This window comes from Mercenaria mercenaria, chromosome 7 (genome assembly GCF_021730395.1).
Source record: "Mercenaria mercenaria strain notata chromosome 7, MADL_Memer_1, whole genome shotgun sequence".
NCBI lineage: Eukaryota > Metazoa > Mollusca > Bivalvia > Venerida > Veneridae > Mercenaria > Mercenaria mercenaria.
The window spans coordinates 21,441,134-21,513,222 of record NC_069367.1 but is presented as its reverse complement, the minus strand read 5'-3'; the positions used below and the strand labels follow the sequence as shown (position 1 = coordinate 21,513,222).

General features: G+C 34.6%; 2 protein-coding genes across 2 annotated transcripts; both read right to left on the bottom strand.

Annotated features, from left to right (window-relative positions):
- Positions 1 to 16,760: 16,760 nt before the first annotated feature.
- Positions 16,761 to 23,101, bottom strand: LOC128558457 (uncharacterized). Its single transcript, XM_053547745.1, has 2 exons — positions 21,011 to 23,101; positions 16,761 to 18,770 (listed from the first exon to the last, which is right to left on the bottom strand). The coding sequence occupies exons 1-2, from the start codon at positions 21,204 to 21,206 to the stop codon at positions 17,782 to 17,784; spliced, it is 1,185 nt and encodes a 394-aa protein (XP_053403720.1). The 5' UTR covers positions 21,207 to 23,101; the 3' UTR covers positions 16,761 to 17,781.
- Positions 23,102 to 61,373: 38,272 nt separating this feature from the next.
- LOC128558210 (uncharacterized) lies at positions 61,374 to 68,556 on the bottom strand. The gene is made up of 5 exons (XM_053547065.1): positions 68,444 to 68,556; positions 66,174 to 66,226; positions 63,616 to 63,981; positions 62,985 to 63,086; positions 61,374 to 61,396 (listed from the first exon to the last, which is right to left on the bottom strand). The coding sequence occupies exons 1-5, from the start codon at positions 68,554 to 68,556 to the stop codon at positions 61,374 to 61,376; spliced, it is 657 nt and encodes a 218-aa protein (XP_053403040.1).
- Positions 68,557 to 72,089: the final 3,533 nt, after the last annotated feature.

Here is a 72,089-nt window from a genome sequence, read left to right as displayed (position 1 = left end):
TGGCAAACTACTGCCATTGTAATTTCGCCAAGACAAAACCATAGAAAAATATTGCCACGGCAAATTCTATCGTTACAAGCTATGTCATATATGTGGCAAAATATTTGCCTAATGAATACAAATATTCTTATTTTGAATTAAAGCATGATTACATATTTCAACGATCCGTAAATATATGCATGACTTGAAAATGTGCTTTTGCCTGTGTTAAATATCATTATTTTCTAAGCACAACGTTTGCCAGAACAGTAATATTGAACAGGAAAGTGACCTCACGTTTCTTACAGTTGTGCACTAATAATACATTATTTAAAGAAATATAATGTTTTTTGTGCATTGTCCGAGTGGCAGCGGTATTTCTATTAAAATATGTCAACTTCGTTTGGCAGTCACATGGGCTGCTGAAGACAAAAGAAATGCTGTGAAAATAAATTCGTTTATTATAATCTAAAGGATTTAAAGGACGACATGTGTAGTCAAATATTTTAGACGGCATTTTGTTCCACCTGGAACGTTTCCAAACAGTTTAAATAAGTATTAGCCTCTGCTGTGTACATTGTCAAGCCTTTAACATTCATTTATTATTATCTGAATACATTATTGGAATGTTATGTTAGATGATTTTATGTATTCAGTTGTTTTGGCATTTTCAAATAACTCCTATACCCAAAGACTATATGGAGCAATAAGTATGGGCTTTATTGTCCATGCGAGACTCCTTCACTGTATACACCTGATATGTAATTTCCTTGAGAAATTTGCATGGTGCTCACTTACGAATTTTATGGAGAGTTAGTACTCGTTTTAGAAATAAAATAAAATGTGAACTAGATTATATAACTAGCATACTTAAAATAAATAATCATACAAAGCACGCTCGTACTGTTCGCATTAGTTATAAAAGAATATTAGTCATTTAAGGCAACCGTACATGTTTACCTATCAATTGGCATGGTTCTATTGTCATATAATCACCACTCTGCCTGGATGAATGTACGTAACACCAACCATAGCCATAATTTAGTGGGTCACGGCAATAGTTTTCTGAATTAGTAATTGTTGATACCGGTCCGCCAGAATCTTGTAATTTGTCCCATCGCAAACACGTCTTCCCAGACATTGTGACATTACTTTTTCCATTACCAAATGACCTTCTTAAAACCTGCAGGTTTTATTAACTTCGACAACAGCAATCTTAAAAGTAAACGGTGTCCCCGTACTATGATGAAGTGTTATTATTTTGGTCTTTTGGGATCATGGAGTCCCTTTAATAATTTTGTAATAGAATTTCGCTTCAGCCGGTGCTAGGTGGCGTAAGCGGAGTTGCACTTTCCATTACCTGTCATAATCAGACACAATCAATCCTATTATTTTCCTTGATTTCAACGGATCTTATCACAGATTATCATGCAGTATGGTTAAAAATTTCAATTTACAGAAACTTGTTTTATTGGCAGGAAATTGTATCCTTTAGCTGACGTCAAGTTTTGTCTTGGAGCAGCATATGAATGAAAACGAAGCTCAGTTCCAGTCTTATGTACATTTAGTACAATGTAATATTAACATTCACATACAAGTAAGGCAAATACAATGGCTTTGCAAAGTTTTTGCGTAAAAATGCCCTAAGAACTGATTAAAGGAAAGGAAATTGTGTTTTTCTTCGGAGGTTTTATTCTTATGTAAAGACACGTTCATTTGGGTGTTTCTGTTTATCTATAATTTGCTATCTGTAACACTGACTTTTCTGTTAACAGAATACAGTCTAACTTGATTAATTATGAATATATTCATTAACTGCATAATAACTTTGGACATTTTTACGCTTACACTTGCCTGCTTTTGGGATTACAGATTGCACCCCGAGTGATGTATGGGAGACATCTAACTCTGAAAACATAAATGTAGCAATTACAAGCACATAGTGTGCGGCTGTTTATCAAATCTTTATGATTTTCTCACTCTTTACATAATCAACAAACAAAAGCTTTTTAATTTGAAAAAATTTGAAAAAGTACTGATGTCATTAGTTTATTTAAGATAAGATATATCTAAGGGAACGGTATCTAAATTCACAACATTAAGCAAGTACAGTGTTGGATTTAACGTCGCACCGACACATGATAGGTCATATGGCGACTTTCCAGCTTTAATGGTGGAGGAAGACCCCAGGTGCCCCTCCGTGCATTATTTCATCACGAGCAGGCACCTGGGTAGAACCACTGACCTTCCGTAAGTCAGCTGGATGGCTTCCTCACATGAAGAATTCAACGCCCCGAGTGAGGCTTGAACCCACATCGATGAGGGGCAAGTGATTTGAAGTCAGCGACCTTAAACACTCGGCCACGGAGGCCCCCTCACAACATTAAGCTCTCCTTATATATATATATATATATATAGTACGCACCTAGTTTTCCGAACGCCATCACTTCACATAAACTAAACATTTTAAGGAAGTACGTATTCTGTTGCAGCTGAAGGTACCTAGCCCTGACCCCGGACTGAACTATAGTTTCAGTGTTGCCTATTTTACCACAGTAAAAGCCTGTTACATGCATGGCATTTACATTCAAACCGGTTGAGAGTTCGATATCTCTTGCCTCAAGACCTGTACAGATTAACACAATTTACGAATCAAGTATGATTTAAAAGGCCATCTAAATGTTTCCAATAAGAATGAAAATGAACATTTGAGGATACTTTTAATGCTTGTTGTTTAAGCGCCTTTTGTTTCAAAAGGAAACACCTTTTATAGCATTTGCCTATAAAAAAACATTTTGTACCAAGAAATATCTTTAAAAATGATGGTCGGCGAATTGTAATAAGGAAAAAAGTTTATGAATTTTTCATCTAACATTCATCTTTCATCTAACATTTTTCAAATTGCAAAACTAAACACCGCACTTTAACAATTTAAATGGTTCTCTTTTAATTTTTCGCAAAGGTTTCGTAGGGTTGCAATTTTGTTTCGCTTATCCTTAGACGAATAATTACAGCAGTAGTTTGATGAAAATTCATGAAGCGGTACATGAGAAGAGGTCATTAAACGTGTTAATATTTTTAGCTAAATTGGTCCCTATCCCCATTTGTAACAAAATAGCAGGAGATATTACGATATTGTTACGTATCGAGTTTGATAAAAATCCATTACATTTTAGTGGTTAATGCGAAGAAAGGCATATCTACTTTTAGCTATAGTGGTCCCTAATAGGGCCCAAGTTCCTATATAAATAAATTTGGAAGAGGACCTTATAATGATGCTCCAGACCAAGTATGACAAAGATCCACCAAGCTGTTCATGAGATGCTGTATAAAGGCATTTCTAGTTTTAGCTCTAGCAGCCCCTAAAAGGGGTCAAATGTTCCAGCTGAACAAAGTTGGCTGCGCGCCTAATAAAGATGCTACAAATCAAGTTTGATTAGAATACATGAGAAAAAATCAATTAAAGGATTTTTTTATTTATTATTTTTATTTATTTCTAAAATAGCCAACTGATCCCGCTTTAACAAATGCATATTCGCTATTCATGAATCTTTGGACAATGACGTCACACCTATATAAAAAAGTGAAGGTCAAGCAAAACATACAATTGTAATTATTTCAATATTTCTGTTTCATAAGCAAAGTTTGACCGTAGTCATATCACAAAGATAAACTGTATGCAGCGTACCTTCATATCAGTGTAATGAGATTCAGTCATTATATAGCATATACATAATAAAACAGATTTCAACTGAGTCCAATATTTGCATACCATACTAAAGAAAAATATTCATATATAATAAATCAGTTTAATAATTTATAACAAATATGTCAAAGCAAACAAGTACACATTTTAATATGCAATCTGAATAAGTCAAAAAGCAAGAAATCTTTTCATATACAGACGACAATTGTAACAAGGAAAATCTTTTAAAAAGCACTTCTCTACATAAAGGACTCTTATCACACCCTTATTCATGTGATACGCAGACCGTATTCAGCTCTTTCTTTAATTTGATTTATGTTGGTATTTGAACAGGTTTTTATCATATTTATTAAACTTACTTATCATTTTGAGATATATCAATATTCTTGCTAAATATACTGAGCCAAAGTTAGCTTTAAAACTGTGAACAGCGTCGTTTAGGATAAACGCTTTGTCTACATTTCACTCAGCGTAGCACAATCAACAGAGTGAAAGAAATTGACACTCTCGTCCAATCAGGCAGAGTGTTGCATAAATCTTCCATTTTGATAAATTATCTATAATGCGTTATCAAGTAGTCTGATTTGCAAACTCAAGTCACGTGGCATAGGTAACGAATTCGTTCTTAGACGGCATTCGCCGAGAAACCTTTATAACATATTTACATGAATATTGTGTTTTATGTTAATAGAGATATCTTGAATCTTAATATCAATCGAATATAAAAACAGAATGTATAATTGCTTCAATTTATTATTGAAATGCACAATCAGTTTAGCGACACTGTTTTTAAAGCTATTGCAAAATGTAACTTAGTTTTTTCACCTTGGTATGGCGCTGTCAGTGTGTTATAAATAACAACGTAGTCTAATGCGTAGATTCCTTGTAAATCAATCAGCCACCATACGTCAGTATCATAACCCGACAAAAGGCAAAAACCTGACCCTATAACCTGGAATGTTTGTCCGTCTGTACCCTTTGAAGCACCAAATATGTTTCTCAAAGTGAAGTCACCCCGTTCTTTGAAAATATGTTTAATGAGAGTTGGCTTTCCTAAAGCAACATTTCTGTCTAAAATATAAAAGCAGTATGTCAAAAATAACGTCAATGGCCCAATAGCATTGGTTGAAGTTCTTACTAACGTACTTTACTTTGCTGCCCTGATATTTCCATTGGATATCAGGGTCTAATTTTAATTTCTTCACTTTTTGCCACCTGAAGCACTGCTACCATGAACTTCTTCTTTTTTTCCTGCTTATGTGTCTGCGTTTGTGTGATTGTGCGTCTGTGTGTCTTGGGCGGTGCCCTACATTGTTGTTATATCTTACTTTTCTGTTTATCTTTGTAAGTTAGCGTGTGTGTGTTTGTCTTTTGTACATGAGTGTCTGTGCTGCTGCGGTTTACGTTGTAGGGTAACTGTGATTAAGGCACCACATAGCATTCCCTTTTGAATGTTCATCCTTGTTCCACTTTCCCCTTCAACCCAACCCTTTTCTACCCCCTACCCCTTCCTCCCTCAATCTTTTTATATATATTTTTGCATAAAATTAAAATGTACTTGTTGGATTTTGAAGCAACCCGTCTATAATATTTTTCGATTACAGCTTTTTTTTGTTGTGGGACTACTTTGCAAATGCGTGGCTATGAGGCTGTGTTTGTGATGCTCTGTGCTTCCAAGAAATCTACCCTTACCTCTGATCTCAAAGATAATGTTATATCGCTGCTAAGTATCTGGCGATAAATTGGAGACCATTGTTGCTAAATGCAAAAGCTGATATTTGCAATGACCTTCAATTCTTTTCGTAAATGTTTAACAAAATACTGAAAACACAGTACAAATGTTCAATTTTTAAAGGAAAATAACATCATCCGACCAAATATTTGCTTTTACTCGTTTATATGCTTACTTTATTCCCATAAGTTCACGATACTTCTTTGAAATGGTTGCCTTAGACCTATGTAATAAGAGCTCTTATGTACCTCCGTTTTTCTTTAGTTTTGTTCTTCAAGGAAAATTTAATAACAAACCTTTTTAAGACAAATAATTCCATTTTCACAAAGATAAGCCTCTGTAAATTCCAAGATTAAGATTTTAGAATATGACGTTATTTTTGGCAACTTTTGGCAATATTTGAAATTATTTGCATTTGAGATTGCGAAGATAGAAATGCGCATTTTTATCAAAAATAGACAAAGTTGGTACGCTTGACAAAAAAGTAGGCAAACAAATAAAAATACATGTACTAGATTTCCTTTTGCAATATAGTTTTGACCATTTACACTAGCAAAGATGTTCTACGTCGTAGTTATACTTAAGTCTCACACAAAGTTTCTGGTTCTGCTGTCTACTGGTTGATTTACCTCACAGCCATGAGAAAGCTATTTTGTAGCACAATGATAATTTTGTCGTGGCCACGAGATAGTATGTGGTTAAAACGAGAATATTTGTCGTCGCAACGGGATAACATGTCATGGTCACGAGATAATACGTCTTGGCCACGACGTATCATTTCGATGCTCTCAGATGAAATAAAACAAATCCATGTCAACAAACTAGTGCAATGATTCCGACAGTGTGATTTTTCTTGCTGATGTTTGATTCAGTTTGAGATGTTAACAGGGTCTGACAATCGACGAACAAGAGATTGCGTTACCAAGATACCATTCAATTACATGCTCGAATAATGCTTACATTTACTTAAGTTGTTGCTTGTGAATAAAATAATAAATGCAAGCATTTTACTATTATATGACTTAATTACTCAACAAGTAGTATATAGCTCCATGTAGTCAATAAGACGGTTTATCGTTGCTCGAATAGCATTATAAACCATTTTAAACCCATCAATTTGCACTACATAGGGTCGCATATCGACATCTTTGTAAAAACTGACTGTAAGTTTAGTGTATGACGAATAAATGATATCCGGTGGTCTGTCAAAATTACAATATGACCTTTCTTGATTCATACTGACGACTTTAAAGAGCGATTTTGTGTATTCTGAAACAAATTAAGCATATGATTTACATGTAATACAATGACAATCCCTTTGCATGTACAACTTATTAAATTAAAGTTATGTCATAAAGTTCCATAAACATATACTTTTTCATTGAAATAGACTATTTTTCTTTTCATTTTCACTATTTTTACAAAATACAATATAGAGTAAAAACACACTTACTGTAAAGGCAACTATTCCAAAATTTAAATAGTGTAATTCCTGCATCACTTGTTAACGTTATTTGTCGGGTAATCAAATGTTAACTATAGCAAAATAGCCATTAAGAGTACTGATTGCAGACGTTAAATACTACTGATACGTAAGGCATACCATATAAAATCCATTTCTTTTTAACATTCTTAGGAACAACACAAATTATTATCAAGTGTGAAACACAATAATTATATTAAATAATAAGTAGCACTGAAAAAGAATCAAACAACTGTTTGAGATGCAAACTTGAATGCGTTCTGAAAATTCGTTTAAATTATTTGTAAAGTACAAGTCCCGAATTAAAAAAAATAGTCCATTTTCATGTACAAATAAGTATTTATAAGACAAAGCATTTACATTCTGAAGACATACAATGTAACACATTGTTTCGCCTCCACATGTCACTTAGGGGTCGTGAGGGGACGTTGGGATATTTTATTACTTCTCCTGAACAGACCAAATCAAGCTTAGTCCTCTGTTAATTTGCTTGCTTGCGTTCTGTATTTTCAAAATACATTTTTATTTACTATTTATCTAATAAGCATGTGTGGAAGAAAAATGACCTTAAACCAAGTGCTCTTTTCGAAAAAAGCAATATATAACTTTTAAAATTGAATCCAACGCAATGATTCTGCAGTTATTAAGAGTCATTAGTGGAACCTTTGTAGAATATTATACATGTGTGTAAAGTGTAGGTATGTATATATAGGTTATTCAATATGCATAGGTTATTCAATATGCAGTGTTGTTACATTTAAAGAAGTACTTACTATTTTGACAGGTAACATAAAATTCAATTATTTGCAGGCTTATTTTGTGCATTGGAACATATATTATCCATCGTTCAGTAGTTTTCAAAAATGGCACTCCAAGAAAAGTCATTGATGTTAGAAGCATTGTTGACTTGGTACACGTTTCCAGTAGCCCCTGACTCCAGGGTATACTGGGACGGAGAGAAAAGCAAGCGGGTGCATCTGAAAAGAACTAATTAAAAATATCTCGTTCAAGCCATCAATAAACTATATAATCGACAATACAATCTAATACATTATGCAAAATTTCTCAAGGAAGTACGTAATCAAATTAGAGCTATAGAGTTTACTATAATTTTTTATGGCAAAAGAAACATGTTAGACGGACATAACGGCAAGAATGTTTGACACGCTTTCTGTCTTAAAGTTCATGACATTGTGTTTATTATTTCATATTGTTTGTTTTTCTAGCTTATATTTTTAGATTATTTATCATCAGTGTGCCATTCTACAATATAAAGCACTATTTATACGAAATATAACTGTAAGCAAAATGATGGTTCATACAACCAAACTTCGCCGCTTCTATATAAGAAACACTAGATGTGTGTTCATAAGAAACTAATGCCCCTACTGCTTGTCACCGTACGTGGTTCCTTGACACTAGGTGAAATATTTTTAAAATTTATTCACTGCAAACTCACAACAGGACACCGGGTGTACAACATGAATTGCAATATAAAAATCCTTTTATGTTTTATGACTCTAGGTCAAATTAATTTTTGAAAAACATGAAACACAAACTTTATGCTCTAACCAAATTATGTGCCATAACTTTGGTCTTTCTGAGTGAAATCCGAAAAAATCATATCACACAACACATTCACATGCTGACGGTTTCTTGAAGCACAAACGTTTTAACAGTTCAAGTGTTATTTAGCAATATTCGCTATTTTATACAATTACCATAACTCCTGCTAGGCTGAGAGATATCCCTAACAGAACACAAGTTACACAATATCAAATATATCGCTACAACACTCTTCTTATGGTTTATGACTGGAAGTCAAATACTTTTTTTAGATAATATATGCGACATAAACTTGTGTGCATTTTATCCATAACTGAGCGCCAGTTTCACAACCTCAGATGGTGAATAATATTTCTATCATGTTCATGACACTAGGTCAAAAACATCTTGAGATACGTTCTTTACAATCTGTTATGTTCTCTATTTAAGGTCAAAGGTTATGACTAGTCTGGCTGAAAGATGTCCCTAACAAAGTCCCTGGTCCTTAAGTTCACATGCTTGTCTATTATATAAGAACAATCTGAAATATTTCTCACCTTGAAATTTTACCACAGCCCTAAAACCATCTCCAGGATCTACCGCTTGTGTTGAAGGACATTTAAAAAGAGATAGAATTAGTTGTGTTTCACTAGTTTCAACGGTCATAGAATACTTGATCTTGAAACTGTGGTCGATTACTCTGCCTGCATTAATGTGGAGGAGATCATCTGATATTATCAGAGAATCACTGCATGTAGAATTGTTGGTGTCGTTTTTTAGCTAAAAGTAAAAATGCAAACATTTTAAAAGTAACCTTTGCTAAAATATTTATAATTTATTGTGCAAAAGTGATTATCTTAAACCATTTATCAAGTTAAATCAAGTCCTTTATACCATACGTTAAAAATGGTTTCCTGGTTGAACATCTGGTACATTTTACCGTAAGTTGTATTTTGGTACATGCATTTAAAGAAAACTAGAGGCTTTTATTACGAGTGCGCATTAATTTCATGAAAATAAACGAAATAAACGACACACATGATTTTAAGGCATTTCTCAAAATATGAGGAAATTCTATTGGATGAAATCTTGTAAATCATTTTACCAACCTCTTGCAAATCGCTGGGTATTATAATGAACTTTGTTGTGTTACCGCAATGAAGTCATAAAGCTTTGTCGAACTTTTTCTACAACCTAGTTCATTGGATTTCACTTGACGTTATCATGACAGCGATAATATTTGTTTTTCTCGATACACAACATTCTGTAAATTTCAAGAGGGCCACAACTCCTATATTATAATTTACGATACGATATTAGGCCCTAAATGTTATTTTTGTGTTGGGAAAGCTACGCTATATTTTATACTTGTCTCGTTCATCAGCTAATATACACCACTGTAGCTCCTTTTTATTATCTTTGTACAGTGACGTATGCCAGGTCGAATAAAGAGACAGAGGAAAAACTAAAAAATCCACATAATGATTATTGAGATGGGGATGCCCTACAAAGTACAATGCCGTGTGCGCATACTCTAACAAAAAAAAAAGAAATATTAAATGATGTTAAGGCTTTTCTTGGAACTATATATAAACTCAATTGGATGAAAATCATGTATTTCATATTACCTACATCTTGCAAATCGAAGGGTATAATGAACTTTGTATTGTTACCACAATAAAACAAGATAGCCATGATGGCCCTATATCGCTCACCTGTGTTTAATTGCTTGCTTGAACAAATTTCTTTCCTAAAGCTTCAAATACAAAAAAACTAGGTGAGTAGGTCATGGTAATGTTTCTTCAAGATAAGTATTGAAATCTGATAAAAAATATACAAATCTCTTTGCTGAAGCTTCAAAAACAAAAAGGAAGTCAGTAGGTCAGGGCTAAGAACATTAAAGATGAGTATTGAAATCTTTATCGAATGTTACTGACGTGGTCCAAATTTCTATGCTGTTATGGTCGGTGTGCAAAACTGTACATGTCATCCAAATTTCAAGGCTGTATCTTAAAAACAAAAAAGTTGGTCAGTAGGTCAAGGTCACAGTCAAGTGACTCCTAATTATTTGGGATCAACAAGTAATTATACTAAACAAATCTAGGAAATATGATCAGATATTTTTTTAAGTATTTATTCCTAAATAACTCATTTACAAGCGACCCCACGCGGGGTCTCTTTTTATCCAGGGGCATACTTTGAAGAATCTTGTTAGAGAACCACTAGTTGATGCTACATACCACATATCAAAAAGTCTTGAACTTTCAGACAAGAAAATTTTTTTCCTATATAAGTCTATGTAAAATTTGGGGCCCTCATGGCAGGGCCTCTTTTTAACCCAGTGGCATAATTTGAACAAGTATTGTAGAGGACCATTAGGCAATAAAACAAACTATATATCTAAAGCCTAGGCCTTGCAGTTTCAGGCAAGGAGATCTTTTTTTTAAAAAATCCTGTATTAGCCTATGTTATACTTGGGACCCTCTACTGGGTGGGGCCTCTTTTCGCCTCAGGGGCATAATTTGATAAATATTGGTAAAGGACCACTAGGCAATGCAAATACCAAATATCAAAAATCTAGGCCTTGGAGATTTAGAACAAAAGATTTTTTAAAGTATTTTTCTATATAAGTTTATGTAAAACTTGGTACCCCGGGGCGAAGTCTTTTCTCACCCCAGGGACATAATTTGAACAAAATTAATAGAGGACCACAAGGAAATGCTACATACCAAATATCAAAGGCCTAGGTCTTGTGGTCTCAGACAAGAAGATATTTTTTTCTATATAAGTCTATATAAAATTGGGACCCCCGGTGCTGGGCCTTTTTTCATTCCAGGTTAAAAATTTGAACAATCATGATAAAGAACTATTTAATGCAACATACCAAATATCAAAGGCCTATGTCTTGTGGTTTAAGAGCAGTAGATGTTTTCCTAAACAAGTCTATGTAACACTTGATCCCCAGGGGCGGGGCCTAATTCGAACAATTTCGGTAGAGGACCACTAGATGATGTCACATACCTAATATCAAAGCGTTATGTCCTGTTGTTTTTGACAAGAAGATTTTCATTTTGTTTACTATATAAGTCAATATAAACCATGTGGAACCCCCTCCCCAGGGTGGGGTCATATTTGACCCTAAGGGGATAATTTGAACAATCTTGGTAGAGCACCGATAGATGATGTTAATTATAAAATATCAAAGCCCTAGGCCGAGTGGTTTTGGGCAAGAAGATTTGCAAAGATTATTTTACTATATAAATCTATGTAAACCATGTGCCCCACCCACCCCCTCCCCAGGGCGAGGCCATATTTGACCCTAGGGGGATACTTTGAACATATTGGTAGAGCACCACCAGATGATGTTACGTACAAAATATCAAAGCCCTAGCTACTGTGGTTTTGGACAAGAAGATTTTTATTTTTTTCCTTTTCGTTGACATGGCAACCAGAGTTCTGTAATTTTCAATGAGGATCATGCAAGGAACATTCCTGTGAAATTTCAACAAAATTGGACTTGTGGTTTAGGCTTGGAGGTGTTGACGGCCAACGGACGCCGGACAAGCACTGACCACCAAAGCTCACCCTTGAGCACTTCGTGCTCATGTAAGCTAAAAATACAGCTTTGTCGAACATTTTCTTGAAACCAGTTGACAAGTTGTAAATAATAATTAGGATCGGGATTTTAACCATCTGTAAATATGTTTAATCCTTTAGTCTTTTAATTATTTTGATAAAGAGTTAAATCAGGCATTGCATGCCACGTTACCTCACTATGACAGATATTGTATTCACATCATTCTGTCAATTTTAACAGTTATTTTTTGACGCTATAGTTTATACTAGTATCGTTTATCTGCTAATATACAAAAATGTAGCTCCATTTCATTATCTTTGCACAGAGACGTAGGCCAGGTATAATAAAGAGACAGAAGAAAAACTCAAAAACTTATTATTATTGGGATGGGGCTGCCCTACAAAGTACAATGTCGTAAATTGCACTGAGAAGGGGCTGCTTGGCAGAAGAAAATGTGGAATACTTCCAGTATTTTAGAGCTAAATGATTGACTGAGCGCAATATCGAAAATTCCATGATTTCATAACTTTAATTAAGTGAGAGCTACTTAACAGAAGATAATGTTAAAATCCTTTGTACATTTATTGAGAAAGAGCTGCTTGAAAGAGGACAAAGTCAAACATTCATACTAACTGGTACAGAATGGGAACTGTTTGACTGAGGATAATGTTGGAAATTCCACCTTAGTCCTAGTAGATATTCAGAGAGCTGCATGACACAGAATAATCTCTGAAATTCCACATAGACGATATTCAGGGAGCTCCATGACAGAGGGTAATGTCAGAAATTCCACCTATCAGATATTCGGGTAACTGCTTGATATGTATTAAGGAAGCTGCTTGACAGAGGATGATGTCAGACATTTCACTTAGCAGATATTCAGAGAGCTGCTTTACAGAGAATAATGTCAAAAATTCAAAAGGCAATTATTAAAAAGTAGTCGAAAGTTCTACCTTAGGTGTTATGTCAGGGCTTTATAAAACAGACAGCAATGTAAAACATGCCTACTTACAGTTACTGGGAGGCAGCTTCTTGACGGAAGAAAATGTAAAACAATCTATCTAAAGTATATTGTGAGGGAGCTTATTGACAGAGGTCGTTGTCAACTATTCCAACTAACATTTATTGAGACGGATCTGCTTAATGTTCAGAGCACATTCTAAAAATCCTACGAACATTTATTAAGTGGCAACTGCTTGATGGAGAGAAAAAGTAAAATGTTCCACATAACACTTATTGACATGAAGTTGACTGGACAGTGTAAGCATTTTCTACAAACACTTATTGAGTAAGAACTGATTCACAGAAGTCAAATTGTGACAAAATTCCTATTAACGTTTTTACGATGTCTGTCAAAAACAAAGCCAAACTTTCCAGGTAGCAGTTAATAACAAGCAGTTGCTAAGCAAAGGACATTGTCAAAAAAATCCTCTTAACATATATAAAGAGTGCTCTTTGACAGAGGAACATGTCAAAATAAATGCCATCTAACTGTTACTGAAACGGAGTTTTTGACAGGAGACAATATGAGAAAGTCCACCTTGTCAATATTGACAGGAACCTTTCTCAAAGACAATGCCAAACATTCCTCCTAGCAATTATTGAGACGAAGTTATAGTGCATATTTTCTCACCTGGCGGAGATATTTATAGAAAGGTCATCAATGGGCCGTTCTATCATTTAGTTTAGGGTAATCGGCTACATGTTAGATTTGGTTTTATTCCGTACGAATAAATCCGATATGCACAAGTTACCTATTGTTTTTAATGGTAAAGTATGTACTAAAAATATCTTCGCCAGGTCAGAAAATATGCACTATACTCGACATAGTACAATGTCGAAATTTCTCCTAACATTTATTGAAAGGCAGCCGCTTGACTAAGGACAAGGTCGAAAATTATATGTATCAGTAACTGAGATGGAAATACTTGGAGGACGATATCAAAATCTAGTATTAACATTCATGTAGAGGGAGCTGCTAGGAATAATATTCCTACTTCCACTTTATGACCCCTTTTAATTTGTTTCAACTATATTTTATGGTTTTTGTAACGATGTTTGGTGTATATTAAGCGTTTGAATTATCACATAAGAATTGTGATCAGGACACCACTGAAATATCCAACCAATGCCAGCAGAATACCAAGAAGATTTTTAACGAAACAGTAAAATATCATAATTACCTTTTGGGTCTTAAATGATATGTCTGTAAAAACAAGTTTGACGAATTGGGAGTCTTCTAGTCTAATAATCCATCGATACGTCTGGTCACTTTCGTATCGATGTGGTAAAGCAGTACTTGAAATTATGTCTCCTGTTGAGAAAATTTCGCTAACAAGCGAAATATCTTCATAAATCAAATTGTTTTGTGTTTTTGGAGAAGTATTGACAAGCTGGTAATTGCCTGTAAACAAGGTAAAAATAAGAAAAGGACTGAATATTTAACTATTTTCAGGTGGGGTTATTTTTATTAATGATGTGCAGGAAACAACCTTCTTTTCATAATGATTTTAGGGCATGTGGTAATAAGTGTATCAACATAAGCAATCAAAATACTTAATCACATCTTACTTCATGGTGCAACGAAAAGGTGTAAACACATTAGTACTCAAATACTAAGCAAATGTTTTAAAAATATATTTTGAACATACTCGTGCCAGGCAATCGTTTCAAACACACATTTTTGGTACACTCAAGCTACATTTCGTACACCCTCGTACTAGTCTAAACTTGTAAACATAACATCATATATTATAAAAGTTTTTAAACAGAAAGGGTATCTTGTATGTGTGTCGTTGCTAACCAACCACGAATCATTCAACAATATATATCATATATCTACATCATATATTTTCTATAACATACAGCTTGTCTGTAAAGAATAAACGTCAAATAATTTATTAGATACATAAATCTATAAAAGGACGGTGCGCGGTCACATGCTATTATTGATGCTAAATGCCAAATGGTTCAAAATGAGACGATTGTTAACATAAATAGCAAATGCTAAATGTCCAATATTGTAAATGTTTAAATGATTAATTCTGTTATGGATCTGTGTGTCTTAAACTAATAGATGTAGATGTAAATAACATTTAAATGTGTACTAGTTCGCAATAGCTAGTGATACCGATAACGCAAACATGAGAACAATATGATCATGTCTGAAAATTCAAAGGATATCATTACCTACAGTGTTAAAAGAGATAAAGCTATTTTTCAAATTTTTATATTAATTTTCGCTTAGCAATATGAATTTTGGATTTACTGTTCTGCATTAATTTTGATATTGTTTACTCTTTGAGTTTTGCTTTTAGATTTTATCACATCTAGCTTGCTTAGCGCACCGGTTATCCATAGAAAGTGTTCTTTAAACTTGCGATCTGACCTTTGTTGTTCGCATCACTAATTAACAACAAGAATTGATGAGGTAAACAAAAGTGCAAACATAAAATAAATTTTAGTTTCTATCATTTCCGGTAGGTAAAGATACCCTTTGAATTTTTAGACATGACCTGTTTCATTAGCCGGAATATAATAACGCATACCACTACATTTCTAATATCAAGTTCTTATTTTTCTCAATTGATTTAATATGGCATTGGGTAAAATGTTTTGTATACTGGATAAATTAATTGTGGTAGAGAATTTTAAAGATTCTCCATATTAAAGAAATACCCTTCAATGTTTTTCAACCTATGCCGCCAGTCTATTTGGGACTATTTTTCTTGCTATTTCAGTGCAATATTCGGAAAATAATTTCTTAACAACTGTTTGCGTTAAAATTGTAATGACTTAATTATCTCTGTTTCATATAGAACAAAATCGTTTTGATATATATATTCCAGTTTAATATCAGAATTTTGGCAGCGCTTGAAACACTTAAGTACAGACCTGGGAATAAAGTTATTTATGTCCTATTGTTTCCCCAAAGGTTACTGAAGTATCACTCTGTATAGAAAACTCAACAACAGATACTGAATTGAATAAAGGATATTTATTATTAAAATACCATAAAAGTAAAAGAGATTAAACATCAGTGATAGTTTTCTATATCCGGGCGACCAGAAACCGCCAAACGAAAATGAATCACCTCTAACAGATTCCGCAACTAAATAAAGACTGACTACTCAGCAAGCGATTGGTTCATATAACCATGTGACATAAAGGAATGCATCTCATTGGCTCCTTTTTACAATACGATTAACATAAGCCCCTTCGTTGAACCATGAGTCATGGTTAAAACATATATGCAGAACAGAATAAGAAACAAGTATATAAAACATTTTATACATATATAAAATATATTTATGTCCTATTGTTTCCCCAAAAGTTACTGAAGTATCACTCTGTATAGAAAACTCAACAACAGATATTGAATTGAATAAAGGGTATTTATTATTAAAATACCATAAAAGTAAAAGAGATTAAACATCAGTGATAGTTTTCTACATCCGGGCGACCAGAAACCGCCAAACAGCGCCCAGGATGAAACGAAAGAAATCTATGGGGAAACATTACATGACGTTAACTATATACACCACATAACATGAAGTTTCATGAATGAAAAAACAGAAAATTAACCATCAATGCGAGTAATATGTATGCTGCTATTACATTTTTGCTTAAAACCTTTGGTAGAACTTATCTAACCAGTCATACAATCCTAGTTAAATTCAAGGATGGAACAAATAGGTAAACCAAACACTAGCATATTGTTTCAAAAAAATTTTTTAAAAAAAAATAATAATGAAATTAAACAAAACAAAAACATATCAGATGTAATATCTATGTACATATGTAAACATGTAAATTACTATTAACCGAAATGTAAAAATGGGACTAGAATGAGATACTAGAATGGCACATTAATATTGATAAGAGTAATAACAAACAGTGAACACCACCTTGAACCTAATAAGCAGATGCGGAGGTTATCTGGCCGGCACAACCGGAACAGAAACCATCAACCTTGCACAAGAAATCAATTGATAACATATACACATGATATACATATAGATGGTGAATGTTAGTACAGCTGGTTCAACCGGACTGGCACCCAAAACAATTAACAGTTTCAACATAATAACCATATAATAATAGCAACATGGTGGCTGCTAACCAGCTGGCTCAACCAGACTGCACCCAAAACGCTTACAGATTTCAACAGAATAGCCACATACTAATAGCAACATGGTGGCTGTTAAACAGCTGGCTCAACCAGACTGGCACCCAAAATGCTTACAGATTATAACACATTAAAAACCTAATAATAGCAACATGGTGGATGCTAACCAGCTGGCTCAACCAGACTGGCACCCGAAATGCCTACAGATTACAACCTAATAATAGCAACACGGTGTCTGTTAAACAGCTGGCTCAACCAGACTGTCACCCAAAATGTTTATACGTTACCCTATAATAATAATAAATGTAAGACAAGCATGTAATACTGTAATTGTCATTTTCAGTCGTCCGACTGCAAAAACTAACACAAGAATGTAAAATAAATGATTCACGGGATCAAAGTTACATATCTGTCCAAGTCCGCAAATATAACAAAACTTGCTGGCTCCACCAGACAAGAATATTGTCACAGGCCATGCTGGCTCCACCAGACATGACACTCGGTACCTCTAAAACTGGCAAAATGTGTCCGAGGTATTTATTTTAAATAAAGCTATTTCTATTTTTACTAGTACCATAAATTTGGTAAACCAAAGAGGGGAGATATATCCCTCTACCAAACCCCTATACTCCTATGTTAATGAATTTGAAGGCCGAATATATTTCTGATAAGCATTTGACTTCCATCTGCCTAATAACCTGATCCTAGAATCAGACAGATTACAGTCATACGCATGAGTTGCGCCCCCTATACGAAACGAATGAGATGTATATAATGCTGAATCTAACCTACATTTCTGAATACATTCACATGAAACAGATCTAAAAAAATTGTCAGTGACTGGACGGCCACATGGAAACTTAAATAACGTTCCTGTGGTGTGATTGCAACTGCTGATGTATTTATGCAATAATCGCATCGGACGTGTGTTCTTATTTTTGTGACGTTTAACCGATACTGTAGCTGACACCCCTTGGGAATGTTTGAAGCTGACCAAGACTAAAGACGCCTTCATAGGTTTGTGATTGATATACTGGAAACTGACATTCTTCAACAAAATTGTATTGCGGTCCCCCGATTGTGTGACAGAAATTTCCCCTATACGTAAAAAAGCAAAGAAAGCTACTACGAACATAGTCTGGCACAGTAAACGTAATTCGGGGTTGACTATAACCTGGGGCAAAACTTGAACCATCTGCCGTAAGATGTCATAAGAAATTGGTAACCTTTTATCTGTATTTTGAATTTTACGCAGACCAAGTAAGATTTTTTTAACCACGAATGCTTTTGTAGGATCTTTCCTATCACAAATATTGTGAACATAGGCTAATGCTGAGACCATGGATGTGATAGAAGAACCCTTGAATTGCCTGTCATGACAATAAGCAATAAATTGACATATTCGGGTTGTTGATATTGGCAACAACCTGTCTGTTGGATAATATGTGTTGTGAAAGCGGTTATAGTGCCGTAAAGCATTCTTATAACTATTAGCTGTTGCAGGTGCTATAGAGGCATCCAGCAGCTTGCGGACAGAACGGTTCAAATTTCTAACAGATGCTCCGGGACTACTGATGGCATGTCGTCCATTGCTGTGGATAAAGACCGGAACTTGTCTATCTGTAAACGGGAAAGTAAGTCAGGTAAAGAACTGGCCTTACCCGGGATGTGAGCGGCTCTCACAAGAATATTGTTTTTCATACATGCTAAAACCAGGCGTCTGACTAGAACCATAACGTATTTATCCTTACTAGATTGCTTGTTAATTATGTATACCACAGCTTCATTGTCTGAATGAAGAATAATGCATTTATTCATCAGTTGCGGACCCCAGATTTCCAAGGAAAGAACAATTGGAAACAATTCCTTAAATGTGATCTGGTGATGTACCAGATGGGAAGGCCAGCTTCCAAAAAAGCAGTGTGAGCTATAAATAGCCCCATAACCTAAAGCCGCTGCTGCATCTGTAAACAGGTGTAACGTTTTATCTGTCACCCACTTGAAATCCAACAAAAGCTTTTTACCATTGAAATGTGAAACGAAGAGAAGCCAGGCCTGAATGTCCCGCCTACTCTCTGCTGTCAGTGAGATGCGATGATGAGGTTTCTTAACATTTTTAGTAAGATCGGACAATCTGCGCATAAAAGACCGCCCTGGCAAGACAACACTACAACAAAAATTAAGTAAACCAAGTAGGGATTTCAGTTCTACTAGTTTGACCTTCCTACGCTTTGTATACTGTTGCAGGAGTGTGCGTAGTTTGTACAATTTATCATTAGGTAATCTGGCTTCCATCTCAACCGAATCTAGCTCTAAACCCATAAAAGTCATGACCTGGGCAGGATACTCCGTTTTCTCGGCTTTAATTGGAATACCCACCTCATCGCAAAATTGTAAGAAAATTGAAAGAGCCTTTTGACAATCGTCATATGACTTAGCTAAGAGCAGAAAATCATCCAGGATATGAACCATGTGTGGAATCTGCAGTTTAACCTGTGCGATCCATTGAATCGCTGAACTAAAAGTTTCAAAAATGGCACATGAAGATGAGCTACCCATAACCAGGCATACATTGTAATAAAATGCATCCCCGAACTGGAAACCTAACAATTCATGGTCCTCTGGACGAATAGGAATGATTCTGAAAGCATTTGCAATATCGGTTTTGGCCATGTAGCAACCTCGGCCCAGCTGACGGACCCGTAATGCTGCATCATCGAATGACATGTACTTGACTGTAGCTAATTCTGGACGAATGAAGTCATTGAAGGAGTTACCTTTTGGGTGACTTAGGTTTTGAATAAATCGATATTGACCAGGAGTTTTCTTTTTGACCAAACCTATGGGACTTAACTGCAAATTGGGAAAAGGTTTTACTTTGAAAGGACCTTGGATGCGCGACATTGCTAACTCCGATTCAATATGTTATTGTATAACTGAAGGGAATTCGTAGCAAGATTTTAGATTTCTGCATTCCACAGGATGTCTAGGACCAATGTAACCAATATCAAATCCCTGTGAAAAATCTTTAACCAAATACTCATAGTGCTGGTGACCAAGCAAGTGAAACTGTAATTTCTCGATTTTAACTGGTGTAACCACTTTATTTTTTGTTTGGCCTAAAAGGGGAAGGGGCTGACTTTGAATTGACCGTTGGTCCTGCTGCTGCGGCCTGCTCTTTACTACTGAAAAAACATGCGACGGCATGGTGCTGACCCCTGCAGTACCCACAGATGTGAGGATGCCGGCATCCTGCGAAATTGCAGTTGCCCCCTCTACTATTGAACACCCAGCATGTTTTTTCGAGAAATTTGTTGGGGAAAATCCGTTGCCTAAATTGATTTCTTTGTTGTGAGTTGCGGGGTCCCCCCTGTTGGTAATTCCGAAAGGAACGAAAAGGCTGAGAACCTTGGCAAGAGGCCATTAACCAGAATTCTGTATGTAACCTATCCCAAGGAAACCCCTCCTGTTCCCTCAACAGTCGGAACTGCATGTCATACTGCTGCCATGCCAAGCCCGAATGCCTGCGTGCGAGATCCCTAACAATCTCTGCATATTTCATCAAAGCAGGAGTCTCCTCGGGATACCTAACTGAATATATTGCGCAAAACCGCAAAAGGCTGTGGTCCACATTTCGATCGAAGTGATTTTTCTAGATTTTTGCTGTGGAACAAAACTAAAATGATTAAAATGATCAGCCTGAAGGGTAAATTTGTTGTTTTGACTGAAATATGAATCTTGTAATGGTAATAAGACTACCAGATCTATGTACTTAATTGCCCAAATACTTTTCTGAATTTTACGCGGAATCTGAGACTGAATAGTTGTTGAAATCGGTTCAACCAATAGAGGCCTATTACCTCCAGAAACAATGTCCCTGACATGGTGGTTAATGGCTTCCCCTACAGACAGCCCAACTTCCTTCTCTGACCCGTCGGAATATTCTGAATCCTCAGTTCCCTCATCACTGTATGGAGGTACATATGGATCAAAGTCATTTTGTTGAGCCTCCACTAGGTTTATCTGTTGATGCTGAACATTCTGATGCTCTGGCATACCTAAATGTATCGGACCAGAGTCATTTGACTTGTGAGTCTCCTGATTATTTGTGGTACTAGCACTGTTTTTCTTAGTCTTTTTGATCCGTTTGTTTTTTCTTGACTAATCTATTGTAACCTGAGGAACAATTGAATCATGTTGCGTTTCCTTATGCCTATTATATTTAGCTTGAGCATTTTTGTGTCCACTGCGCGTGTTAACTGTATGTGTGGTAACACCGTTAGTAACACTGGAGTTGGTGGTTTTTGTTTCCAACCCTGTTTGCTGTCTAGATTGTTTGACTTTTGGTGGACAGCATGGACACGATGATGTGGTGGCTACTGCTTTCCGTTTAGCCCTCATCTGAAACAATGAATTTCCTTATTTATAATTGTATGAACATTTGAATCAATTATAAAATACTCAGCACCTGTGGTTTAAAGTATATGTACTTCACCAATAAACTTACACCAGCGGATTCATGTAATAATTTAAGACTGTAATAAGTATCGCAAACTGCACGTTGCCATAAAGCTATACCTTAAGGTAACTCATTAAATGTAACATAATATCGCTCTGTTCTGTCGAATAGAAACTGTCCCAACAGACAGCCGAAAGTGGAACGTTTCTCTCAGACATATTCAGTATGAGCTCAACTGCTACCATAATATCTATATACCCGGACAGGCAGCACCATCAGAAATACTGTCGAATAGTTTTGGAAAACTTCAAAACTCTCAAACAGTAAATTGTGAAATTACGTGAACAATTGCACTACCGAGTAAGAAAAGCCAACAGGCAATGCCGAATAGTGTGGTAACACTCTCAAGCATGAAATTTGTGTGAACAATTGCACTAGAACCCTATGAGAAAAGCTAACAGACATAACCTTTATATTATAGCGTATATGCATGTCGAATAGTGTAACTACACTCTCAAGCACATAGACTCATGGGTTTATAAACTTGCATAATGACTTAAATAAGACAAATCAACCGCCAACACCATAAATGGAAACTGCCGAATAGTAAATACTCTCAAGCACTGCCCACTAAATATAGCCATATAGATAGCCATGAAAGTTAATTGGTATTATCTGTGAAAGTTACACTAATAATTCATGGTATGTATGCCACTTTGTGTAGGTACGATTAAATGTGTAATCTCTACTGTACATTGTAGAAGGATAAATATATGTGCCATGAATGATGAAAATATACGTATCTTAACAGCCTAGCTGGCTAGCCTTCAACTCCGCAACCACTGCAGCTCGGATGTTGTTGCATAGCTTTTGTTGACCTCTGTATGAAAGATGGACCCCGTCGCTACTTATAACCTCTGCTAAAGCCTCGTCCGACCAGAAACCTTTGGGTACCCAGTAACGCACTCGCTGGTGGGCACAATCCTTAATCTTTGATTCAAGAAGCGCATTTGTTTCGTAAACTCTATCGTTGAACCAAGGAATGTCCACCGCATGACGATTATGTTGACTGTTCAGCTTTCTGAATAATATGGGGAAAACGATGACAGACCGTACCTGCTCCATAAACAACAAAGTGTCCACTAAATCCATAATTGCCGTATTAACCGAATTTGGGGACTTGTCTATCGATGAAAGATCATTTGTGCCGATGATGAGAATGACCAAATCTTGTTTCAATGTATGTACGTGTCCCCCTCCGAAACCAGAATACTGCACTAAAGGATTCGCACGTAATTTCAAATTTGAAGGAAAATCTTCTTGATTAATAACAAAATCCTTTAAACGTTTCACAAAAGAATGTCCAAACAATTTAATTTTTAATGTACGGTCCGCCAATTTGACACCTCTGGCTAAACACGTGATCACTCCAGTAGATCTAAATATAGCCGCTGGAATGTTGTTGATTGACCTACATTTCACACTCCCTGATCACCCTTGTGATCCGATTAGCGTATAGTGGACGCAACTTGACCCCGATGGTTGACCTTTGTATTATAATACATAAAGAGGTACAACCTATTAGTAAAAAAGGAGTGTACGTAAAACACTTAATCTCTTTGCATTTAAAAACACGAGCTGCACGAGAAAATGGAAATATAAATTTGTGTAAATATGAATTAGTGTATTGGAAAGTTTAAAAAAAAACTATACTGTATACAAACTAATTCCATATAATACATACGGCTACCCTAAGCACCCCTTATTTCTACAATGAAATAATCGATATGAATAATCAGCCTAAGGTCAACCATCGCGGTCAAGTTGCGACTACTATACACAAAGAAAGTTATCCAAGCTCCGGTGGTCGCGACTTAAAACAGGCGTAAATTGTATTTAAAAGTTAAGTCAATACATGAAAGCTTCATCACTATTAAATTATCTGCATAAAACTGCCTTTAACCCAATTTAAAAACACTTTTTCTAAACGAAAATGAATCACCTCTAACAGATTCCGCAACTAAATAAAGACTGACTACTCAGCAAGCGATTGGTTCATATAACCATGTGACATAAAGGAATGGATCTCATTGGCTCTTTTTTACAATACGATTAACATAAGCCCCTTCGTTGAACCATGAGTCATGGTTAAAACATATATGCAGAACAGAATAAGAAACAAGTACATAAAACATTTTATACATATATAAAATATATTAATTTTCTCCAGTTCTGTTGATAAGTTTGCTTTGTTTGTTAGTTCTATAAATTATACTTTGTCACCAAAATATCTTTTCTAGAAAGGGCTCAAAAATCTTTAAAATGGTGTTATTGCTTTTCAAACGAGTTTATAAAATATTTACCTTCATATTTTTCATATTATAAAATATGTTAATTTCCGAAAGATTACAGCTTAAAGTTTCGTTCAGATATCCAATCTGTCAGACCTATGTCATAGAATTTCGGATTTTTTCCAGTAATCTAAACTTATTATTGATACTATCTGCTGTACAAAGAGTGTAGTATTTCTATATTATGTTCAACGTCAGCATTCTAATTTTGCTCGGCTTGATATAAAATATTTCAACATTTTTGCATTTTATGCCATAAAACATCTGAACTATTGCACAGGCTAAGAACTCTGTCAAGTGTTGCCTTTTAAAAACGTTTTCAGCTACTAAGAGTTGTTACATTTCCATATGAAATCGTTATAGCTAAATCAACTTCTTTCGAATACTTTTCCGGTGTCCTTATAGTGTCCAGCAATTCTTATTTGCCGTTAAAGAATTGTGAAAATTTAATCTTTTCACATACGATGTAGTCCATTACATTAAAACAAACATTTAAGGTAGAAATCGCACTCATCTAATATCGATGTACTTACTAACTGAATAACATCCTTGTAGCTCGAACTTCATACAGTTGAGACCATAAGTAGCTGCCTGTACGATAAAGATTCTTACAGATTTTGTTTTAATTCGGTTTGTCAGCCAGAAGGTTTGGGGCTGTGTAAAACCTCGTGATGTATCAAGCATGATGGTCTGCAAATGAACGTATGTCCGTGGTAATTCACTTGAAATCTAGTGTAAAATCGAAATGGTTTACTTTTTCATTTCAAAATTTCAAAACGTGTTAATGTCCTTGAAAGACAATTGAATTGCAGACAATTAGAAGTACTTTAAAGCCCTTAAAAATGAAAATAAAAAAAAAACAATCTTCGCATTTTTGTTGTGAAAACTCTGAAGTTTAAATCTTTTTCCTCATACCAAATATAGTCATAAAAATAAAGATCAATATAATTGAGACGCACCATGAGAAAACCACGCAGTCTGGTCAGGATCCATGCTGTTCGCTAACGGTTTCTCTAAATGCAATAAGCTTTGAAATGCAATAAGCTTTGAAAGCGAAAAGCATGGATCCTGACCAGACAGCGCGGAGCCCCTCTGTTGGTTTTCTCATGGCGCGGCTCAATTGTACCTTTACTCATCTAACATGTTAGGTATTACAACACCTGCTCATAAATGTGAAATACTAATACAAACAAAAGTGTAGCATCGTCACTATAAGGCAGTAAATGATATTTCATTCTATTATCGGCTTGTTAAAAGTTAAGTTAATTTTTACCATAAATAAAGGACTGATAAAACATTTGAAGCATTTCTTTAATGGCAAATCAAATACATATGTATATATGCTAATTGTCTTTGTTGTTAAAAGAATTATGATATTGTGTCTAAAATCATTTTCGACTTAATTGAGTAATTGCAAGGGAAGTAAACTAATAGATATCTCTGCTTGAATGTACTTGCTTAAGGTAAGAGCTGTCGCTCTTTGTGGTAACAGCTTTAAATTAAAATTTCGGTTATTGATATAAAGACAACTTTCATAAATTACACATTTTTAAAATCAGTTTTGATTATTTGAAGGACTAAGAAATCAATTTCTATACTTTATTTAATGTTATTTAGACGTAAAAAGGAAAGACTAATAATACCATTTACCTCCTATTCTAGAAGCAGTTTCTCAGACAGATCAAGTATCAACCTACGGAAGAATCTATTGTTTTTGACGATTATTCTCGGTTTTAATGCTAAAATCTGCTTTTTGTTGCAATGAATATTTTGTTATGTTTGTTATATAAAACTACACCCATTTCACAAATTTTCAAAGTATTAAACAATTAACAAAGGAAACTGACATTTATTCTCATACATTTTACATTATTATTATTATCATTACCATTTTATTATTATTATTATTATTATCCCAGATTAAGGATATCTCCCAATTATATACATCTGACAGAGATAGAACATTACTGAATGAATTAATATATGAATATGTTTCATTTAAACTATCAGTTAGCTTACCTTGTTAAAGAAAATCGAATTTCCTCCATTGTCGTCATATGATAATAAAAGTTCAGTCACACCAAACTGCACAGATTTACTTGCTTCATGTGTGTTGAACGAAATAACTTTCTCCCAATTATATACCGTGATCCCCTCAATTACAATTATTTCCGGAAATGTAATCTGGAATTATATGCAATTAATAATAATCTTTATTAATTAATTTCTGTTCATCAGATCGTGTGCCGTAACTAGACCTGAAAAAACACCGAGGCATATTTTTCAGGGAAGGGGATTGGGTACATAATTTGCTTAGGTGCAAATTTGAATTAACAAGTCAACATTAATTTTGAGCGTTTTTCCTTATATATAACATCGAGTATGTCTCCATAGCATGGTCTAGAAACATTGAGAATCATGGCATTTGTTAAGATAGATGATCGCGGTTCTTTTCCGATACATTTTTGAATTTTACTAGATACCTTAAAACCCATTTCAAACAAAGCAACAATACATCCCATAAGTCGGGACTGGTATTTCAACGTGTAGTTAAGGGCTTCTTGGGATCACCCGAGAAGTTTGAGTTCTACAGAACAAATGGTACAATTTTAAACCGTTTCAGACCAAACGATCAGAGCAAATCAGGTTGAAATGTTCAATGCAAATTGTTTTGGTTAATGCAGTACAGGTAGAGATGTACATTCGGAAGTTCTTTCAAAGACATTTTGAAAGATCGCAAGATCAACTGGTGTATTTTAAATCCATTTCACACAAAACATCTGTTAATGAGAGACTTTGGTTAGTTATCTCTCTTTCATACACTCTTAAAGTAAGAAGGTACTTTCATTTGAATTACTCTCACTACTGGATGCACATACCATTAAAAATGGTTTAAAACCCTGTAAAATATCCAATAAAATAGGAAAAACCGTTATTTAACCCCATTAATTCTTGCATCACTTTATTTAACAGGTTTCACAATATTAATGGGTTACATGTTAAAATACCATTAAAACACCCATTTTTAACCATGAATCATGCCATTAAAAATTTAGTTTGGTAGCTAAAATGGTTAATGGCTTTGAAAAAATTAGTGAAATTCTGTATTTTTTTAATTTAACAGCAATATTCATGGCCCTTAAATTTGGTTTAATACCCATTAAATGTTCAGGTTGTGTATGATTTCTTTTAAGAGTAACCTTAATGGCCCTTAACAGCAATGTAATGCCCATTAAATCCTAAATTCTGTAAAATGTTATTCGTATATATTTTCTTTTTGGTTTTTGGCTTGCTCTCCTATTGAATGCTTATAATTCCAGTCTCATATTGTTCTAAACTGGACTTTAATCACTATAAATACACACTACTCACACATCGTCTATAATATATCATGATGTTATATTTAGTTGCATTGAAATTATTTCACCTTGATGCAGTTACGCCATTTTTTTTTCAAATGTTTGGCAAATTGTGTTCCTACGAAAATCGGATTTATTTCAATGAAAGCCGGATGGAAACGTATTAATTTATTTGATAACATCAATCTACAATATTTTGGTAAGGGTAAATACGTATTGATGCATGCCACTTTTTCTGTTCTTTGTTTTTCTTGTCCAAATAATCAGCATTTGTATAAGAAAATGGGTGGGGTAAGGAATTTACATTATAAATTGTGTTCAGACTAGTTTACATTTTCAAATTCTTGAGTAGAAACTAAGGTTTATAGAGAAGTGAACAGTACACATAATTGTGAAGATTTACAGTCTGATTTAAATTCATTTGGGGCATGGGCAGATCAATCGCTCCTTTGTTTCAATGAATCAAAGAGTGTGGTACGCTTAATTGGAGATTGGAGAAGCTACTTGTGATGCAATCCCTCAAACATTTGCTCTTAGCTGTAAAGTGCATGCATGTGAGCACAAAATACTGAAGTAGAGCTAAATTGTGATTGCCCATTGTGCGCTGACATTGTCATCAACAGTTGCTTTTTTAATACACCTGATGCCTAATGTCCAATAAAAACTTGGTCAGAATGTTTGTCAATATTATAATGTTGAATAGTTAAAACTACCCACATGGTCACTTAATCTATTAAACCGGTACCTGTAAACCCTTGTCAGTACAACTCAATACAATACAATATCCATTTATTTTCGGATTTCATATGAACATATGACAGAATTAGGATACAATATAACAAATGTTTGTACCAGGCTGTTACATCTTAAATGTGTTTACATTACAAAATAATAAGAGAAAAAGAAGAAACAAATATTCTTTTAGCATTTTACAAAACAGTACATATGTATAGATACTATTACATGTGTAGTAATACGTAGTTTAAATCAATACGACATATATTAATATGAAGTTGATTATCTTAAGATGTCTAATTCTGAAGGCAAATTTTCATGGCCCTTAATTTGATATACAACTAAAATATTATAAACCCATTAAAATTGAATCTGACATATTTAATGTGACCATTAATCAATTTTTTAATAATTAACGGCCATTAACAGAGTATTAAAAAAAATTAATGGCTCCATTAGTTCTTACTAATTAATGGGGAATGAAGGGGTAATGTTTTAATGGCACATTAATTTCATGCCAATTAAAATTTTTCATGGAGTTTTAAGGAGCCTGTTAACTTATTTTAATGGTTTATTTTAAGCAGCTTTTCATGGACATCAAAGTCATTTTTAATGTATGGCATTAAAACTATGGTCATGAAAATCCTATTAAATAGTAAGAAGTAATGGGTGAATTTTAATGGTGACCTGTTAAAACTCTGTTAAAACCTTTGAAAAAAATTAATGCCAATTTCATGACCCGTTTAATGGCATGTGCATGCAGTAGTGTCTGTTGTTATCGCTATGTTATTTATAACAATATGATGTAAATGAAGCTAAGATATTGATCATCATGACTATCGATTTAATAATGCCTTCAGCCACATATTCTATAAATACACAAATATCTTCATTTTAACATTCAATACATTTAATTTAACAAATATGCAAGAACTGAGATAACTCACAGACAAAACAGCGATAAAGTCAGAGGATTCCAAATGACGGGACCAACTTACAATTTTATTATCTCGGACATAATCCAAGAAGAGAGACAATATTGAAACTCACTTAAGTCCCTAATTCAGATTGACAAGTACACCCTTCTATAATAAAGCCTGGCAGGTAGTATAACTAAAGTTAATGTAGGAATAGAAGTTCAGGGTTCTCCCGAGAAATTTTTAAATTCTAAAAAACAAATGATGCATTTTCAGACAAATTTCATGGAAAAACTCCTGAAAAAATCAGGTTGTTTAGTATATTCTACTGAATAATTGGAAGGCAGGTAAGGAAATGAGTTTATGGTTCCTCCACAGAAATAACAGATTTTAAAGCCAGACAGAGATATGAGCAAATCAGATTGACAGATATAAGAAACACAACCCAGTCTTAAAGTGAGTGAACAAAATCAAGCCTAGGTATCATTTTCGTGTATGTGTCGGACATTTTTAATGTGACGCCTTGATCTATATAAAATTTCTCAGATAAAGAAGGAAATACATATTACAAAAATACATGTTGAACAAAGATTTGAAAAAATGATTTATAAAATTTGCTTTAACCAAATATAGGAATGAGTAGATTGCAAATCATATCCGATCTTTTCATCAAGTTTTTCTGCTTCTGTGTTTCTTAACTTAATGCATTTAAAATTCAATTTGCTAAAAAAACACCGAGGCAGCTGCTTCGGTGTGCCCCCTCAATGTTACAGCAGAGTTAGGTTTAGTTCGCACCGTGAAGGTAAATTCTTGAAATGTAGTAGACTAATCAATAGGTTCAATAAATTTAATCATCTTACGTCAAACCAATTTTAAAACGACACGAAAATACATAAAAATGTCTTATATTTTCAAACTTATGATACATGTTATAAGAAAGGATACTGACTTCAAAACAAAACAAAAAATAATATCGTTGTCGTACCCTATCGCGATTATTATTTGATATTTAACCATTACTTAGTTAAAAAGCAAATTATGTACCTCTGAATTCTGATATATGATATTCCGCGTTTTCAAAAAACATAGAATCAATGTGTTTCCTGGTGACTATTTTATTTTGCTCTCATACAACCTGATATGGCACTTGTAAAACAAGAAGGCGAATAAAATCGCCACATGCTGGCCATTTCACTGGTGTCGCCTAATGTATATTATATCTTCTCATAAAATTATACATACAAAAACTCATATGGTGGATATTTAACGATACAAACAAAAAGATTGAAAACAGAAACTCTAACCACATATAGTTTATGTAAATATGAAATTAACAATTTTATGTGTGTTAACAGTACTTTGCATTAAGTTTAAAACAGAAGACACTGTATACACGTTAGCTAAACACAATATAAATATGTAGAGCCATCAAAAACACTGGAAGTTTTTTAACAATCGACTGCTACTACGTGACATTAAATTATGAATCAATGTAGCTCTACACATACATTTAATTTATATATTAATAAAATAAAATGCAAGACCATTGGATATCTTTAAAGTAACTTTGGATATCTTTAAAATAACTTGACCTTGGCATTTATTGAAGTTTCTAACAGCAGTATGTCTTTATTGCAATCAAAATGAAATGAAAATAGATAGATTTTATGGGATGATAAAAAATGAAGTGAATTAAATGCCCGGACAAGTAAAAGTAAAATTTGACTGCCTCTTCGAAACACATTTTTGTTTACTTCTTTTTAAATATGAGCGGTTCCTTTTCTTTTACACTCAAACTGATGACGTCATGTCATGTGCATGGAGATGAAAATGAGTCGATAACGGATTTGTATCTATCAAAGGTACATTTAAGTATTTCGCATTTTATACTATGATAAAACGTTTACATTTTCCAGTAATTACCTTTAAAAACGGCTTCTCATCATTTAAGGTAGCGCACCAGCCAGAGCTAAAAGGTCTTGTATTTGCTGGAGGATAATCTTGCAACCAAGAGGAAGCTGATATTTGGTCATCCTTGATCCTAAAATTGCCTAATCCAAGGTCAGCATTACAACTTCCGGTATTTACTTTGACTGTAAGGAAATCAAAACTTTTAGTGATGATTATAATGGACCAATTGGTCGAGAGGGCTAAAACGCTTTCCTACGGAGGTGAAAGCCCCGTGTATGATTCTTGGCTACACCCATTGCGGTTTGTCCTTGGGCGAGGCACGTATCGCGAGCGCTTTAGTAGACCCCGCTGTAATTGATAGCGACAAATATTGCTGAGATTAAAGTTTTAGTTGGTCTTCAAACAGGGTCGCTCGAAAGCTTCACTGTGCCTATGTTACAATGTTTCATTAAACGATGGTAAATAAAATTCACCTTTACCTTTTTCTGTAGTGTCATTAATGTGTAATGAATATCGTTTTCCAAAGGGAAACTTTAATGCGAATCATAACTAACCAATTATGTCATATATAGACTAGCTATTTTCAACCTACGTTTATGACTAATTAATATCTTGCATCTTGCTATAATATTGAGTCAAGCTCTAAAACGCTCTCAGACTTAAAATTCATAAAAGTAAATTTCGTTATAATATAACTCGCTCTCTTTCCAATTCATATGAGAAATGTGCAAATAAACACGTTTCTAAAATAAAAGTAAGTATCTATTTAAATGCTGCGCTACAATATACGTCTCAAGCAGAAGTACATGTAGTATATAAATGCGAACACTTTGCAGTTTGTTTGTTGTTATTGTCTATCATGTTTGAAACAATAACGATTCCAGACATGTTACCTGTATTTGAGATAGTTAAAGATAGTTTAATCGAATGAACTTCAAGAAAAATGTATTTGATATGAATTGTTTTTTATGCTGTATAAATATTACAAACATAGATTTTAGTATAAAACACTTGACCATTATTTTCAACTTGTAGTTCGTACTATAAATTGTTTGCATGTACACGTATTAGTTTCTTTTCCCTGTTATCCCCCCTTAAGGAGGAGGGGTATATCGTTTTTCAGATGACGGTCGGTCAGCCGGTATGTCGGTCGGTCGGTCGGTCGGTATGTCGATCAGCCGGTCCGTAGACCAATCGGTTTCCGGGTGATAACTCAAGAACGCTTAGGCCTAGGATCGTGAAAGTTAATAGAGCTGTTGGTCATGACCAACAAATGACTCATATTGATTTTGAGGTCAGTAAGTCAAAGGTCACAGTGACACGGAACAGTTAAACCGTTTCCGGACGATAACTTGAGAATGCTTAGGCCTAGGATCATGAAGCTTAGAAGGAAAGTTAATCATGACCAGCAGATGACCTAAATTGATTTTGAGGTCAGTAGATCACAGGTCAAGGTCACAATGACCTAGAACAGTTAAACGGTTTCCGGATGACAATTCAAGAACACTTGGGCATAGGATCATAAAAGCTTATAGGGATGTTGGTCATGACCAGCAAATAAACCCTATTGATTTTGAGGTCAATAGGTCAAGGTCACAGTGACCCGGAACAGTTAAACCGTTTTCGGACGATAACTTGAGAATGCGTAGACATAGGATCACGAAACATAATAGAGCGTTTGATTATGACCAGTAGATGACACCTTTTGATTTTGAAGTCAGTAGGTCATAGGTCACAGTGACCTGGAACCATTTAACCGTTTCCGGGCGATAACTTGAGAACGCTTTGACCTAGGATCTCGAAACTTTATAGGGACGTTGATCAAGACCAGCAGATGACCCCTATTGACTTTGAAGTCAACAGGTTAAAGGCCAAGGCCACATTGATCCAGAACAGTAGACCTCTTTTGCCAGATAACTAGAGAATGCTTTGGTCTAAGATCACATTTGATACGAAGGTCACTTATGACTGGTAAATGACTTATAATTACTGATTTGTGGTCAGTACGTCAAACGTCCAGTGCGCAGTGACCAAATAATTAGTATAATTACTGTTCCTTGTGCAATTACTGAATGCATAAAAGGGGTGGGGTGTCGCTCTTGCTTAACTGTTGAAAGACACTTGATGCTGAAACTTTGCTTAGCTATGTAAAGAAGTGAAAAAATGTGTCATCTACATGTAAAACGGAAAATAATTTAGAAACCAACTGCTCACATTTCACATGTTATATATCATAGTACATGTATACAAATATATGCTAAGAAATACAAAATATCTACCGTAAATAAGTTGTTCTGTAAACACCGTATATGATAATGTTTTGATGAAGACTTTCAAGTTGAAAGTGTAAAATAAAGTCACGTACCGCCCCTCCATTGCTCTGTAAACGAATGGAAAAAGCTATAAACAAATTAACTTAATTGAAAAAAAAAAATGTATACTTATACTTAAGGAACGCTCCAGTGTTAGATCTAGTTTTTATTATAGTTAATTGTAAATATAAAGTAATTGATAAAGTGTCTTTCTGGGTTTTGGCGGTTTTTATCCTCATACAGAATGTGTCAATCTTGCAATTGAATAACAGGAATAAAGATGTTCAAAATATTATTATCATATACATGTAATTAAAATATAAATTATGAGCTCTCTGTTTTAAAACTTAAATTTTTTTAGATGTTCACCGGGAAGCATATGCCCGTTAACTGAAATGTCAAGCTTTTAATGTCTGAACATGTCAAACAACAAATAGCGGATTATGCCATCTTTAGTCAATTTATATACAGCTTAAACAGAACGCAATTCAATTCAAATAATTTTTTAAAATTCAATTGACTTAAAGGACATTATCAATAAAATTATTCTTTTAAAACCAAGTTACCTGTAGATTGTCTGTGTTTTTGGTGCCACTAACCGTATTGATTTATTACAATAATAATACATTTTAAAGTTATATCAAATGATTTGGAATATGAATATGCATATGCAATATCTCGAATATTATATAATAATGACATTGCTTGTGACAACCATGCCTAGTACCTGACGAAGACAAGGCTGTAGATCTTTTCAAGAAATACGCATACTGGAACATACACACATGATGCAGCTTCTGAATATAGAAAGTCCCACTTCCCTGTACTGATTGTGCAGCCCAGATATCCTGTCAAGAGTAGACACTGTATGACTAGAATGGAAAGAAAGACATATTTAATAAACTATGTATAGTCATTTTACGCATATAGCCCATCAGTAACATTTACTGCATATTGGGTTGTCTTATATGATTACATATTGTCTCTGCAGTAAAGAAATTGCTGATTAACCATGCGATTAATTGGAATATTGTACACAATTAGTTGTTGTTTATGGTGAAAGAACGACATGTAATGTAACTACGTTATATTGACTTCCATCGATGTATTGATTTGAATATGTATTTCTAGTTTGCACAGTTTACTTTCAGTTTTATTCAGGTGAGATACTGTTCGCCGAGTTGGTGACTCGGTGTTAATAATAAACACTTCGTACAAGATATAGCAAAAAAATCGGCGGGTTGAATTTACAGCATCGTCTTGAATTTTGAAAACAATTTCTTTTTCAGAATTTTATACTGAAACAATAACCACTGTATGGGAAAAGAAAATGTTTTTTGAAACAAGAAAATTACAGCCACCTTTCGAATCACTCAATTCTTCAAACTTCTCCCTAAAGTCTCCCAACTTCTCCATAAATCAACTTGAGGGAGAAGTGACTTTTCCCAATAAATTGGACCTAGCTAGACCCCTGAATATATGTAGCACACATTCCATAATAAACACTTTCAAGGGGACTTTATATACAAAGACAGACACTCGTCATTTTTATCAAACCTTTCTAAAGAACTAATCCTTAAATAAACAGACAGATCAAGCATCCAATTCTAATGCCGTGTTACTGTCAATGCAATTCCTATTTAAAATATCATATTAAGTTTATACTAATTTGTTTTAGCTCGATTGTTATGAAAGCTTCAACCTTATTGGAAACGCTCTCGAGTCCTCTTCCTTGAAAAACCAGTACTGGTGTCATATGAGAAGTCATGGTCGTGACCCCAGTGGGGCTCGAACCCACGACCCTGGATTGAGCGGCCGACACCATATCCACTAGACCACCGCTCCCCCTTAAAATATCATATTTAGAAGACATAAAAATTTTGGCATCCTTTCTTAAAGTGTTATAATATTTATTAATTTACCTTGTCATACATCTTAGAAGCATGTTGAAACCTTCTCATTGATATACATATTCTTTTACTTCTGTTAATGTGTCTATGGAGCTAAGTCTTTCGGGCATGGATTGCTCACTTTTTTATCCTTATTATTACGCATTAAGCCCTTTCCATGAGCTTTAAGCCAATGATTTAGGTAATAAAGAACGCTGTGGACTGCCCCCTCAAAATAACATTTATCCCAGAAGTTGAATCATTGACCGCACATTGCAAACCTAAATCACTATTCCCCTGAACTACTGAGCAGCACGAGATTACTTTCTGACACAAATTCAAGTTGAGACCGTACTGAATTTATTTCTAAAATTAAACAAATGTGTTAAATCATAAGGGTATATGAAACAAGAGGGCCAAGATGGCCCTAGGTCGCTCACCTGAGAAACACACCATAACAGTGCAAACATGTTTGACCTAGTGATTTCATGAAAATCAATATTCTGACCAGTTTACATTAAGATTGGACCAAAAATGTCGTCTCATGAGTGTAATCAAGTATTTTCTTTGATTTGACCTAGTGACCTAGTCTTTTGCCCACGTGACCAAGATTCGAAATCATCCAAGACTTTATGATAAAAATCATTCTGGCCAAGTTTTATGAAGATAGAATAAAAATGCTTATTCTTTGATCTGCCTGGTGCCCTAATATTATTAAACCCATGTGACCCAGATAAAAATTAATCCGAGATTTCATGCAGACAAACATTTTGACAAGTTTCATGCACTTAAAATGAAGCCCATATTGCAATCACAATGTTTTTCTTTTATTTTAACAGGTGGCCTTATTTTTGACCCCAGATGACCGAGATTTGAAATCTGGCCAAAAATCATCACGATAGATATTTTGACCAAATTTGATGACGATATAGTCATAAACGTGGCCTCTAGATATCAAACTTTTCCTTTGATTTGGCTGGATGACCTAGTTTCCGACACAACATGACCCAGTTTCAAACTTGAGATAGAGGTCATCAAGACAAACATTGTGATAAAATTTCATGAACATCCAGTGTAAAATGCCGTCCCTAATGCATACATTACCCATATTCAAACTTGACCTAGATTTTATCAAGGCAGTCATTCTGACTAAAGTTTATTAATATCCAGTGTAAAATGCCCCTATTGCGTACAAAATGGTTTTCTTTTATTTGACCTAGTGACCTAGCCTTTGACCCCCGATGACCCATATTCTAATTTGACCTAGATTTCATCCAGACCAACATTTTGATTAAATTGTATGATGATCAGATGTAAAATGCAGTCCCTGTTGCATACACAATTTTTTTCTTTGATTTTGACCCAAGGTTACCAATATTTGAACACAACCTAGATTTCATCAAGACAACCATTCTGACTTATATTCATGAAGATCCGATGTAAAATGGAGTCCTATTGCATACACAAGGATTTCTTTGATTTCACCTAGAATACAGATGACCAATATTCAAACTTGAACTAGATTTGATCAAGATAATCATTCTGACTAAATTTCATGAGGATCAATTTAAAAATACAGCCTCAATCGCACACAAATTTTTTCTTTGATTTGACCTAGTGACCTAGTTTAAGACCTAAGATGACCAATATTCAAACTTGGCCTAGTTTTTATCAAGGCAATCATTCTGACTAAAGTTTATGAATATCTAGTGTAAAATGTAGCCCCTATTGCGAACACAATCTTTTCTTTAATTTGACCGAATTTTTTACCCTAGTTAACCCATATTCAGATTTGACCTAGATTTCATCCAGACAAACATTCAGATCAAATTTCATGAAGATCTTGTGTAAAATGCCGTCCCCAATGCATACTTAAGGTTTTCTTTGATTTGACCCAGTGACCGAGTTTTTGACCCCCAGATGACCAATATTCAAACTTAACCTAGACTTTATCAAGGCAATTATTCTGACTAATGATGATCAATTGAAAAATACAGCCTCTATCACATACACAAGGTTTTTCTTTGATTTAACCTAGTGACCTAGTTTTAGACCCCAGATGACCCATATTCGAACTTGACCTATGAGTCTTATAAAAAAGTAGAATTTAAATGGGAGTATGTCATTGTTATAGTCAAAGGTCAAATTTCATAATTCTAATGAAAAAAGAAATCGTTAGATATAAATTCGGTAATAATACTGGCTTTATTATATAAACTAGAATAAAATATTTAAGGAACAGAAGTCCATTTCATAGGTCTATGTACATCTACCAGAAATCGTAATCACACTACTATGACGACTATCACTAACAACAACTGCTACACTGTGCTTGTATAATGAAGCTAATTCCATAAAGTAAAGTCTATTTTGCTTGTTAAACCCACCGTTTCTACCGGATCACCTGATGTCTCAAGCGACCAACGAAATATTTCCCTACACAATCAAAAATGCATGTTTATTTTAGCTGAAACATCACTGTAAACAGTGATGATATCTTATCCTGTTTTAAACTACTGGTTTTTATTTCTGAAGGACGGATAAACATTTGATACCAACATGCGTCAGGGCATTAGAAAATTTGAACTTATAAATACGCGGGGAGAAAATGAAACGTCCAACATGTACCGTCTAAAAATCTTATTCGTTGTAGCGCATTTTATTCATTGTGGCGCTGATATTTCAAAAATGTCTTGAAGGATCTCTTTAGCCAAAATAATTGTTAAAGCTGTACTAACTTCGGTGAACATTGATCTGTACAGCAGAAACGGACGTTGTTCTTCCAAGATCAAACAATATCCACTGACTCACTGAATTCCATGTTGTGTCAGGTTTGAAAACAGCCAGTTCAATAATGTCTGAAACAGAATACATGTATTCACAAAGCGGTGGGTCTAATGACGACTAAAATTTCGGATTTTATTCATCAGAAATTGATTTTACTAAGCATCATATCGAATAAATGGTTTGCAATATATCTTTGTACAAATGATCCGACAGAGATGACTGGGGTGTGTACCAAGACATCTCACGATTAACACAAACTTTTAGTAAGAAACATATTCCAGTCTGGCCGTAATTTATATTTTCGTGATTTATACCAAACCAATTGATATAACTTCCTGTAATACGTCTTTGAACTTCGGATCACCATCCTTGATTTTAAATTCTCTTCAGAATTGGAATCCACTGGCTGTGTCATTCATTTAGTATATCAAACTGCTAACGACATTCCATTGGACTCATAATATTATAACATTTACTTAAGCAATTATATGAGATATTTTTTTAAAAAAATCAAGTTTTACCTTTTCCTAAAATGTTTGTCTTGCTTGTTGTTCCCTCTGTTTCTTTCTGAATATTTAATGGATAAGCTGGAATAAATTATGTCAATAACATAATATATATAACATTTCAAACTTATTATACACTATTAAACAAGATAGTCTGTACAGATCAGCTCACGCGGAAAACCCATTCTACTCGATGCTCGGAGGATGGCCAAAACAAGTACCAATGCTCCGACTCGAAGTTTCTTCGAGTCAGCCATTTTCCGTCAAGGAATTTCGCTATCTGACTCCGTGGATTTATGCGATGTCACTCGAAGGAAATTTTCGGAGTAACCCGAGATGAAATCCAATTAGCGGAATACACACCTGTATTAGCTTAATTTCTTTCCAGAGTCACTTGACGGAATTCCTTCGATTGACTCTGAGACGAACAAGTAAAAAATTGCTGCAAGATGCAGCAAACAGATGGTCGCACGGCCCAAAAAAACAAAGTATTTGACCCATATTCAAACTTGACCTAGATTTTATCAAGGCAATAATTCTGACCAAATTTCATGAAGATCAAAATACTGTCTCTATCGTATACACAAGGTTTTTCTTTGATTTGACCTATGACCTACATTTTGGCCCCAGATGACCCATATTCAAACTCGACCTAGATTTTATCAAGGCAATCATTCTGACATAACTTTACGAAGAACAATTGAAAAATACAGCCTCTATCGCATACACAAGGCTTTTCTTTGATTTGACATAGTGTCCTAGTTTTTGACACCAGAAAAACATTTTCGAACTTCATCAAGATAATCATTCTGACAAAATTTCATGAAGATCAGTTGAAAAATAAAGCCTCTATCGCATACACAAGCGAAATGTTGACAGACGACAGACGCCGGACATCGAGTGATCGCAAGAGCTTAAAAAACCCCAAAGAGTACAAATATGCTCCCAAGAGTAAACAAAATAGTGGGGAATAAATTTATTTCAAGGTGAATACAGTATTACAGCAGCATAAGTAAATAAAATTATGCATTTTTATATTTAACCTGTAGAACTTCTATAAAAAACTGGAAAAAGTTAACTTCACAACGCAACAGTTTGCACAGCCAGACCAGGATTCGAACCTGGAACCTCCCCAAAACACAAATTACCATATGTAATTTCCTCAATTTTGGGTTGCTCTGCCAATTGAGCTATCTGGCCAGTGGAACTGCAATATCCTAGCTATATCACTTAAGATAAATGTTTGATTTGAGGTTTTTAAAGCTGAAAGGGAGCATGAAAATGTGAAAAAATGGTAATGGGGATATTAGTAATCATTCAAGTTTTCTACCAAGTCAACTCTGTAAATAAGCTGATTTACCACCTTTTTTCCTATTGAGCCTGCTGAAATTCTCTCAAAAATATTAATTAAAATCCTGTTTTAATATTTAAAACAAGCATTGTCACAAATAAATACAAATTAGGTTAGAAAAAAAGTTTGTTTCCGGTATCGCGACCTACCCTTAATTCCGGACCCTAAAAAAAAATTCTTTTTCATTGCCTCGGAGAAGTTTTGTTTTTTTAAATTTAATGTTTTAACAAAAAGTTGAAAAACTGCACTTTTTATGTTTTAAACATAGTCAGTGATGTTAAAATCAACTTACTCAAGGAAAAATCAGCAGGGGCTAAGGGTGTAACGATATATCGGAATTCATTTTATCATGATACATCAGTTTGGCGATACGCATATCGTATCATACACGGGGTAAACGCGAAATCCAATTCCCGCTAGGAATACGCTTAAAATGGGTTGCGCAACGTCCGGTGCGTAAAAAAAAACGAAATTGAGGTATGTGAAGTTATACTTTTGTTTAGTATGAGACAGAAATGAATTTTCTCGAAAAAAGCAAAACGCTTTTCGACACAAATATGATAATACATCATTTGTGTAAAATATCTGGTTTGTAAGTTATGATTCGGCTGTATTATCACAAAAACTCAGGCGACAAGAAGCGTGAAAAAAAAATATGATATCAACAAAGATGGACGTTTCTGACCTCATATGCCTAATCTGAGTAGATTTGATGCTTTTTATGATAACTCAACTGTTATAAAGTAACGAATATCAAAATTATTTGCTTCAAATCCTGCTTACGGGTACATAAATTGACAAAAAATAATCGGGAATGTATATAATGTATACGCGCAACTCCATTCCCGGGTCGCAACCCCATTCCCGATTATATTTTTGCCAATCTTTTCCCCAAAAGCAACATTTCATTCAAGTGTATGTAATATTCATGACTGTTTTACACGTGTTTGATCATTAAAAGCGTCACATTTCCAGAAAGAAGGCACAAGAGTTAGAAAATTGGCATTTTTCATGATTTCATGCTTTTTTAACAGTTCGAGCCAGCAGAGTTTTCGTGATAACAGAGCTGATTCTTAAATTAATAAGTTGGTATTTCACACATATGATCTTTTTTCATTTTTGTGTCGAATAGCATTTTGCCTTTTTCGAAAACGCTCGTAAATGTGTCATTATTTACAAAAACAAAAACCCACCCAGTGGGAATTGGATTGCGCGTTTATCACCCGTGATCATAGGCCTGTTATTTCGAAATTCATTTTATCATGACACATCAGTTTGGCGATACGCGTATCGAATAATAGGTCTGTTTCACAATACAGAAACGATAAGTGAAAACTAGAAATATTGCATGATATCTTTTATACAATCAGTGTTAAAGATAGTAACAGTTAACTAAAGAAATGTATCATTCAAAGAGTAGAGACATTGATTAAATTTCATTTTGTCACATAAATGCTTACTTACGATACTCAATTCATATCGCGATATGTACCGTATCGTTGCATCTGTATCATGATACATATTGTATCGTGAGACTAGCATATTGTTACACCCCTAACAGGGGCCCAGTAGCCCATGGTTCCTAGATTTTGGGCTGGGACCCTAAATTGTTGGAGAAAATGCCCATATACCTAATGTTAAACATTTATTTTTGACAGTCTGGGCCCCTAAATAAAAATAGCTAGTTTATATCCCTGTTACTGATGCTCTAAAGGAATAACTCCCTTATTCATATTTTTGTACATAGAAATAGTTTCCGAAAGGTCCCACTTGATAATAAAATCCAGAATTTTTTTTTTTAATTACTGACCAGTTACCTACCTATTTTTCGTGATGTTACTGGAAACATTTTTTTGGCCTTAAAGTACATGTATACCTAAATTGTAGTCATACAGGGTATCTTAAACACTATATGATTTTTAAGACGGGAAAGTGTGCAGATTGGAAATTATACACTGTTTTTCAAAGTGAAAGCACCTAAGTGTATTTGAATGGGACCAAAATTACATTTTCATCTTTCATCGAGTGTGTGTGTAATCTCCCTATAAATCCATATCTACATTTACGGAAATACTCCCAACATTCAACAATTAATTTCTGATCATAACTGGGAGGTCAGGGCAGTTGTTAAAAAAAAGGGATATCTTCAAATAAATCAAATAAATGTAGCACAAAATATGCAATTATAGCTGCTGTCACTCATGCAGAAAAACCTGAAAAATGTGTTAGTGTCATAATCTAGGGCCTATATAAATCTTGATCACTTTAATTTTATGTCAAAAGCATTGATTTGTCATTCAATACATTCATACATTTACAAGAGTCCAAAACACAATTTTCGTCTTGTAATCAAAACTAACAGAAAAGTAGTGGTTGTTATTTATCATCAGGAAGTACATGTATATGTACCAGAAGACAGCGAGTCAAAATTTTTCACGAGGTCTCAGGACTATCATTGGACCTTATAATATGAAGAAATGCCCCCTTGTGCAGGACATTGGATTATGTTTAACAATAGTTCGCTTTAATACTTGGAAAAACCTTGAACAGCGCCACCTGCTGAGTGTAACATAATTATGTACATGTGTAGTAAATTCGCGCCGTAAATCACATGGTCTATTCTAGGATTTCTTCATTTTAAAATATTGAAAACAGGCTGATTCGGACCAGGGCCGATTCGGACCAAATATTTTGGCTGATTCGGACCACATACTTTGAATAAAAGTAGATAATGACCAAATATTTTGGCTGATTCAGACCACAAACTTTTATTTAACAGTCAATAATGACCATAAGTCAAACGGCAACATGTCAATACATGCGATCAGCTGTTTAGACGGCATAGAAGCTATGACTAGGTCCGAATCAGCCATGGTCCGAGTTAGCCTGTATTCTAAAATATTATATATACTGTACAATACATATATGGACCATCCATGCTTTCAAAGATTTTTCTATCTATAATTTTACAGAACATACAAAATCCTAGACCTGTTATCTCTTTAGACAAGCTTATACAGTGCTTTAGGGTATAGCGGATAGCTAACTAATTTTTCCTGCATTCCAATTCAAAGAAATGAAAATAGTAGTTTTTTTTTCAGTATATCAGACAGAAAACATCTATTCTTCTTAAAACATACAGCTTTAAATAGAAATCCATGTGCTTTTTCTCTCCAAGCCATTGTTTTAATACATATGCGCTGATTTAGGGTGTACAGGACAGCTTTGGTCGTTTTTTTCCATTATTAATTTAAAATCCACATCTTAAAGACACTGATTCTGGTATGCCTGGTATGTGGCCTATGGAGACGATAAGGTCTGCGTATTGGCGATAAGGGCCAATACACAAGTCAGGACCATTGGTAGACTTGCTTCTGTTTATCATAATAAGCTACTGTATAGCTACTGTGCAGTAAATAAATTGCAGGTGATATTTCTCACCTTTATAGCAAATCAGTTCTCACCTTTATAACGAGTTTAGAAAGCTTGATTGAATTAGGGCTAAATAAACAAAGTGATAAGGTACAACAGTGTTTTATCATATTTTTAATAAAGTAAGTTTTTTAACAATTACATCCCATTATTGCTGTTTTTTATTATCAAAAATATAAAAAACGCATTCAGGCACATATCTTTTAGAAGTAATAAATTATTGTGTATTTTGAACAATGATATATCTTTATTGCTGGATTTTATTATACATAAAAGAAAGTTAACATTATTTAGACAACACAAGAGGAATTAAGCATTTTTAATATATAACATCCTTCTGTCTATGTACCTTCTTTATCTATTAAAAATACAACTGAACGCTTCTTTAATTTCTAATAAAATCCAGCAATTATCTTTTTTTTTTTTTTTTGTTACTTTTGATAAAAAGATCATAATCATTGAATAAACAAACTTGTAATTTCTCTTATTAAGTTTTGAATAATTATTTTATAGTGAGAAATGCTTTGCTATAAGAGTTATAATTTAATTGGCCAGGACATTACTCAACGCGACTGAGCAATCAAAATTAGTATCTTATCAATTAAAATAATTTTGTGTACATGCTGAAAAAAGACTAAAAAAACAACAGCATTTCAATTAATAAAATGCAAAACACAGAAAATAACCAATTTACCTGTAGGCAATAAAATTTATGATTCTCTGACAATAATTAGGCTACATGTCAAGTCTACAGGGGTTTTATGGACCCTTATCAGACTGGACCAGACAGGATCTTGTATATTGGGGATTAAAAAGTCTGGTATTTGGGGGGGGGGGGGGTCACTTATATAGGAGATTTTCTTTGCCTTTAACAAACTTTCCAAGACTTTTTTTTACTATAAATCAGAATAATAATGTATTCTCTTTTCAAAAACATTCAGCTTTTTAAATTTCTATCAAATACTTTACATTCACTGACCATTTTTTACATGTATAAACACTGATTTAGTCTATAGGGGATAACTTTATTTTACATTTGATGACATATGAAAAATAACACAACAAGCAAATATTTAAAATGTATGTCAGAATGTCTGTTTGCATGGCAGTAAAAGAATGATATGAAAATTTATACAATAATTCAAGTCTAAATATAAAATTTATCAATCTATCTTCTATACCCTAAAATCCGCTATACCCTAAAGCAATGTACATCGGATTATTTCGACTATCTATCTCTTCATACTGCCTCGCGCCTCTTGTTATCAGGAAGTATGTACAAGAGAAAATTCTCTCCAAGACAAGAGTCAAAAGTTCTGACGCGGTCTCAAACTGATAAATTATTTTAGTAACTGTTTCAGACATTGGGATGTTTATAAATAGCTTCAATTAATAATTGGAAAAACCTTACACAGCGCCACCTGCCAAAAGTAGCATAATTATGTACATGTATCTGTAGTAAAATCGCGCCAAAAATCACGTGGTCTAATGTTTACACTGTTCCGTTTTCAAAAACTTCGCATTTAATTTATATACATTAAAAAATGATACTCTGACTGCAACTCACCTCTATAAACCTATTAAAATGCGTAACTAAGCAAAGTGTCTTCTAAAATAGAGAAAAGTGGAAATTCATGCTATTTATTTATGTTTCCTATTGATAGTGTAAGTAGGTCATCACTTAGGGTGACTCGCTATGAGTTTGGTTTATTCTAAAATTTAGATCAACGCATGTGAATTAGCACTCAAAATGCATTATTATCAAAAACAATATTGTTGGTAACAACTTACCTTGTTCTTGACAAAATCCACTTCGGAATATTTTAATAAAAAAAGACGTTACACTGACTACACTTTTGTGTACAGCAAGAATGACATAATTTTACTGCGCATGCGCGAATGGCCCTGCGCGAATAACTTGAAAGGCTGAAATTGATTAAATCCGATTCAATATAATGCAAATTCTGCAAATATTGCAAAATATAAACCAGAAGGAACAAAATTAAATAATATTAATTCCATTATTGATGCGATTACACGTTAGAATATTCACTTTCTGAGTGTCAAACGAAAATTTAACAGAAATATGACTCGAAGGGAAAAATTGTCAAATCCGAACCCATTGCACATTCTAAAACCACCTCTATATGCCCGGCCCTGATGGGCCGTGCAATAAATAATAAGGTATACAAATTTTATTTGGTCTTAGAGTAACTTCGAGGACAGATAACTCGGAGCAAGATAATTATAATTTACGTAGTGATATGCGAAAAACACAGTATTTGTGAATAATAATAATAGTGTCTTTTTTATTTTACATTAAGATAAACCAGATATTTTCTTTTTCTTTCTCCCTTTTATTATTCCTTCCAAATAAATAAAAGAAACACCATTTTCATGATGAAAATTAATCATTTCTCCTATGATTTTCATTATAAAGATCATTATTATTTAACGGCCATTATCTTAAAGTTCATCTAGTTTTACATAGTTCTTCAGTCAGTCCATTTTACATTTTTACATAAATGCATTTCTATATTTAATTTGACAGTCAAACATTGCTTCAATATAATATTTAATAAATCACCATTCTTTAACGGAAGTTATTTGAAAGTTTGTTTAGTTTTATGTAATTGTTAACTTTAGTCCATTTTACATTAATTTATTTCTAATTTAAAGAGTATAGTCAGAAAGTATTTCAATATCATACATTAATTTTTTCGCGGATGTTATTTTAAAGTTTATCTGGTTATACATATTTCGTAATTTAGTGCATTTTATATAACTTTATTTCTAAATTTAATTCGCATAGTCAGAAATAAGTTCAATATCAACATTTAACAGATTAATTTTCTTTTTAATAATTTAGTCCATTTTACATAAATGTACTTCTTAATCTAATTAGCATGACCAGAAACTATTTCAATATCAAAATTCACATTTTTTAAACAGTAAAAAGAACAAGCTAATTATATATAAAAAAATCCATCCAGGTAAGGGAATACATCCTCGGAGTTTCGTGAATTCTTCTCGCGGCACTCGGAGTGACCGATTTATTGTTTATTACAGACTCGGAGTCGCGCGGAGTGGCCATAAAATACCTGTATAAATTATAGTGTTACCTGTATAATTTCGACTGGGTTTTCCGCGTAAGCTGATCTGTATGTCGTAAAATATAAAGCCTGTGTGACTTAGACTACTAAAGTAAAAGCTTAGTGTAAGTTCCACAGAAACGAAAAGTTATTTTCAGTCCGAGGATCCTCATTATACACACTGGCACCAAAAAGAGCTGAACATCTGTATGCAAGGTGCGACTGGTGCGGTGCAAAGTCGGATAACCTGTTCGATTTTAAAACGGGCATATATAAATGAATGGTTTTTGACATTTATATGATATATTCAATCTGGTTATCGTACTGTCCTATTTTAACAGTGCTTGTTATACAATACAAATACAATACAAATCTTTATTGTGATTTAGGCCTCCGGCCCATACACCATCAATCATATACATTATACATATATACAAACATAACATTTACATACAACAACTCTTATAAGGAATAATGAAGTAAATATTAACTATTTATATCACTCATGTCATAAAAAGCATTTGTTTTGAGAAAGAGGTTTGTACATAATTTCTAACTTTTTAAAGCTTCAATACATGCCTGTCCATGTATCTTGCCGAAACGAAATAAAGAAAAGACATGGACAGAATAGATTAATATCTGTACCTTTGTTACTATGCCCAACTATCAGCCTTGTCAAGGCAAGACCAATATCTTGGCTATAATGAAAGTAATGCTTTTTCATAAAATAAAACTTATACAAAATATAAATACAATAGTTATGGCATATGTAAAACATACAACACAAAATTTAAACTATCTCTATCTCAGACAGCCGTAACTTTAAAGCATTATATATATAAACTGCAGTATTTTTAATAACATTTTCATTTTTGGAAGCCAACAAAATATTAAATTTATGAACATTTGGATTTTCATAGAATTTTTTTGGTATGTATTTTTCTCGAAGTGTTTTATACAAAGGACATACTAATATAAAATGACATTCATTTTCAACAACATTTTTGCAATAAAAACAAAATCTCCTGTCTCTGTCTATACCAAAATAACGACCTTGTTCAATCATTAGCGGATGTGAGGATATTCTCAAAGTACTGAAAGCATATCTATATTTCTTAATATCTAATATATCAAGATAAGGTTCATACATAAAGGTTGTTTTAAAGTGCCTATAAGAGATCAACTTGGCATTATTATTACATTCTTCCGACCATTCTTGTAAATATTGATCTTGTTTGAACGGTCGAAATGTGACGTCATACCATTTTGTTAAAGTAAAGGTCATGCAACTATTACCATGTGTTTCCAGACTGCTGTTGTGATAGTAAAATAAATTTACAGGAAAATCTTTTGTAAGCATAGTACTCACTCAAACTGTAGCAGATATTGTTTCATTGTTTTGTTCATAAGAGGAATGAAAAATACCGCACTACCTCGCCTACACCATTGTGTATATTTATAAATTTTACATACATCTTGACCGGAAGTTTTATGGAACATTTTCCTAGTAAGATTTATATATATTTATACGATATAACTTCAAGGGAAGTGTAGATCTCTTTTTGCTTCAGGAGGTGAATCTTTTGTAAATTCTTTAATGTCCTTAAGTCATACCAACATAACTGAAGTCATATTGAAACCTTTAAGAGAAATACCTTACGCACCCCGTCGAACTTTCTTTAGGGCGGCGCGGAAGGACACTATATAAACCTTCAACAAGACTGCTTAACAGCTTTTTCACATGTAAGTCTCTTACATTCACAATCAAATCAGTTACATATGATGCAGTCACTTGGTTATGGGTGCCCCGTAAACGTTGTGTAAAATTAAAAATGATCTATAATTTCAGACAGCTTACCGTCCGTTAGCCTCTTTTTCATTAACCAGTGCTCATCTGTAAATGGTAAGTTAAATACTGTTATCTATTATATCTAATTAGAAAATTGTTATCTATTATATAAATTAATGTAGTTTAATGTAGCATGGACTCATCTTCTTTAATTGTGTTAAATGTGCCCAGGACCATTGGACTTATATGTTTGGCACATTAACACTTTGTAAATGTATTGGCATGAACGAAATAAAGTAATTAAAGTCAGAACAACAGTATAGTTAATTTTACAATGACAAAAGTGTTTGAAGAACACCGTAATCTTCTTTACTCTGACGCCCAGGTAGGTCGTGCAGTCTGATACGTGTTGCATATACAAACTTGGAGTTTGTATTTATACCTACGTGAGTATGCACACGTTTATAACACTGTACAATTTCAGTCGGTGCAGTTGAACATTGAAGCTTGACTGGAATTTTTACGTTTAACAATCACTCGTAAAACATACAGTTACTGTTCTGTTCCCGCTACATTTACTTGTAGTTAGCCATTTACATGTATTTATTTATCGGGCACTTATAACTGTGTGAGTGCATTAAGGCAAATCAAATAATACATTATTTGAGCCGCGCCATGAGAAAACTTACATAGTGGCTTTGCGACCAGCATGGATCCATGCTGTTTGCTTTCAAAGCCTACTGCAATTAGAGAAACCGTTAGCGAACAGCATGTATCCTTACCAGACTGCGCGGATGGTGGTCTGGATCTCATGGCGCGTCTCATTTTTGATTGTTGTTCCACAGCACCAAATGGTCTAACTTGTCATTTCAAAGTTTATCTAAAAACATCTTAACACAGTTCATGAAGTCAACAAACCTTTGACTGATAATTTTCTTTCGTAATAACAAAGAGTATTCAATGATTTCATTATGTCACAAATTGACATACGGGCCTTATTTTATCTGTATTGTTAATGCAGGTATTGCATCATCTTTTTGTAAATTTTTGAGTTATTGAGGTAAGTGTCAGATTTCACGCATAAAATATCTCTCATGTTTTTTCTGTATTTCATAACTTAAATTTTCATGTAAATTTCATTAAATTCTGTTCTGTAATACGGAAAGTTGATATTTTTATAAACTTCAGTAATGCATGTTTTTATCCCAAAACCACTATAAGAGGCCTCAAATTGTCAATTTCAATCCGCGCAAAGTAGTTAAGATTTCCCGGCTTTATCGTGAATCCCGTGGGAAACAACAAATAGTCGGAGTCACGGCTTAGCCGTGAATCCATGAAATTTCAGTTATTTGGCGGGACATTATCCTTTAAATAGACTGACTAGATATGCCTGCGCACACCCATTCCGGACATTATAGAACGAATCTTTGTCAGAATTATTTCTCTGCTAGAAAATTAATGCTCGTTCAGGTAGAAATTTTTTGTTAGATTTTTGTATGTTTTTGCATTACGTTTGTTATTTGGTAAATTTTTGTGCATTCTACAGAATTCTGTTACATTTACTTTTCGGCACCATGATTTTTGCTAGTTTCGGTATATCAGGATAATTTATTGAATTTTCAGCTTTTGTAAATTATTTAGAAAAGAGGTCTAAACGTTTCGTTTATATAAGATGTATATGTTATACTGAAATTTGTATCGTGATAATTGTAAAGCACTGTTTTCAGAAAACTTATGTCAAACATTTTGTTAATTTATGGAACGCCATTACTGCATTGTATTGTTATGCATAAATCTTTATTGCAAGTTTAGTTACCATGTAGTAATATATTATTGTAATTTGTAATTGTGTAGCCAAGTCTATAGCAATTAATTAATGTCCGTTTGTAGTGTATGGCAATTATGATATTATATGGATGCCAACTTTGTTATAACGTTGTTTATGTATGTATTGCTTTTTGTTGATTTGAGTTGTAAATAAAAGCTGCAGTTTATCATATGTCCTTATCTATAATGTTTCATCATATACTTTTCATATCTTTTTCTTACTTTAGAACTTTAGTCTTTTAAGTAAGTAATTTTGTAATAATGGAAGTAATTAGTGACGTATTTTATCATGTCGACGTTTGAACTTAGTAAGCACATATGTTTTGTATAATGTAGCACGTATTATTTATGGGTGGCCATACGGAGGTATGGTGTACCCAAAGGAGCATTTTTATGCCAGGACCCTATTTGTTTTGCATTTGGTGCTTACATATGTTATATATTTTAGCTTCGTCCGCCAGACGATTTTACCTGGTGATGTTCATAACCCGGCAAGTACTATGCACGAGTTCACTTGTCTTCACTCGCCGGGATTGTGATTTTTTCCCAGCGCTAGAGCTTTGTACAATGGTTGTGCCGTAAACCGGCAAAGACGATGATTTTGGTTATCCTCTGAAGTCAGCTCAGGGCATTGCAATCACCTACACCTTAGGGAAGCCAATAAGAATTAACGTATTTCACGGTTTTAAAGGGACTTTATTTCTAAGATACGTCTTGATATTGTTGGTGTACTTAAAAGTTCGCAATTAAATAAAGAAACTGTACCACGTCACATTGAATGGAACTATACGAACTTTGTATCTGGTGATACTGAACTTTTATTTTTTTTTTTTATAATCAGTTTATTTTTCATATCATCTATTTCATTGTTAAATAATCATTTATGGTAAATAAATTTTGTAAATATTGTAAGGGTGTTGATTTGTTCTGTGTTAGAAGCTGTTTATTGGCATATAATTTTTCTACTTTTAAGTTTTAGTTGCTACACAGTTGTGTTCTACATTATACTTTATCTTTAGGATAAGCACTTTTGATTTATTCTTTTGTTTATTAGATTACACTAAAGTAGTTAACACTAGTTACAGTTGAGTGAAATTTGTTAAGGCTATGGGTATTGTTGCAGATACTGTCACTGTACTTTGTTGATTGGTTGCCTATGCAACCTTGATTGTCACATAGGTACTGTTGCGCAACATAGTGTATTATTATTTTAGTGAGGACGTTTTGTGTAGTCTTACAGTAGTGTTTAGTATTTTGTTTGGCTTCAGTTGTTACTGTATAGTACCTTAGTGTAAAACTAGTGTAGTCTAGTATTCCCTCCGGGATGTTTATTTAGTGTATAGATTGTTATAGTAGGCTGTTGTTACTGTAGTTGTTACATAGTGTTAAACGTAGTGTAATCATTTTAACTCGACTAGTGTAGCTAGAGTTAAAGAAGGTAGGAAGGAGTTAATGAAAGAGAGGAGGTACGATAACTTTGTTAAGGAAGAGAGGCTAGGGAACGTGAGGAAAGGACATTGTAGATTTAGAGGCAGTGCAAGGATAGATTAGAAGCAGAAGAAAGATAGATTTGAGGTTAGAAGCTAGGTTGCAGAATGAAAAGATCGAATATGAAAAAACAAAGTGTTTAAAGCAGAGAGATTAAGAGTAGAATCAGAAGAGGAAAGAGAGCCAGATAAGGTTAGAAGCTGAATAGGGAAAGATTAGAGTTAGAAGCTAGGTGCAGAAGGAAAAGATAGAATATGAACGACGTAGTAGCTTAGAGGCTGAGAAGGAAAAGTTAGAGTTAGAACGTAAGTTAGAATTAGATAAGTTTAGGATACGGACTAAGTTAGAACAGGTAAGTTAGAAATGGAAAAGGAGAAGTAGAAGTTGTGTTAGCTAGGAGTTTAGAAAAGAGAAGGAGGAAGCGAAAGTAGGGAAATTAGGAAACTGAGCATGAGTTTAAGACAAGACTTAGAAAATGAGAGTAAGAAAAAGATACAGGTTAAGTTGTCTCCCCTTTGATGAGAAAACTTGTTTCCATGGTGGTACTTGAATGTGTACGAAACGTACGTGTTGCGCAGGATTGGGATAAAGAGATTTGGTCACTTAACTTACCGTTCCTTCTAAAGGGTACGCAGAGCCGAGGGTTTTTGATAGGCTTCGTGGAAGATTGGAAGATTATGATAAACTGAAAGCCGCTTTGCTACGTCAGTTCGAAACTCACTGCGATGGCTATAAGAAAAAGTTTAGAACTGAAAGGGCCTCGGGATAATGAGGACCTTTGTGATGTTTCTAGCAGAATAAGTAGATATTAGATGGTTGGCTTAGGATTGCGTAGTAGAGAAAACGTACGAAGGATTATTAGATTTTATTCTTAGGGACCAATTTTTAGAGGTCTGTAATAAAGACTAATACCAGAATTTGAGTAGTAAGAGGTTAGTTAAAGCTAAGGATGGTAGCAGAAGGATGAAGATTGTTTACCAACGATCGTGGAGGTCACAAGTATGTCGTGAATCCGAACCAATAAGGACGGAACCATAAAACATATGAATACCTCAGAGGACAGTATCCTAGTAGTCGTAATGTAGGCACTAGTAATAGACGGTTGTAGCAATGTTGCTAATAGAGGTAGAGGTTTTATCAACCCTTTGGTGTACTGGAAGTGTATAATTGTGAGTCGTATAGGCCATAGTTCATATTACTGTAGGAGCGGATAGTACGGGTTAACCAGTGCTAATGCAGCTGCAGAGTAGAGGTAGAGCAGGAAAGTAGTAAAGGCGAGAAAGAAATAGTATGGAAATAGAAATAGAGGTAGAGGCGTGTCAAACCGACTAGGAGTATGTAGAGGTAGAGGAAGAAATAGAGGTTAGAGTAGGAGATTAGTCAAGTAGGTCAGAGAGTGAATTAGTATTTTAGAACTCATTGATGTAGAGGAGTTAGTATGCTTAGTGTATTACTATATTTGTCCTACAAACCAGGTACTTGTAATGGTAGGATGTAATCGCTATGCGAGATACAGGTTGTACATGTGTGATTGTGAAAGGGACTTAGTAGATAGCAAGTCAGTTTTAGAGAAAAAGTAGATGGTAAGTACATAGATGGGAAGTGAACATAGGCTAGATGTTAGCTAGAATAGATATTGATTATCGCATTTCAGGGTACAGTAGCAGGCGTGGTTATAGAATAATCTACCAAATGATTTATTAATTGGTAATGGTGTGGGAGCTGTATAGAACCTCAGGTTAGTAGTTTAGCGTCAGGCAGTAGAAACTAGGCGCAAGACAAAGTTAAGAAGCAAGTAAAGCTTAAAGTTCCGTCTCAGATTTTAGATGTATCTAAGTGAGGATTCTTGAAAAGCAACAGATAGTTAGCACTTTAATTTGTGTAGAATGAAGGCTGAGGAAGGTACGATATAAAGCAGTGTAGAGGTAACGTTCAGTTAGGTTTTGAGATTTGGAATAGATTGTTATATAGAGAGTATAACGCCCAGAATGTAGGAAAAAAAGTAGACAGTTGATTGTACCTAAATGGTCTTTAGACACTGTGATGAAAAGTTGCACATGATTCGTTACTGTCAGGCATTTAGGTGTAAGGGAAAACTAGTGATAGGGTTATTAGGCGAATTTACTGGCCAGGAGTATTGGCAGAGGTTGAAGGTTACTGTCAGTAATGTAGTATTTGTCACGTACTATAGGCTAAGAGGTAGTGTAAGTAAAGTTCCGTTAGGAAAATGGCCTTTGGTTGATACTCCGTTTAAGAGAGGTGCTGTCGAACATCGTTGGTCCGATGAACCTATGGACTGATAGGAAAAAACAGATACATTTTGCTACTATGGTATATTATGCTACTAGATATCCGGAAGTCATAGCACTACCTAGATTGAAACTGAGAGTAGCAGAGGCATTAGAAAATATGACAGTAGATTAGGAGTGCCAGGGAACGTGAAAGGCTTACGATTGTGGGGATCGCAGTTTTACGTCTGACCTTATGGCAGAAGTTAGTAGGTTATTGTCATTAAGGCCGTTAAACTACAACACCGTATCACCCTACGTGAACGGTTTAGTAGAGAAGTGTAATGGTAGTTTGAAGCAAATGTTTTGACGCGATATGTGTGTGAGAGACTAGAGATTGTGATGGTATTTAAATGCTTGTTGTTTGCTTACGTGAAGTTCCGCCAAGAAAGTTTGGGATTTTATCCCTTTGAATTACTGTCGGTGAACATATCCGTGGACCGATAATGTGTAAAAGAGTTATGGGCTGTGTAAACGGAGATGATGAGGTAAAACCACTAAACAGTATGTTATTGGATTTGCAAGAAAGTTGGTAGGATACATGTAAGAAGCTCAGCAACAGTAGCAAAAAGTAGTGCTAGAAGTAAAAAGTATTACAATTGAAGGCTAGAGGTTAGGAGGTTTAAGGCAGGTAGTAAGGTTCTGTATTGTTACCTACGAAACTATAAGTCTGTTGTTTACATTGGAGGGTCCTTACGTAGTAGTAGAGGTAGTAAATAGACTAGATTATGGGGTAGTGTAGACGGTAAGTTGAAAACTTTTCACGCAAACATGCAGAAACAATCACTGTGAAAGGAAGATGATAGTAAGGTCTATACCAGTTAAGGGTATTTTAAAGTAAGGTTGGAGCAGCTATTGTAGAGGAGGATCAGAGAGATTATTGACAGAATTACGATCAGTATGAAAGTAGTGATGAGTTTTCGAGGTAGCAGTTGAAAATGGATATAGTTTTGTGTACCTTTTTAAAGCAGGGTACAGTAACGTAAAAAGGATGTAGAGATAAAATCCGGATTTACCAGTAGAATGTAAACTGGAAGTAGTAGATTTGTTAGAAAATTTTCTCTGTGTACTTGACAGATATTCCTGGGAATACTAACTAGTTGAACATGATATTCAGTTGTCAACTACGAGAACCGATAAAGAGTATAGAAGGGTTTATTCATATTCCTTTTCATTCGCAGCAGTTAGTGAAGAGGAAGGAAGTAGATTAAAATGTTGGAGTTGGGGAGTAATCGAACCATTCAATGCTCCATTTTCCTCCCCTATTGTCCTCATAAGGAAAAAGATAACAGTTATAGGTTCTGTATTGATTTACGGCCAGGTCAACAAACTGAGGTGTTCGATGCGAACCTTATGCCAAACATGGAGGAGATGTTTTCCTAAAGTATCTAAGTATAAGATAGTTTTTAAACTAGACTGGAGCAAAGGTTACTGGCAGGTTCCTTTGATCTGAAGGCTAAACCATGGACTGCTTTGAAACCCGAAAGGTTTGTTTCATTCCGTAAGATGACCTTTGGATTAGGTACGCACTGGCAACGTTTTGTAGGACTGATGCGGAAGGTTCTTGAAGGACTTAGGGCACTCAGATAGCTTCATTGATGATATCCTGGTGTATACAATCACATGGCCAGAAATGTAGTAGCCCTTACTGAGTTGTTAATAGACTAAGAGAGGCCTTAGTTACAGGCGAAAACCGACTTAAAGTGTTTTATTGTTTTCAGAGTTAGAATTTTTTAGGGCCACATGATAGGAGGATGTCAGACCCTTTGAACTGTTCCAAAATAAGGTACAGGCTATACAGGATGCCGTGAGACCGAAAACCAGAAGGCAATACGCTTCATTCTTAGGTGTAGTTGGATTTTACAGAAAGTTTATCCCAAATTTTCCGCCATTGCAGTTTCCGCTCTACAGATTGACGAAAAAGGGTCAGCTGACCAAATATTGTAGAGTGGGGTGAAGTCAAGGAAAAGGCTTTCCAGACTTTGACGGCAAGCTTAATGGGTCCGCCTATTTGAACGTGCCAGATTTTAGATCAGACTTTTATATTGAGTAGTAGATGCTTCAGGATATAGGTTTAGGCTCAGTATTACTCAGGAAAGTGATGGAGAGTAATTACCTGTAGCGTATGCTAGTAGAAATTGCTCCTTGGGAGGCAAAGTATCAGTGATAGAAGATGGAGTGTTTAGCGATGTCATGGGCAGTAGCTAAGTTCAACGGTATTTGTTCGGTAATGTCTTTGTATTAGAGACAGATCATCAGCCGCTCACTTATTTGAAATAAAGCGAAACTCAGCAACTCCAGGTCTGATGTTGAGATGGGCACTTGGCATTACAGCCATATGGATCAGTATTAGATGCAATTCCTGGTAGAGAAAATGTAGGCGCAGATTATTTGAGTAGAGTGTAGGAAGGTGGCTATATTATATGGTGTAAGATAGTGACAGCGTGGTTTTTTTTTTGTTGTGTTTGCTCTGTGCAGTGTATGCAATTGTTTTCATTTAAGAAAATTTATTTTTCTATTTAAGGGGGACGTTGTGTTCACAAATTGACATACGGGCTTATTTTATCTGTATTGTAATGCATGTATTGCATCATCTTTATTTAAATTTTTTGAAAGTTATGAGGTAAATGTCAGATTTCACGCATAAATAAATACTTTATGTATTTTCTGTATTTCATAAACTTATATTTCCATGTAAATTTCAACACTTCTGTTCAGTATATAAGAAAGTTGATATTTTATAAACTCAGTATTTCAAGTTTTTTATCCCAAAAACCATATAATGGGCCTCAAATTGTCAATTTAAATCGCGCCAAAGTAGAGAGATTTCCCGGCTAATATTCGTGAACTAATCCCGTGGAAACACAAAATTAGTCGGAGTCATGGCTTAGCCGAGAATCCATGAAATTTAGTATTTGCGGGGACATTATCCTTTTAAATAGACTGGACTAGATATGCCTTGCGCCACACCACTTTCCGAAATTATAGACGAATCTATGTTGGAATTATTTTCTTGCTAGAAATTTATGCGCGATCGATGTAAGGAAATTTATTTGTGAGATTTTTGTATGATTTTGCATTACGATTTTTATTTGGGAAATTTTTGTGGCATTTCTACAGAATTATGTAACATTTACTTTTCGGCACATGATTTTGTAGTTATCGGTATATCAGGATAATTATTTAAATTTTTCAGCTTTGTATATTATTTAGAAAGAGGAGTCTAAAGTTTCGTTTAATAGATGTTTAGTTTTATACTGACAATTTGTATCGTGATAAATTGTAAAGCACTGTTTCAAAAATTATGTCAAACATTTTGTTAATTATGGAACGCCATTACTGCATTGTATTGTTATGTATAAATCATATATGGCAAGTCTAGAAATACCATGGATGTAATATATTATGGTAATTTGTAATTGTGTGCCAGTCTATAGCACATTACTTTAATGTCCGTTGAAGTGTATGGCAGTTAGTATTATATGGTTGCCAAACTATGATATAACGTATTTTGATTTTTTGAATTTTTAGTAATTTGTAATTATAAATAATTAGCTGCCAGTTTATCATGCCGTATCTATATGTTTCATCATATACTTTTCATATCTTTTCATACTTTAACTTTAGTCTTTTAAGTATTAATATTTTTAATATGGAAGTGATTAGTGACGTATTTTAATCATGTGACGTTGGATCTATAGTAGCTCATATGTTTTGTATAAGTAGCACGCAATATTTATGGGAGCCTACGGAGGTATGGTGTACCAAAGGAGCAATTTTTTGCCATGACTATTTGTTTTGCTATGTGCTTACCATATGTTATATATTTTTAGCTTCTTCCGCCAGACGATTTTACCTGGTGAGGTCATAACCGGAAGACAATGCCGAGGTTCACTTGTTTTCACTCGCCTGGATGTGATTTTTCCCAGCGCAGTAGCTTTTCGTACTCCCATGTTGTGCCGTTAAACCGCAAAGACGATGATTATTGTTATCCTCTCGAAGTCAGTCAGGGATTGCAATCACCTCCTCATAGGAGATAGGCCTATTCGGAAGCAACGTAATCATGGTTTAAAGGGGACTTTATATCAAGCATACGTTTGATATTGTTTTTGCTACTTTAAACGTTCGCAATTTATATTAAAGAACTGTACACGTACTTAGAATGGAAAAACTATACGAACTTTGTAGCGGTGATACTGAACTTTTTTTTATTTTTTATAATCGTTTTTTTTTTCTTCATATCATCCTATTCATTGCTAAATAATCATCTTTTGTAAATAAATTTGTAAATATTGTAAAGGGTGGTTGATTTGTTCTGATGGTTACTGTCGCCGGTACGGCCTTTCCTGTCACACATTAATTTTGTTCCATTTACTCCTTTTTGCTCAAAATACATCGTTTCCTCTTGTAATGTAGAATTTGCAAACCTTGGACATGAAAAGTTTTTAGTCTGAAACAAAGAGATATGATTTAGATAAACAGTTAATATTGATATATTGCGAATAACTGCATGCTTTAAAAGACAAATTGATAAGTATCAGTTGGCACCTGAGTATGACAACATTCATTATTCTACGAAGATTTGAATTCAGTACATAGTGTTTATATTTATGCTACTGTCATAGTTGTCTTGCTTCTAGAAAATAAAAAAAACGGGTAATTCTATTCCTTGCGGAGTGCACCGTTCACACTGCAACAATTCAAAGCACACGATATAATCTGATAAGACATAGGGTTAAATTCCGCCAAATTGGCTGGGATAGATATTGTGTATGTATGGATGTGACCTCCTATCTACGCTAGAATAAAATATGTAGTGATAACATCTGACGGCACGAAGATCGTTGGAATCAGATAAAGAGTGCTTCTAAGCACAGTAGAAAAAAGGCGGCACTGTAACAGTTGGTATCAAATATTTAAAAAGTGGTAAAAATAGTAGTAGCAAAAGGCGGCACGATGACAATTGGCATCAAATATATAGACAAAAAGTAGCAAAAAAAACGGCACGATGACCGTTGGTAATAATATATTAATAATGATAAAGACTGTAAAGGCGGCACAATGACCGTTGGTATCAAATATATACTGAGAAAAACATTAGTATCAGGTGACATGATAATCGTTAGTATCCAAATTATATAGTGATAACACCGATAGAAACAGGCAGCACGGTGACTTGGTAATAAATATAAAGTGATTAAAAAAGGTGATAAATCCAATAGCAACAGGCGGTACGATGACAGTTGGTTTAAAATATAATTATAGTCATAAAACCAAATTTATTAGCTGTGATAAAATACAATAGCAACGTATGACACGATTGTCCTTGGTACTAAATATATAGAAAGAGATAGTAGCAACAGGCAGAACGATGACCGTTGTAATGTATAATAATAAAAACAGTAACAGAAGGCGGCACGAAGTCTGTTGGTATCAAATATAATTATTGTGATAGAAACAGCAGCAGCAGAGGGCACGATCACCGTCCTTATCAAGTAAAATTATCATGATAAAACAGTAGCAACAGGCGAAACTATGTCCATTCGTATCAAATACAATTATAGTGATTAAAACAGTAGCAACAGGTGACATAATGGCCACTAATACCAAATATGTAGAGATAACAAAAAGGATCATCTGATGGCTCGATGACCATTGGTAACACATATATAGTGATTGAACCAGTAACAACAGGCGGCATGATCATCGTTTGAATCAAATATAATTACAGTGTTAGAAAACGTTGCAACAGGCGGCACGATAACCGTTGGTACTAAATATAGTTATAGTGATAAAAACAGTAGAAACATGTAGCACGATGACCGTTGGTATCAAATGTATTGAGAAATAAAACTATACCACAAGACGGTACGATGGTCGTTGGTATCAAATATATATAGAGATAACGAACTGTATCAAGTATAATTACAGTGATAAATGCCGTTGCAACAGTCAGTACGATGACCGTTGGTATCAAATACGATTAAAGTGAGTAAAACCAGCAGCAACAGGCGGCATGAGGACCGCCGATGAAAACAACATGTGAAAAATGTCAATTTTAAAAAATAAAAGCATCCTTCCACAAGGCTTGATAACTATACTATTAACTTAAGTTCTGGCCTTTGGATACTCAATGTAATCTTGAGGGTTCTTTTTGGCCGAGTGGTTTAGTCACTTGGCCCTCACCGCTGTGAGTTCGGAACCTTGCTTGAGGTGCAGAATTATTTCATGTGTGAAATCGTTATGTCTGTAGTTATAGCTAGGTGCAAGACAGGGCTTGAAATAACGCTTGGACTGAAGGGTCATCTGGGGTCTTTTCCACCATCCACGAAACGCAGGAAAGTCGACATATAACGTATTATTGTGTCAGGGTGACATAAATCCCGACAAAAAATAAAATAAAATGAATCCATGCGTTATGCTAAAAGTGATAACAGGATATATATATATATTCTCAATAATAAAATGTAATTCAAAAGAAATATTTTTCGATATAACTTTTGACTTAAGAAGGCAAAACTGAATTGATAGAACACAAAAATACTCTATTTGTTACCTTGTTATCAAATTGGCAGAATGTCAATTTTCTTTTAAACATCAAGGGCTACAATAGTTTATTATGAAACTTAACGTCCTATCCTGGCTAACTCTGCACCTCGGAACTCAGAGAGCTGCAAAATTGAAAACACCCCTTTGATCCCAAAATAATGTACAAAATTTATTCAATTGCAAACAATTTGAGCCGCGCCTTGAGAAAATCATCATAGTGCATCCGCGCAGTCTGGTAAGGATACATGCTGTTCGCTAACAGTCTCACTAATTCAAATAGGCTTTGAAAGCGAACAACATGGATCCTGACCAGACTGCGCAGCCGGTTTAGATATATCTGGCCGCAAACGCACTATTTGGTTTTCTCATGGCGCGGCTCATTTGAAAACACTATTTTACCTTAATAAAAAAGAAGTGTGTCCAACTATTATTCACGTTCACTTCAACAGGACCTGTCGTTGAAGTTCTGTTGTTAAAATCCTCATCAAGCGAGTTAACTGATATCCGAGACCAAAGTCTCATTTGAAGGATAACCGCTAAAACGAATAGAAAATAAACTTTTAAAATAGATAGAATAATTGCAATTATTTATAGAATGTACTTGCATTTTACTATGGTAATCTTAAAACTGACTTTATCATGAAAACAATTTCTAACTGAAAGAAAATATCAGAAAATATTGACAGAAAAAAATAATATTGTTGTTAGTTAAGAACAGACACTTCCTTCAAGATAGAATTTTTCGAATACTTCGGTTATAATATCGTCTGCTCGATACAAGAAATCCATTGCAGCTCGAGATATGATATCTTGCACTTGAGATAAGATGTCGAAAGCTTGCGATAAGATACCGACCTTTCGAGATATGAAATCGTTTGGCCAAGAAAAGATGCCGTGCGCTCGCAATAATATGTCGTGTATTCAAAATAATATTCTGTGGCTTAAGATAATATATCGCGCGTTCGAGTTATGGAGGTAGGTTACCTTAATATTTGTATGTGCGCATGTCCAACAGGAAGCTAACATGACGATTTACGACAACGTATACGACAAACTAAATGTGTTTGTATATCCATTCTTCTGAAAACAAATCATGAACCTGTCTCCGATCAGATGCTTTATGGTTTAATAATGCAGAAATAATGAATAAATTGCCTCAAAAACGCTTATAAACATTGACGTCATGAGTTATGAGTCTTTTGCTCTGAAAAATAATCAATATTTTGCTTCTTTTATGTAGTTATATTTAAATGTTATGCGGAATGTAAGAAAATGGATGATGGTAACCAATGTTATTTAGAATATAGTTGGGTGAAATGTTATAGGTTACGGCCATTTTCAAATAAAAGAAACTAGCAGTTTGATTTGTAATACCTATTTTTCAGTTTCCGTTGATAATTTGTTACTTATATACTAAAACTAAGATCTAAAATTGTCCAAATTTCAGTAGAAAATTGTGGTTTCTTAAATTGAATTAATGTTACCAAGGAAAAGAAGTCCGTGACCTATATATCTAAATGTAAAATTCAAAAGCGTTGACACTGGTCTATTTAAGGAACACAGCTTCGGCTTTTTATTTTCATTTCAGCAATATCCATGAGAATCCATAGCAGCATGCTGAAAGATTTTTCCATGAAAAATGCCAGACGAAGGGTACTGCTGTAAGTATTTTAAGCTGTGAAATTTGTTTGAATAAATGCAAATAACAAGAAAATATAATTTACGTTAGAAATAATGTGTTTTAAAGCTACAGTAACAAGAACGATAATTTTATTCAATATTTTTAAAAAGAAATTACGACAAAAAACAAGATATAAACTATTTTAAACATCTCTGTTGTTACTTTAAACTTTGAAAAAATAGGGTACCATGTAAAGTACTTGGTATTTTGCTAATAATATTACCCAAATATTCCATGTTGGTCATTAACAGAATGGCACTGAAGCCGTAGAAAAACATCGTTTTTATATAGTTGTTTAAAATGAGAGAAAATGCGTTACCATGGAAACACGAGCCCCGCGACATATACATTTTAAGCTTATATTAGAAAGTTAAGGCGCATACTAGTAATTATCAATTATGCAGACTTCTACGGATATCAATGAAACTAAAATACACTGAAAAGTGTTGAATATCCGTACTTTCCTTCTTCTTTCAAAATAAAATACCTTTGGAAGGTCATGTTCTTCAAACCTGGATAAAAATTGAACTTGAAGGGACAGAGATAAACGAAACTGAGATTGTAGCAGTTAAAACATCATATTACACGAAATACAAAAACATGCTACGGTTCAACTAATTTGAATTTACCCTGGTAACAAGGTAACCTACCTCCTTACGGTTTAATGCTCTCGAGAAAAGAATTTGATTGTTCGAGATATATCGTATGCTTTACGTCATATCTCGAGGGCTCGGCGTCCTGTGGCTAGAGCACATTTTCTTTGAAGTAGATGGCAAATTATTTCATTCAGTAAACATCTTATCTTAAGCGAACGGAATAGACATCTTATCTCGAGCGCACTTAATCTGTTTTTCGATAGCTAGATAGATAATTTAAAATGTAAGTTCCTGTCATAAATATGCCACCGTAATAAGCATGGAACAGAGATCAAGAGTTACTCACAAAGAAATATCTATATCCTGTACGAATAAATAAGACTGAAAATGTGTGATATTGATATCATTTGTAAGCTGTCTGTTTACTTTTGCATTGAAAATACGCTTTGTTTGTTTGTTCTAAAAACTGTAACATTACAGAAACGTGCTTGCATAATAAGAGCATACATATTTACCTTCCGTATCATTGTTTAATATTTGGAAGTCAGGTGAATATCCCTCAGATGTCCATTTGGAAGTATTTGGAATAGAAATATTTGACGTATATATCTCAAATCCTGAAAGTTAAATTCATATGTCTCAAATTATTCTCCCAGTTTTCTCGTTAATTACAGATGTGCTGTACTTAACCTCGTACAGTTTTGTGTTAGCAAGCATTGTACATAAATAAAAATGTCATCGCGTTATTTACTGTATTCTGTATTTTATTAACAAATTATCTTCGCATAATATTTATTTTTGTTTTCTTTATTTATTTGTGTCTGAACGTTGTGAAACTTAAACCTTGTAAGAAAAATTTTAAAATGTTATAGATTACTTACGTTTCAAGTGCTATACACCAGGTATTATACATTTAAAATCGTTTTAGTTTTTAACAACGTCCACATTTGTAGGGCTTTCGAGTACTACGTGTTTAAGTTGTCTTCATGCAAGCAATTGTCAAAACGTTCGGTATATATTATAACAGACTAATTGACACATGTCGTAGATTTTTTAGATCAAAACAAATCGCTCAATAAGATTCCTGTTGTTCTATTCTTCGCGTTTATTACTTTATTTTATACGGCTAGATGCAGAATTATTTACCTTGTGGACACGCAGCCTTTGCTGAATAAATACTATAATTCCCGTCAGGCCATACCCCAACATCTAGTGAAGTATTGCTCCTATACTTGAAGCAAAAGTTCATTTTAAATGTAAATGGTTTCGCTGGCCCGAATATATGTCTGTCAGACAAATGGTAAAATGATTCATTCGTAGTACTGACTATGGTTTCAAAGGGCATTGCATCTGACTGTGGACTGATGTGTACATATCCATCTTGTGGATCCTGCCATGTAAGTATGAGATAACTGTCTTGCCATCCATGTATAGACGATTCAGGGCAACCATACCGTGACATTGGTATTGCGTAAGGACCTGGCGGCCAGTAACTGGTCGTATCTACCGTATCTGTTGTAAATAGAACAGTATAATAATTACACAAGTTAAAAATGGTAAATGCGTTAATGTGTCTTTTGCAATAAAAACAATACTTCGTATACTTTGAATAAGACATGGTGTGAAATAAACAGTACAGTACAAGTATAGAAAAAAATATTATATTAGAGAAATCGTAATAGCGTTATTTGTTTACAAAAATAGTATTTATTATGTCTGATTAAGATATATGTTTGCGACGTGAAATTCTTAATGTTGTGTGGCTATTTCTGCTGATGATGTTGTGAAGCTTTGCCCCGTGGATAAGGGCAACGCAAAATATCTAATGTGTGTCTGCCTTGGTTTGGCAGTATACAAAGAAGCCGTATAAAGTGGAAACACGATGTTAACAACACAATATATGAAGTTGCATTTCATACATAAGCAATTTCTATTCTTAATTGAGTGTTGTTCTGATTTTCATGTATTATTTTCATTTGGGTAGTTATTTTCATGTGTTTTTTTTCGGCTATTGTAATATATGTAAATTCGTCGTGAAAAATAATGAAAACGCGTCATATAATTACGACAATTACATAGTGTATATTTGTCTGAATATTTTTTAAAGATACAATGCGATCATCTTCCACAAACTAGTTTCTCCTTAAATGTCGATTTAAACTTAAATGAATCATCATCAAATGTTATAAATTGGCAAAATATTTATTGTTATTGTAGAACTGTAAGTATGATTAAATTACATGCTCAGTCTAAAAATACAATGTCAGTGACATTACACATTAATAATAGAAATTATTTTCTTCTGCAAATAATTTCCTTTATTTGCAAGAAAAAGCTGTCAGCACCGTTGCTATGCAGTTACGTCACGATCACTAGGCAATTGGTGATCTTCGTATATTATCGTCCGTTACGAATGGTTTCTAGTCACCATGCTATCATTAAGCCGGGTATCAGTTCTACCAACGGCATATAAGCACAAAAAATCCGTGCAAATTTCCCTTTCTCGATTAAACACCGAAGATAAACTACGCTGCTAAAAGCTCAATTTCACAGCTGTAAACTATATTACGTTAATCATGTGGTCAGGAATTATGCTGCTGCTGGGCCAAGGCAGCAAGGTGCTGCGGGTCGGAATCCTAATGCTAGGCGGGCACACAACGTAAATAATGCCGATGTCAATCCTATCAACGATGATGCCGTTGCCGGTCACAGATTGGTTGATTCACAGTGCCAGACGGACACTCCACCCTCTCCAAATCCGGTGGTAACTGCACGGGGGCAGAAGCGAACGAGCGAGGACCTCGATTGTGCAAGCAACAACTTATTACAGCCTAATGCGGGTAGGTCTATTATTGATTTTGAATCTATTATTAGGGATTTGGGTGTTCTTCCTCCGGACAATTCACATCAGAGTTCAAGTCCCGATAATATAAGTCTCGGTGTTGAAAATACTGCGCAAGGTATTAATGTCCCATTTTTTCCCCAGTCTGTTTTCCAGCCTACTTCAGGCGGCTTGTTTATGATCTGGCCGCCAATGTTCCGACGTCAATTAAACAACAAATTTGCAAGGGTGAATACACTAATTTAGCTCTCTTATTGAAAGGTGCTGTAGAACTGGTCGCATTTTCCAACAGCAGTGTTCTCAGTTTAGTAGATTCCGACGGCCGTATTGAGGCTTCCAAAAAAGTTTGTAAGGATAAAATCGGTTCTATCGAGAGATGGACCGATGCCTTCATAATTTATGCATCTATCTATTTGTCCACACATTCTGATAAAGTTTACGAACTTTTGCATTACATGTTTACCATCAGAGAGTGTGCCGCGCGTCAAGGGGGATTCGCTTGGCGGACCTATGATGAACAGTTCCGCCTCCGATAAGCCTTCCCCTTGGTCAGTTATTAATAACGATCTATGGTGGCGCTGCGTCCAGGTGCTAGGCAGTTCTAGGCCGACAACCCCTTTCAGCTATAAATGCAATGACTTTAACCAGTCGAAATGAAAATGGCCAAACTGTAGGTTCACACATCTCTGTAAAATATGCGGCGGCACGCACCCGGCTGTAATCTGCTCGAAAAATCTACCATATACTACGCCAAATGTTAATAGATTTCCGACGAATCAGTCATTTCGTGCCCGTCCATATTATCTACCATTCAGGGGCCAAGGTCGGGGACAGGCACAAAATAGAAGTACTTTACAAAAACCTTGCAATCTCGATGTATTTACACTAGCATTCTCACCAATTGATGTTTCAGTCCTGCAAATTAGGCATTGCAAATTATTTAAAGTAGATATTAAGAGTGCCTTTCGTCTAATACCTATTACTCCGTCAGACTTTGTGTTATTGGGTTTTAGGTTTAATGACAAGTTTTATTTTGATAAGGCACTTCCCTTTGGAGCTTCAATAAGTTGCATCACTTTCGAAAGATTTGCAAGGTTTTTAGAATTTTTGGTTAAATCGAGACTAAATACGGCAAAATTAATTCATTATCTTGATGGCTTATTAGGCGGCGCCAAAAGCAAGGAATCTTGCGCCGTAGCATTAAACTGTTTTCAGTCAACAATGTCTGAATTAAAGGTCCCGTTAGCCACAGACAAAACCGTAGATCCGGTTTAAGTTTTTGGTATTTTGGGGGTTAGAATTGGACTCGAACGAATGGTTGTTAGAATTCCTGTGTCAAAATTGCAAGAAGTTGTCAAAAAAGTTCAAGATCTACTGTTCAAACCTAAAACAACGTTGAAAGCTATGCAATCCCTTATTGGCTCCTTGAATTTTTGCTGCCGTGCTGTCGTAGCCGGCAGGCCGTTTATTCGTCGCTTAATCAATGCTACTTGTGGTCTCACAAAGCCATTCCATCGAATACGGATCAATAGAGAAATCCGCCTTGTCCTACAAATGTGGTTAAATTTCGTTCAAAATTATAATGGGATTTCAGTGTTTCACGACCGCTTTTGGGTCACAAATGAGGACGTTCAGTTGTTTACGGATAGCGCTCGGGGCCAAGACAGGGGTTTTGGAATATATTTCCACGGCCAATGGTGTAATGCTAAGTGGCCGGAATCATGGCACACATCGGGAATAACATCTGATATTACGGTTTTGGAATTATTTCCCATTCTTGTAGCATTATTTATTTGGGGCACTGACTTAAAAAACAAAAAAAAAATCAGGTTTAGTTGTGACAATATTTCGGTAGTTCATATTTTGAACAAATTGTCATCAAAATCCGATCGTATCATGTGTTTAGTTAGATTTCTCACATTGAGGTGTTTGCAGTTAAACATCATTGTTAAGGCAAATCATATTCAAGGTCGTTTAAATATTGTTTGCGACGCATTATCTCGGTTTCAGTAGGACAGATTCAGGCAGGTCGCTCCAGAGGCAGACCCAGCCCCTCGTCAGATACATTCCTTTCTTTGGAATATCTTCAATTTACAGCCGGGCAGTTATTACAGTCTGGAACAGCACCGAACTCCCTCTCAACCTACAACGTAGCGCTAAACGTATTTAGGCAGTTCAGACAAATTTACAAATAAGGTGATTTTTGGCCAGCCCCAATTAAGCACATAATTGTTTTTATTTCTCATTGTTTTGAGAAAGGACTTTCACCGAAAAGCATTTCAACCTATATTTCTGGTTTGAATTACTGTCACAAACTGTACGGTTATCACGTCATCACTAGTAATTTTGTTATAAAGAAAATACTTGAGGGTTGCCATAGGAAACGTATTTTCAGGGACAAAAGAGCACCGTTAACTTGGAATGTATTAGTTGCAGTGTGCTCGGTTTTACCACAGGTCGCAATTAATCATTATGAGTTCTTTTTTTGGCAATATTTTAATGGCCTATTTTGGTTTATTCAGAGTAAGCGAGTTAGTCGCCCCTAGACCTGGCGTGGGTGGCCAAATTCAGTTAAGTGATGTGTCAATTTCAAGAAATGATACACACATGTTAGTCAAATTATACCGCTTCAAAACTAACCAGCGCTGCAATCACGTTTCTATCAAACTTCCAAGTGTTAAACATCAATTTTTTCCCGTAAAAGCTTTAACAAACTATTTGTGCCTTAGACCAAACGTCCAAGGACCCCTATTTTGCCACGTGAACGGCATACCAGTCTCAAGGTCACAGTTTTGCGGAGTTCTTGCTAAGTGCATGGCTAGAACTCAATATTCAGGACACTATAGATCGGATAGCTTTCGAATAGGTAGAGCAACTGATTTAGCGCAGGCGGGTCTTTCGGCTGAAGTAATAAAGTCATTAGGTCGCTGGTCTTCAAAGTCTTATAGAACCTATATTCGTAATTAGCTTTCTTTTCAATATTTAGTGCCCACTTTTGCTGACGTCAGCAATTAGCCAATAGTTTATAATTTAATTTCACTTCATGTACTTTGTTATTAAGACTCTTGGATACTGGGTGATTCCATCCCTTATTGGGCCGGGATAAGAGATAAAGCTACTGGAAAACCCAACCTTCGCTTGCCAGGTAAGACAATTGCCTGGTGGGCCGTCAGGGGTCTGCACTGGTTCTCTTTTCGCCGCACTACTGAGGCTGCAGTCCTGCTCTCATCCCCACCCAAAGCCATTACTATTCATTTAGGGGAAAATGGCTTGACCTCTCTTTCAATTTACCAGATTAAAACCTAATCAACAGAGAGGTTAAATACCTAAGAACAGCTTTTCCTTCAGCAACAATTATTTGGATCGATATACTGCAAAGACGGTTGTGGAATGGCGCAGTCAATCCGTGGCGTACCATAGAAAGCAAGCGTACAAGGGTTAATCGCTGGGGCAGATATTTTGTCCGCTCATCTGGCAAACATGATATTGTATCTCCTGCAATTAACTTTTGGAGACAAGATGGCGTCCATTTTAATAATGTCGGTTTAGAGTTTTATCTAGACTATATTAGAGATGTACTGGATAAAAACTTAAAGCAGTAGTGTTAATAGTTTAAGCGCTTTGGATGTAAAGCTTTATACTACTGCTATAGAAGTCTGCTGAGCTGGAAATGTGAGACTATTTCATGAAGGAAAATTTAGTTTGCACAATGTTCTTTAAGAATTTTTGGGGTATAAATTTCTAGAAATTTATTGTGGCGTAAAAATTCTGTCGGTCGAGGGTTGAACACGCGAGTCAGCAAAATTCACTGCTTATACCTAAACTTATTTAATTATTTGATATTGTATGGTATCTGTCTGTCGATTTTTCTCCTAAATCGATGTTGGGGCCTTGGCCTCATTCCCGCCGGTTTGGGGGCCTATTCGACTGACGTATTTATAGTAATAATACACAGCGTAATTTGAATCGCGGTTAGATAAATTTTGATTGTAAACCTGCAATTCTGTTTGCGTTTCTAGGTTTTGCTCAAGTGATCTGGCAATCCTAGCTTGCTTATTAGTTTACTGTTGCGCTTGCAAAGTTTTTTACTTGATTGGTTTCAAGTAAATTTGCGTCTTTGCCCGTGGATTCCAATGATAGCTTGCCTTATTCGCAACAGGTTTTGCCATTTGCTTATTTTGCTATTCATGTCGGACAGTTGCTTCGGCACTCTCTGTCATAATATTGCAGGCTTGGACAGTTGCTTCGGCACTCACTGTCGTAATATTGCAGTCTCGTTACTCGTTTTTATGGACAAAATTTTGCTTCAATCCGCACTTCGTTTTTACTCATTCAGGCTCGCTGGTTCTTCTCGACCGACTGTGTTTGGACAGTTGCTCCGGCACTCCCTGTACAAACATTAGTGGCCTTTAACCTCCAAACTTACCATAATAATGTTATTATCTACATTACTGGTTACCCCTTGTGATAAATGTCATATGATGTAATGTTTTACATGATTCTTATTAAATAATAATGATAAATCGTTAAGTAGTTTGTTTTATTTACTTTCGAATGATAAAATAATATGTTTAATTATACATTATTTGCTTGCAGTATTTTAAACTTAACACAAAATATAGTTCATACATACACAAATATGTTTAAGTTTACATAATTACAGTGAACTTACTATTGATAGTCTCAAAAACGAAATTTCAGTTTAATAATGTAACATCTTTAATAAATGCGTTTCATTATTTTACTTTTTTTCCAGTTATTGCCTTTTGTCAAGCTCGAAAGAAAGCGATGTACATCATTATTTAGAATTGCACGACGAATTACGAAAATGACAACCAAAAATGTAAGAAGGCAACATCACGTCTTTTGTTCTAGCGTTTATAATAATCATACTGGTCAATCGCAAAAGCCTTTAAAATGAAATCAATTATGTTTTGCAACAATCTGAATAAAAACTTTTTCACAAGTCAGCATTTTTACGGATTGTCCCTTTTTTTCTGTCAACTCATACTCCCGTTCACACCGACCTTATTTGTCACTACAACTACCACTAAAACATTGACTACAGTCTGTAAAAACAGTATCGATTTATTCATTCGTGAACATTTAAGACAGGATACCTGAAAGTATAGTACGTACAATAATATCTGCAATGATATATAGCTTTTTGAAACAGAAAATTACATACAAGCCGGACATTATGAAACCGAACAAAATCCCTTTTATCGCTATTTTGGGTAATGTCCCATCAAATTTCTACCTAAAAGGACGTTTTATGTTTGAAAATCCTCCAAAGTTCTTTTAAAACAATCATACACATCCTGATAACCTCTGTTTCATGACACTGCAACACGTCATTCTGTGCTTTAAGGTGAAGAAGGCGTAATTAGCGGGAATTTCAAAAACAAGTAGCAACTTTTATAATATGTTTAAATGATTGCAAAAGCTGATCTTCACCCGATGTACAATTTTTTAAAAGGTCAAATGCACACTTTTTGCGAAAATGGCGTCGAAAAAAAATCACGTTTTAGCCTAGCCCTAAATAGGTGTGACCTTGCCGTTTTTACGACGATTAATTTAGTTTCTGGGCTTACATTCAATCCAATAAGTAATTATTTTTCATTTAATATAACAAGCCCGTTGAAACCTATATGGTGATGTAATTTTCAAACATGTACTTCGACTATTCGCCGAAGGAATGCTTACTTTTAAACAAAATCATGCCAACATCTTTCTACAAAATCATTCTTTTTCGTGCGGAATGAATAAGTAGTGTGTAAAAACTGTCCCACAGAGTTTTAAAAAACCTGAAATTATTATATAAATTTATTTTACTGTAAAATGACCGAAAAAATACGGGGTTTTCCGACTTCGTTTTCGCTGTATTGTCTTAAATACCCCCCTTTTTTAACTCTCATATTTTGTGCATCAAAATTTCAGAAAGGACTGTTTGTATTTTAGGGAAAAATAAGTTAATCACAAAAAAAAATTCATAAATATAAATTTCATTTAAAGCGTATTCTAGTTTTGTAAGCTATTTTCCAATTTCTTTCCGATTTTTATTGTCACACCTATATCTCGATGCATGTTAAACACACAAAACGTAATGAAAAAATGAAACTTCTTATTAAACATCTTCTGCTCGTTCTCTCCTCCATAGAATTGTTTATTAATTTTCTGAAAATGTTCCTAAAATGATCTTTTTTAATTAAATAAGATTATAAAATTCCTTGACAATCGGGCTCATTTTCATGGCGGTCTAGAAGGCTTAATTCATGCCATCTAGCGTAACGTCAAACATTATGCTTGACGACGCCATGTCTTTGCGATCTAAACGTTGACGGTAAACAGCTTGTTTGCTGAAAATTTCATTTCGCATCCAGCTTTTCTTTATAATTAAACAATTAAATATCTACTTTGGAGTTCAGAAAAAGGAGTGGATATAACTACTGCCTACTTTAGATATATTTTCTGATATATTCTTTTCCATCAAAGCTAGAAACAAAACCGGGTGATATGAATGAACTGATGTATAAAATATATAAGTTCGATGCTGTTTCCAAACTATTACGCAACTATTTAAAACCCGGATCCCTCGAAACATGGTCGCTCAGAGTCTGTATTAAAACGGCACTATCAAAAAATATAAAAAATGTAAAAATTTAATGTAAATCAACGGGAGGGGTAGTGATAACAATGAGTTATCGGATTTTGATAATTAATTGCTTTCATTTTTTTATATTTTAATCATATTTGATGGCTCTTTTTTTCATACATA

Coding starts and splice junctions, on each gene's coding strand:
- LOC128558457 (XM_053547745.1), bottom strand. CDS start 21,206: ATGCCAGAGCATCAGAATGTTCAGCATCAACAGATAAACCTAGTGGAG. Junction 18,771..21,010: donor CAGGGACATTGTTTCTGGAG/GTAATAGGCCTC, acceptor TCCCGTTTACAG/ATAGACAAGTTCCGGTCTTT.
- LOC128558210 (XM_053547065.1), bottom strand. CDS start 68,556: ATGGCTTTGGGTGGGGATGAGAGCAGGACTGCAGCCTCAGTAGTGCGG. Junction 66,227..68,443: donor GTCTTACCTGGCAAGCGAAG/GTTGGGTTTTCC, acceptor CCTAATTTGCAG/GACTGAAACATCAATTGGTG. Junction 63,087..63,615: donor AAAGGCTGCGTGTCCACAAG/GTAAATAATTCT, acceptor TTTAACTTTCAG/GATTTGAGATATATACGTCA.